General features: G+C 37.5%; 2 protein-coding genes and 2 long non-coding RNA genes across 6 annotated transcripts; 1 reads left to right on the top strand and 3 right to left on the bottom strand.

Annotated features, from left to right (window-relative positions):
- Window positions 1-8,990: 8,990 nt before the first annotated feature.
- Window positions 8,991-10,896, bottom strand: LOC145012866 (uncharacterized). Its single transcript, XM_078971668.1, has 2 exons — window positions 10,679-10,896; window positions 8,991-10,000 (listed from the first exon to the last, which is right to left on the bottom strand). Exons 1-2 carry the CDS (start codon window positions 10,696-10,698, stop codon window positions 9,190-9,192), a joined length of 831 nt encoding a protein of 276 aa, XP_078827794.1. The 5' UTR covers window positions 10,699-10,896; the 3' UTR covers window positions 8,991-9,189.
- A 1,666-nt stretch (window positions 10,897-12,562) lies between these two features.
- On the bottom strand, window positions 12,563-14,124 carry LOC145013069 (uncharacterized). Of its 2 annotated transcripts, none has more exons than XR_013664818.1 (3): window positions 13,946-14,124; window positions 13,681-13,748; window positions 12,563-13,071 (listed from the first exon to the last, which is right to left on the bottom strand). It is a non-coding gene; the product is annotated as an uncharacterized LOC145013069 (long non-coding RNA). The 2 variants fall into 2 exon arrangements; XR_013664819.1 differs by having other exon boundaries at window positions 13,950-14,124.
- A 5,513-nt stretch (window positions 14,125-19,637) lies between these two features.
- Window positions 19,638-37,651, top strand: LOC145008029 (uncharacterized). Of its 2 annotated transcripts, XR_013663235.1 has the most exons (4): window positions 19,638-19,886; window positions 20,553-21,694; window positions 21,804-21,961; window positions 37,158-37,651. It is a non-coding gene; the product is annotated as an uncharacterized LOC145008029 (long non-coding RNA). The 2 variants fall into 2 exon arrangements; XR_013663234.1 differs by lacking the exon at window positions 37,158-37,651 and having other exon boundaries at window positions 21,804-22,554.
- Window positions 20,261-22,711, bottom strand: LOC145008028 (laccase-12-like). The gene is made up of 6 exons (XM_078966640.1): window positions 22,571-22,711; window positions 22,319-22,470; window positions 21,999-22,243; window positions 21,790-21,918; window positions 20,750-21,709; window positions 20,261-20,672 (listed from the first exon to the last, which is right to left on the bottom strand). The coding sequence occupies exons 1-6, from the start codon at window positions 22,667-22,669 to the stop codon at window positions 20,542-20,544; spliced, it is 1,716 nt and encodes a 571-aa protein (XP_078822766.1). The 5' UTR covers window positions 22,670-22,711; the 3' UTR covers window positions 20,261-20,541.
- Window positions 37,652-72,089: the final 34,438 nt, after the last annotated feature.

The following is a 72,089-nucleotide window of genomic DNA, read 5'->3' as shown; positions in this document are numbered from 1 at the left end:
TAGTTTTGGATTTGTTATTGATTCGAGACCGAATCAATTCGTTTGATAACGATTGTTAGTGATATTGTGTATTGTAATTTATCGAGAGTCGTAGTGTCAGTCTTTGTTCACAACGAGTGTATTGAATTATCATTGAAAATTTTCTGTTTACAACCCCTCTTTATTTTGTAAATTTACTTTTTCACCCCTTTAGGTAAATTAATTTCCGGTTTAGTCCTTAAACCATTTTTCTTGACATTTTAACACCAAAAATTATTGAAATTAATATTTTTCAGCATATTTTTCATTGAAAACAGTTTAAGTCCCTGAAATTGCAGTTTTCTCAGTTATAACCCTCCTTTTTCGCAGTTTTTACAATTTTGGCCCCAATTGGAAAATTTTTGCAACTTTGGTCCTTTTTAAATTTGAAAAGCATTTTAAACCTTTGAAAAGTACTTGTAACACTAGTAGTCCACTGTTTTACAGAAAAAAACAGTTTTGGCCCTCCAAAACAGAAAATTTTGCATAATGGGCCCTATTGGGCCGAAATTGTCATTTTTAGCCCATTAAGCTTGAAATTTATGTTTTTAATCCTCCAAAAGAGTATATTTTCAGAAAATACATTATGGAAACTGTTTTGACTCATCTCACCCATCAGATTTCGAAATATTTCATTTTGGGCCCTTCAACTTTGTATTTTTAACATTTTATGTCCAAAAAAAATGAGTTTTTAGCCCAAAGTATGTATTGTTAAGCCACTTAGCTATTTATCTTGGTATACTTTGTATGTGGTAGTATATTTTATGCTAGTATCATTTAACATAAAGTATATCTCGGTTTTTAGTGATTCATGACTAGATCTAACATCATAATCATACAAAACACACATATAAGCATAGAAATCATACAAAGCATACACATAATGATAGATCTACACCTTTGATTGTATTCTCCCCCACAAAAACTTATAAAAACCGAAAATAAGGGGGTATGAAGCTCACCTTGGGGTTTGGATTTCGGTTTTGATGAAGATAAGAAGAAGGCGGTGTAAGTTATGGCTCTAGTTAGCTTCTTGAAGTGATCTTCGCATCTTGATGGGTTCTAGGGAGCATAATCACGAATTTAAGGTGATAAGAGGAGATTTTCGAAGAGGTTAAGAAGTTAAATCATAGATCTAGGTGAGAACTTACCAAAGTTTATGATATTTCCTTGAAATCCTCTTGATGCACAAGCAAAGTTTCGAGATTTTTGAATGGAGAGGAAGGATGATTTCTTGAGTAATCTAGAGAGAGTTTGTGAGGTGTGTGTGTGTGTTACTCACGGCCAAACAAGAAGAGAGAAGGAGAGAGATAGAGTTGCATGGAGAAATGAGATGGCATGGAGGTTTGGAGGGTAATGCATGGATAACCACCATATAATAAAGAGGTGGCATGCATTAGTCAACCCTTCCTCTTTTCTTCTTGGATTTGGGCCTTGGGCCGAGAATTTGGATGGAAAAGGAAAGATTTGGGCTTTAAAGCCCTCAAGCCCATATAGAAGTTAAGTTGGATGAGTTTTGATCTAAAAGAAATATAATATGATCTTCACACTTGGTTGGACTAGTTTAGGTTAATCATGGTTCAAAACTTTTAATTCATTTCCTTCTAGGCCCAATATGGCCCAAAATGTTGAAATAAATTAATGTGGGTCCAATTAGAGCCCATTTAAGGGTTCTAAGCCCATGATAGTCAAATTGGAAGCTTATTGGTCCATTTGGGTCCAATAAGGAAGTCCTAGTCCAAAATGGACTTAATCGAGGACTTCTAGGGTTTCCAATTGGTTGTTGACTATTTGTAGCACTTGCATGATGTATTTGATTGAAGTTTTTGATGTCATTAAACAAGCATCACACATGCTTTTAAGTTTTTGATTCAACCTTTACTTGAATGTAGTGATTACAAGACACAAAATTTCTAGTTGTGACATTTGTCATTAATCAAACCTTATTTAGTTTGATGGAAATTTGATAGATAATTTGAGCTTCAAGCGCCACTAATAGAGGAACAACTCCTTGAGCTTTGAATTAAAAGTGAACAAATTATTTGATACTAGATTTTATGTTAGTTTTGGTTAATGGACTCATATGTTCCATAAAATCGATCCCTGATTAAATTATGTGGAACTAGTGAGATGTTGAAGCTTAGAGGTTTCACCTATGGTGGAATTATAGTAAGAATGTGAGTTAAAAGAATAGAGAATGATTAGAGGATGGAATTTGTTGGGTTCATTGCCTTAAAATCAAATCCCTATGATAATCCATGAGTTGATGTAGGGAGTATCACTAGTTGAATCCATCATGGGTATTGGAATTGGAAAATGAGTTTTCTAATGAGGAATCCATAAGAGTTTTAAAGAAAATCTCAATAATTGTATGAATTATAATGTAACCCTCAAAATTTTCAACCAATTTTTTTCATTATTAAAACTTCCAAAAACATAGCTTTTAATTTTTTTCAACATATTTGTCAAATACATAACACCAGAAAACAAAGTCAGAATATCCCAGAATCCACAAATATCTCATCAGTAAACGAATATGTACAATCATGCCACGCCTTCCCACGATCCTGAGATGTGTCTGAAACACATTTACACCAACACTGTAATCACGAAGCTTAGTGAGTTCCCCAAAATACCATATACACAAATAATTAGCCTCTCATGGTTGTATCTCGATAAGGACTCTCTGGTCATGTGTCTCAGTGAAGACCCTCCGGTCTCACGTCTCGGTATGGACCCTTCGGTCATAACTCAATATATACACAGAATAATATAACAACATAAATCACAAAGATAGAATGCATAACACATATCTCGGTATAAGCAAACAAGACCCTCCGGTCACACAAAAATTACCACACAAGCAAGTATAATGAGAAGACTCGCATCTCGTAGAAAAGCAAGTAAACTCGCACCCGAACGGCCGGTGTAGACTCCTCCTAAACGTGCCACATATAATTCTAATTAATAATAATATCAATAACCCCAAATTACTAGACCATGCCTCTCAACTAAATCTCAGAAAGGTAAAAAACCATTATGCCCCTCCTTGGTCAAAAGTCCTCAAATTAACCTAAACTTAAAAGTCAATCAAAGTCAACGCCCAGCGCGTACGCTGGGCGTACAACTGGCAAGGCATGCGAAGGGGATTCTCCACCCTATGTTGCACGTAGCTGGGAGTACGCACGACCTATTCCTTGGTCTCTCTTTTCTCACTTCTTTTGGTCTTAATTTGTTAAGACAAACATTCCAACCCTGGATCTGGGCTAAATAAGACCTATTCCTTCATAAAGTTACTGACTTTAAGCCTTTGCATGGCTAGTCAAGACCCAATCTAAAAAACTCCATTTTTCTCACACAAAAGGTCATACAACTCATGCATGGAAAGATAAAAACGCCCAAGCACTCATTTTTATGGACTAGAACACTCTAATAAACCAAAAAGGATAGAAGAATAGCTATGGAGTTCACTAAACTCACAAAGTTCCAAACTTGGGACCTAAAACCCTAAAAAGGACCCAAAATAAGAACTAGAACATACAATGAACAAGTTTTGAACTTGATATCTCTGGAAGATGCACATACTGAATTAGAGATCAGATCCACAAGATAGAAGCACAAACTATCATTCCTTCAAGGTTCCTTCTTCACCAAAAGCTTCACAACAACACTCAAATGAGCCACAAGCACTCACACAAGCTATGGAAATGAGATTAGGGTTTGGAGGAGGTTGGAGACTGATAATGGTGGCTAGAAATGAGGTTATCGTGTTCTTTAAATACGGATACAAGAAGATATTAGGGTTCCACTTTGATCCTAGTACGCCCAACATACTAGGGTCAGTGCGCAATCCAAGTAAGAATCATTAGGGTACCAGAGATCAAGTAGGGTTGGGATATCGAGTGTGTGTACATCCGAGCAAATTACTGATATCTTATGTAGTATTTTAGAGAGGCATCATGGTAGGGACACACCACAGACCAGGGACCAGTGGAGGGGTGTGAGCGACGAGGAGCTCCGCCAGATGATTCATGATGAGGTGGGTGCTGCCATCCGCGACGAGATTCCAGAGATGTTTGGGTCTATTAAGACCACCTTGATAGAGACATTCGATGAGAGATAGTTGCGCTTTCTGAGGCTGCTGTTGTTGCGGCCACTGCAGCTGTAGCTGCGGCTAGACCGCAGGGTGGTGATGCGTTACTGTTCTTGGAGTTCAGCAACACAAAACCACAGGAGTTTGATGGGACCCAGGACCCGATTGCGGCGATGAGGTGGATATCATACATAGAGGGATGTTTCTTTACTTGCTCGTCTCCTGAGCATTTGAGGGTCCGGTTCGCACTGAACCAGCTTCGCTTGGGAGCGAAGGATCGGTGGAAGTTTGTGATGGCGCATTATTCTGTAATATATGATTCTGGGACGAAATCTGATAAATATTTTTTTAATTAATCATGCTTTTGGACTGTATTGGAAAATGAAAATTTTACCCCTGATTTTTGGGTCGTTACGGTTTGTTGTGTTGCGACGATCTGCGGAGTTGTGGTTATGATTGCTACTTGCTGAGATGGGTTAACTATTGGATGCCATAGATTAGCTATGTAGGTTGCTGTCGTTTCAGCTGCAGAGTTGAATGGTGTCTGTGAGACTAGTGTGCGATTTGAAGCGTGTTCTTCCTGGATGGAAACTTGCCCTCCGTCTAGTGGCTGCATTGGACGCACAGGACTTTTCTCTGTTGCCCCCGACGTCGCTGAAATTTCGCCTGCCATCTTTGCTCTTTGGGTTTGCTTCGTGGATGTATTCTAGAGATACATTTGGATGACGCTAAATGTTGTGATATGCCGGAAATGGTAGGACCGAGATCAAGGGTGGGTGTTGAGTTGGTTAATTCTCCTGATATCACAGTACAAAGAAAAGAGATGATCATTAGACAACGTTCGGGAGTGGTTCCTAGGACGAAGCTCCAACGATCAAGTTAGAATTGATTTTGCTAGTTTGACTTTTCTTCTTTAATGTTTTTTTTTCTGAGGGATACATTAACACACATAAATCACCTCAAACCACAATGACCATTCGTGTAATTTACTCAATTTGTATGTGATCTCCTCACAATATGTTTGCAGTGTGAACTAAATGTGTGTTTGGACTGCAAATGCAGTTAAAATATTTGGGCTTATTTAAAAGTCATTAATTTGCCTCAGCTAGCTCATTCCAATTAATATATGATTATACTCCTTATCTAATGTATATTTTTTTTTTTGGTTTAAAGCAGCGTAATAACTTGTTTAAGTACTTCGATGAAACTAATATTATCTCTCTAATTAGATGAAACTTGAGAATGTTAGAAAAAAATGTTTTTTTTTCTTAACTTCTAAAAAAATGCTCTGCAAATTTGTTACCCTCTCTCCTTGATATTGACATTTCAAAAAAAAAAAGGATTAAACTTCAAGTACCTAAACTTTGAATTTTGCATAGATCCTTATTATGTATATGTTTCATTGTGGTTTTGATATCTCAAATTAATACCATTAGCTTAAGTTTATTAGTTCATACTAAAACTCTCTTAAATATTTTCTATTAAAAAAATTAAAGGACCCACTAATTTTAGGCCACCCCACCCTTTCTTATTCAAAAATTTGACAACCACCACCCGTAACTCGGTTCACCTCTAGAAATCACCACCAGTCATCCTAATCACCCTCGTTCATCTCCGACAACTACCACGGGTCACCACCAACACCAAATCAAATGAAACTAAGCCTTATGCTCAGATGTAAAAAATCCAAATGCAAGAATAAACACATATTAATAAAACTAAATTCATGTTTATCTTCTCAAAATTCTACCAAAAGCTACAAAACTTTCCACATCCACATGAGCTTTAACAAAAGGACCGAATTACACAAAGATTTACAGGTTTTGATGGGGAAAACGTAGTCACAACGATAAATAACAATGCAGAATAATACTTCGTTTAACTAAACTATTCCCATCTTAAATGAACTTTTTATGATGCAAATAAATAGAATATTTTCACTTGCAACAAATCAGCCCCAATGCAAGTTATATGATCAATATAATCAACCAAAACCAATTAGTAATCAATCAATAAAGATACCAGAATTTTAGCGTGGAAACTTCTCAAGAAAGGAGAGTAAAACTACGGGACTACTAGAGCCACTTCAAATCTACTATCACGAATATTAGAGCAATACAGAATCTTCTCTAGATATACTAAAGGCATACAATAATCATCATATACTTGGAACTAAACCGCATCAAGCATATGGAATCAAAGAAGCAAAAACAAAGAAGAATATCACAAAAAATGTTCCTGATTTCCAACAGCCAATAGAAGCGACGTTTCCCGAGTCTCTGGAGCTGATCTCGACAATTTAACCGTTGGATTTGAAGGTCTCAATGTTAGGAAGCTGATGTCCAAAAATCAAAGAAAATGGACCCTTGGATCTCCGGGAAATTACCAAATACTGTAGGTGTATCTTCAAAACGGGAATTGAGAAAAAAAAAAGACATTTTTTTGCTTCTTAGTTCTTACTCTCTCTAAGTCTCTTGGTGGCTGAAATTTTTTATGTGTTAATTAAATTAGGGCATGTAACACACACACACACACATATATATATATATATATATATATATATATATATATATATATATATATATATATATATATATATATATATATATATGGGCTAAAGAAGTGGGCTTTTCTCATAGACTAAAAAACCCAAGAGAACCGCAAGACAAAACAATAGTCTTAGTTGAACATATACCAAATAAATTGATTGAGGTTCGAAAAACAAAAGAACGTAAATACATGAATCATGGATGTTAGTCTTCATGTATCTCTGAATGCAATAATTGAAGGTTGGCACACACATTAACGGTCTCCGTGATTCCATACACAACACACATGATTATACGAATACTAATTTTGCAAGAAGAAAATTTAAATATACAAAATCACCAATGGACGAATAGGTCTCATCCTCCTTTAGGTATGTAATAACTCCATCAGATCCTCCAAGCAATCGAGCTTATGTTCTGATTTTATCTGTTAGACCAGGAGATAGAAATGTCGAAAGAGAATGGTATACCAACGGCCAACGAGTGAAGATTTCAGATGGTGGAGGAGGGCAAAATATTTCACAATAAAAGTTACTATTTCTTCTTATCGCCCCATGGAAATACCCACAAAACAAAAAATAATAGCTCCATGGAATGGAACGTTGGTGGCATTAATTAAAAACATGGAGGTGGACTTTCAGGTGGGATTCCGATGGTCAAAGACGGACGTGTAAAATGTCCACTGCCGCTACTAGATTTCGTTTCAGAAGGGCATTGCTTTTATTTTATTATTATTATTATTATTATTATTTGTACAACGACTAGAAAAATATGCCATCAGTATAAGTCCCAACAACAAAGAAATATGCCGCATAAAATTTTACTCCAAAAACTTGTAAAAGAAAGAGTCCAATGCAATCTAACAAGTAATAGCCCAAAATAACCTTAACCCATACAAAAACCTACATATTTTACTCTATATTATAACCCAATTTTTTTTTTTTTGAATAACTCAAATTTTTATCTAACAAATAATAGTTCGAACCTTAAACAATACATAATGCCCAAATCATTTGTTTGTGTGTTTTTTTAAGTTCAACTTACAAACTATATCAAACCTAAAATATTTGGTTTAAAGCACGGGTCTCCTTATTGTTACTAAAACTATTTTTTTTAGTATAAGTTCTTTTGGGTTTGAGTTCGTCTGAGTTTGATAGGTTTCATAAGTTTGGCATGTTTCATGTGTTACACGAGTTCTGTCGGGTTGGTATAGGATTAATTATGTTGTGTTTGTGTCGTGTTTTTCAACCTACTTATAAAATGTATCGTGTTCGGTCCATCACTCTCAATCAATTTTAATGTCTTGACCCCGACACAACTTATTTTTCATGTCTATGTTATTATATTTGATCGTAAAAAAAATGGTGTCACCATTGCTAGACATTCCTGTGTCCGCCCCTACTAATGGTGCTCAAGACTAAGGTTCAAATTTGAGAGAGAGAGAGAGAGAGAGAGAGAGAGAGAGAGAGAGAGAGAGAGAGAGAGAGAGAGAGAGAGAGAGAGAGAGAGAGAGAAACTTTTTAAAAATAATTTTTTTTAAAATAATTAAAATAATAGATAACAACTAGTAATTAATAAAAAAATATGAATTAACGGACTTAAATTGACGAGTGTCGACTCGAATACCAAAACCATGATTTTTTGACAAACTTTGGACTGAATTTATAGTTTTTTAAAATAAAAATAAAAAACTTATGTGATTTTTTTGGAGTTTAAATGGATATTTACAACAAATTTATGGAACATAAAGGCTTTTCTATTAAAAAAGAAAACATTAAAATATTTTTGTTTTCGAAAGTCTCACATTTTTTAAAGTTCATATGAGCTTTTTTTTCAATGATATTAATAAGTCCTCATCAATTCTGAAGCAAATGCTAAACAATACAAAAACAATAAAATAATATCAATACAAATACATGGGTCCTATAAATAAATTGGTAAAAAGAACTTGATCACTTAATTGAACAAGCTCTTAGTTGGGTTGCATTCTCCCAGTCAGTAACCGAGACTTCAAGCAAAATAAAATGTTGATAATTAACAATGAAACTTTAATGTTCATATTGCAAACAAAACACACATCTCACTTATTTAACTTGACAATGGAAATAGATCATAAGCAATGTTAAAGAAAACCTAAAATTCCAAATCATATTATTGTCTCATAAAGACATGAGAAAGTTATACAATTTATGTGATCAGACACCAGTTACTTGTGCCAACAAACCAATTAACTCCTAACATTTATTATATATACCTCGACAAGAAGTCATTTCAGTTTAAAGATCATATATAAGGGTCTCCAGGCATTACTAAAAAACCAAACACAAGACTAACCAACTATAGATCTATTATATTCAAAAGCTTAAAAGATAACCATACCATTTACACTCTATTTATTACCTATATACAAAGTAAAAAACCTAATCCCCTTGTATCAGAAAACCCACCGAGAACTGGTTTATAAAAAGACCCAGTAAAAAAAAAAAAAAACAATACTGTTACAGTTAGTTCATGTCCATCTCTTTCAACCTAATTCAGTAATTCATGATCAAAACTCAAACCCAACTCTGCCATTGCAAAACTATCATCTTCAGGTCTTCCTGTGTTCAAGAAATCCAAACAAGAACCTTGCCACATGTCTAGATTGTTTGGTTCATAAGTAGCAAAATCATTTGGGTTCAAATTGGGAACAAAACCATCTCTTTGATCCAAATCCTCAAGAAGCTGATCCATATCAAACATCTCATCTTCAGGTAGCATTTGAAAGTAACCTTCACCAATACGAAATCCCACATCTTTTTTCTCCTCGATAGGTTCTTCTTTGACCAAAGTCAACGGTTCATCATGTCCCATTTGCAGAAGATCACATGTAGTGGTGGTAGAGTCACAACTAGAAGCAGGTTTAGACATTGACCGAGAACAATCATTTGTTGACTGACAATTTGGTAGATTGAGTCGGGCAGAAGGTCCATACATTGCTCGGGCAGCTTCGTCATAAGCTAGGGCAGCTTCAATGGCTGACCCAAAAGTTCCAAGCCATAACCGTTTACCCCTATTGGGTTCACGGATCTCTGCTACCCATTTACCCCATGTTCTTTGCCTCACTCCTCTATACTGACACCTTGAGTTTTCAGGTCCTCCTTTACCTTTCATACAACCTTTCTTGGACCCTTTTGCAGGGGCTTTTCGGGTAATGTTGTTATTTTCTTTCCACTTGGCAATTGTTGCAGCCACTTTCTTTGGTGCATCACGCCTGCTTCTTGTTTTCTTCTTTCTTGAAGGATCCATTGGTAAAGAAGATGTATTGGAAGTTTGACTAAGAATATCCATCTCAGTGTTTCTGTAAATACACAAGCATCAAGCAATGAGCAAAAGCCTCCTATTGGGGTTTAGATGAAAGAATAAGTGTTTCATACAAGCAAGAACTGAATACTGGATCTTCAAGGGTAACTCATCTACATCATTGAGATTGTAAATAACTAGGGTTCCAAGGAAAGAGATTAAAGATTTAAGATCCAGATTAACTTGATAAATTACGTCAGTTGAAACAACACCATAAACTCAATTCGATTCAGTCCTAACTACACATTACACAATCACAGTTTATTAATCTGCGAACAGAAATCGCATAAAAACAACATTCTAATCAATACCAGTTTTATAAAAAACAAATGTCATATAGAAACTCATAGGATAACAATTCATTTCAAGTCGAATATGACCAGGTATCTAAAGTTCATCAGGCATCAAATATCAAATCGATAGAATCAATTCCGCCAATATCGACTATTAACAAACCAGAGAATCAAGCATTGTACGATTAATGCTTCCAAAACGCCATCAAAAAATTAAGAGGTTGCGTACTTATGATTCATAACACAGAGCACAAATTGCACAAATCCAAGATAAAACCCTAGTCTAAAGTCTCCAAAAACAATAAGTAAACTAAAGTTCAAATGTTAAATCCAGATCCAACGATTTTCACATAAAATAACAAAAAGATCAGACGCAAACATACCTCTCTGTGTATCGAGTCATACTCCACAAAATAATTAGAGATTTATTCTGTCTTGACGCCTTTGAAATCTGTTCTTGTAGAAAATAAGAGCAAGAGGAACAGAAGTAGAAAATATCTGTACTTAAATGTAATCCGCGAACAAGTTTCCTTTTCTTGCAGAAGTTTCAGAAAAATGATCTGAGCAACTTTTGGGGTATTTATAGCCTTCTCTAGATATTTTCGCGATTGATACCTTTGAATATTTTATTATTTATAATATTTTTCTGTAAAGATCTGGATACGTGTAGGCGTTCGTGGCTACTGGAAACTTCTGCGCGTGTCGATAGGAGCTAACGTTTATCCCTTGCTGACGAAGGCACCCTCGTTTTAGCTTTATTAAAAATTGTCTTCCAACTTTCTTTTAATTACACTTATGCCACACGGTTACAACACCAAGAAGAAATCGCTTTGTCTTCTAAAATCATGTTTATTTGTTTATGGTGTGCTCACAATCGGTAATCCAATCTTTAATTAAAAAAATTATTTTTTCTAATAGCCACCAATCAAATTTAAACTTTTTTTTTTTTTTTTTTTTAAATTTATTGATAACCTAACTCACCCAACAATTTATTTGAAAAAATTTCATATATTTTTTTTTTTAAACTTCAAAATATCATTTTTATTCAGCTTAATTTCTCAATATCATATTTACCTTTCATAAACCTTTCAAAATATCATATTTGTTCAAATCTTTTTTTATAATGTTTTAATATTTTATAATCATTTTTTTATACCTTAGAATTATTATAATAATTAAAAATTTTAACCCTATTATCCTTATGTCTATGATAATGGAACGTGAATTACTAAATTGTTAGAATGTCGTCCTTTTGACAAACAAAAAAATTCATTCCAACCCTCTCTATGGAATGTATGTTTTGATTGTTAATGTTCTTTTATTATTATTATTATTACTATCATGTTGTAGATGGAGGATATTTTAGATATTATCATTGATATTTTGATGTTTAAAAAGTGCATATAGAATATTTTGATTTTTAAGAAGGACATATATGATATTTTGATGTTTTAAAAGGATATATATGATACTTTGAAAATTTATGAATGGTAAATATGATATTTAGAAATTTTATGAAGGGTAAATATGATATTTAGAAATTAAGTTAGGTAAATATGATATTTTTGATTTTTAAGAAGGGCATATATGAAATTCTCCAAATTTATTTTATATAACACTTTCATATACATAAAAAATTATATTAATATTATATTCAATTGATTTCGACCAGAGTTTTAGCATCAATTCTGGATAATTTTGGAAGTTTTATGAAGCTAGTTATGTGTTGGTGGAATATGTCAGTTTCAGTCAAATGGTAGGACCTTGTTTCAGTCATTTATGAGGATGTTTTTGTTAACGATTGAGGTTCGTCATTCCGTTAGATCTATTGGTATTTCACCCTTTTAGGTAAGACCGTGAGGAAAAAGAAATGCAGTAGATCTTGGGTTGGTATTGGGTTCTCTTGAGGTTATGTATTGTGGTAAGTTCATTAGATATTGTCGGGAGGGGTGTATGTGGGTCGAACAAGAAAGAAAATGAGCACTTGGTTCGAATTATAGGCATGGTTCTTATTTGGGTTATAGCATTTGAGTTGGAACAAGATTACAATGACCTATCTCATTTTTTGGTTGAGTGTGACCATGTTTTTGTCTAGTTTTGTGTTGGTGACAACATGTTCTGTCACACCCCCAAACCGGAACGACGGAAACGTTCGGGGCGGATGACTTCATGTGGTAACGTAACAAATGAATACATAGTAAAGAAAGCAATACAACCATTATATATATAATTGAAAGTTTACATTGTTCAAAAGAGTACATGTTCAAAACCAATTACAATATGATGCCAAAATATGAATTTAAACTAGTGCCGCAACGTCCCTTCTTCAAAAGTTGTTTAGTACCTGTAATTACTGACTCCCTGGGACATACAAGTAGTTTTGAAAGAGTAGATCAACATTTAAGCTGGTGAGTTTCATAAGCATTTAATGCTAGTATTTGTATGAAAATGAAATGGTTCGTTTTTGTTTGTTAATTAGTGTGACATCCCCAAAATCACGGCCAGAAAAGACCGGTTTGTTTATGCTTTGTTTAAAAATCAGAGTAACATTTTAAATAAAAGTGTTGCGGAATTTGTCCCAAAACAATAACATGATAAAGATTTATCAAAAGCATTTCCATAGAAATGTATTTCATTAAAAGACTCGGGATGTCATGTTCGTACAGATCAAAAGCATAAACAGTACAATACAAGCCTTACTACATTATTTCATATCTACAGGCCTATATCCGTAATCCCTCGTCCAAACATCATATATATGCTCAAGCGCCACTACCTGTAATACATAAAACTGAGTGGGTCAGGCTTGGGAGTCTGGTGAGCACATAGGGTTTTCAACCCACAATAAATAAGTTTATTAATTTCATCAATCAACAATAACCCGATTACCCGTTCCCGTTATCCTCACTTTACGTCCCTAAACACCTATCATAAGGGACCTAGCCTAAGGATCATCATCGGGACGGACACTACTGCTAAGGGGATTCCTCAGCAATAAATGTCCTAATAGGCAACCATGTGGGGGATGGAGTACACCGGTGAACACATCGTTCACAACACCTACAGGTTGCGAGCCTGCTAGTGTTCCACTGGACTGTCTAGAAGAGTCCGTGGTCGTCATCTATACTCCGCTAGATGACTGGATCAACAACAACAACATCGAGGCCTCTCATCATTTTATCACACATTACCTATTACATCTACCCATGTTTTACCCCAACATTTTCGTAGATATAAAATGCATATACAGTTTAAATCATTGAAAACATGTATAACAACGTTCATCTAGCATAGATAGCAAGTATTCAGATAATATGCACACATAGCACGTAATTTATATAAAATACTTCATATCTATGTAAGTTGAAAGTAACTGTGCACTCACTTGAAAAGGTGGTGATTCCGAACTCAGACAGCGCTTCGCTTCTTAAATAGAATTTTCTTCGACGAAACCTAGTATTATTACCACTAGAGTTTAGTCTATTATTCGCCGAGACTAATTAATAGTCTAGCTATTATTATTATTATATAAGCGTTAAAAAAAATACTTATATAACCCATAATAATAGCCCAAGTATTTATTATAAGTTCATAATAACAATACTAATTTTAAATATAAGCTATATTAAAATAAGGTAAGCATAACTTACTTACAAGGGGGTTTTAGCTAGGAGTCGGGCTCTGCAGGGGCAGAACTTCGTCGCTGAATCTTTCTAAGAAATATTCGTGCAGCGCTTCAGCGCTCACCTTACTATACTAAACTATAGAAAGAGAAGTCGAATCACGAGGGACCGAAATGCTCGGGGGATAAGGAGAGAAAGACTCTTGAATCAAGAGAATGGTGCAAGAAATATGAGAGCCCAAGGCTCTTATTTATACTAATTGAATTTTCAAAAACTACCCTCCATAATTACTTAATGACCTTTTAGTTATATAAACAACTAAACACTCCTCTATAATACTATTTTAAATGGATTTAATGATATTTGTACTAAACTAATGTCGAAAGAACTCAATATTAGTCTTATAATGACCGCATCGTCGATACCTTTCTAATGATATATACATATGTATATATATGTGTACGTATACATGATTTATACTTTATTTTAATACGTAAATATGCTATTATAATTTGTAACTCGTTCATACGAACTCCGTTTTTGACGTTCTTTATATCCACGCGTAGGTGGAGGCATACTCTACAACTTTCGTTTAGACTCCGTCGGCTAATTTTGACTTTATTTTTAAAGTTATATTTTTAACAGGCCGGGACAGGATTGATCTGTTTAAAATCTCATAACTTCTTCATACGAAGTCAGATTTGGGCGTTCTTTTTATCGATGTTCTTAGTTTAACATATTCTACGACTTTTGTTTAGATTGCTAAGGCTAAAAAGTCTTCTATCGTAAATTCACTATTTACGTCTCTCGGTGTCGTGCCGGTTTTGCCGTAAAACTTCGGCGGGCCATAACTTCTTCGTTATAGCTCGGATTTCGACGTTCTTTATATGTACGGAAACCTTGAGACATATTCTACAACTTTATGTAGAGATATCGGGATTATCTCACACTTTAATTTTGACGCTCATTTTATTCTTTATTAATTATACATTCATAATTAAACAATAAACACACAAACACACATAATTCACATAATACTCAAATATTTCATATTTATTACTTCAAAAAGAGTTACAATAGTTGACCTAGACTATTACTTGATAAAAATGCTTAGCCCTGAAACCCGGGCGTTACAATTAGTTTCTAGAAAATCCCATATTTCCTACTGGTATAAACGTAGCCTTAAATCAAGACCAATATATGTTAAAAAGTTGATGTTTTTCCATCTATGAGTAGTGGTTAGAAGTTTAAAACTTATATCACAATTGAGTTTTTCATGCATAAAGTAAATGAATTTATTTTCGTATAAAACCTCCATTTCATCTGAAAAACCCCGTAAATAAATGTGTTTTTAATACTCTATGTGAGTTTTATAACCATGCTATTGACAAGGAATTCCTATACACAACGTTCTTCAGGCGTTGGAATGTTCTGACGTTTGTCACCCCAAATGGTGTACTATAGTTAACAGTCAGGGTGCGGAGTTGTTAATCCCGTATAGATCTATACACAAACACCATGCTCCCCCTCCAAGGGATTCTGGTATATAATACAGGACTTGAAATGTGTACTCGAGCGTACGTGAAGTTTAATGTCTCACAAAACTTAGTATAAAACAGTTTTACGTGTGAAAATGTTCGTTTGTCCTTGTATATGAAAGTAAATTCTTGAAATAGTATTTCCATGTATGTAAAAGTTCATAGTATTCTCGTAAAACTATACCTATTATAGTTTTCTAAAAGTGTGTTTCGTTAGTATAACAATTCCTAGTGAAAATGTTCACTTGTTATGAAAAGTATAGTTTTTGTAGTGCCAAAACCGACAAATATAAATATAGTATAAGCCGAGTGTCTGATTTACATAAATACATAAATCATTTCCTATTTCAAAAGATAAAATGTTGTCGTGGTATAATTCGCATATGAAAGTTTCCCTATAATAGTATAAGGTCAATTTGGAATTCTACTTGTCTATCCGAGGGAAGTCCAGGGAATACATCTAGATATTCATTAACAATGGGATCATCCTTTATCATTTTCTCCCTTCTTTTGAGATATCAACTGTTATGCCAGATAAGTAGAACACCCCTTCGATATAAATTTACGAGATTTTAGGAAATAGATTATTTTTTAGATTTAAAGTCTTTGTTCATCGTAGAAATAAATAGGATCCTCCCCTTCGATAGGAATGCGCACCATCTTTTCGTAGCACAAGAGTTCTACAGGGTTTTTTAACAACCAATCCATGCTGGGAATGATATCAAAGTTGGGTAGGGAGATAGGAATCAGGTTGGCAAGAAAATTATAACCTTCAATTTCTATGACACAATCTCTATAGACTTTATTAGCAAGTAATGATACACTTCCTGTGGTATCTACATGAAACGGTTCGGCGAGTGCATAACAAGCAATTTGAAAAGAATGCGCAAATTCACGAGACACAAAAGAATATGAGGCACCAAAATCAAATAACATGTGAGCAGGTTTGGAATTGACGAGAAATGTACCAGTCACAACATTTGGGTCCTCGCGTGCCTCCTCTGGAGTAATCTGGAATGCACGACCTTTAGCTTTAGACACCTCCTCCTTTTGGGTTGAAGTACCCACTGGTTGTTGAACGGAAGCTTGACTTCCCACGATTTGGCTGGTAAGAGTAGGGCAGAAACACTTTCTGTGGCCAATAACACCACAAGCATAACATGTAACATGTAACATTTGATGTATTGCATTTGTCTAACATTGGAACGATTATTTGAATGACATTAAATTTTGTGTAATGGATTGTATTTTTGTATATGATATTTTATTTTCTATTATGAGACATTAAATGAAAATTTAATTTGAAAATTAGTAAATCTATAAATAATTTTTTTAAAACATTTAAAATTATGATACGCAAAAATTTGTGTCATCTTCATTTATGACCTGGCCTTCCTTGACATGGGCTTTAATAATACACATTGTGTATCATAAATGCATGTCATAAGGTTATGACAAGCAAATGCGTGCCATCTTCCTATATGACATGGCGTTCCTTGACATACATTTGCGTGTCATTTGTACCTTTTTATGACACGTAATGCGTGTCCTTAAAGAGTATTTTTCTAGTAGTGGCACTAACAAGCTATTGCAACAAGATGTAACCCATATACTAACAAAACGTGTGATGTTAAACAGAAATCGTGAAAAAAGACATGAATGCCTATACCAAGATTACTTCGCGGATAATTTGATTTTATGCTTAATTGAAATATTATGTTTTATTTAAATAGCACGTTTTATAAAATTATATTTGTTTTTGAAATTAAAAAAAAAAAGGAAAAAAATGATGATGCATTGAACTCATATGAGTTCAATGGATTGCTACATGTGCATTTCATTCACTATACAATTTTATCTATTAAACTCTACATTCCATTAAACTTCATACAATTTAATGGATTGTTACATCATTTATGTGTGTATATATGGAGAGAGAGTGTGTGTGTGTGTAAAGTTTAATGAGGATTGAACTCCTGATTCTATGAGTGTCATGTCATTAACCCACAATCTGGATTTTAAGTTTAATGAGATTAAACTCCCTATTAAGCTACCATTGGAGATGGCTTAAGCAAATGATCATATTTTGCACTTTGACAATTCTGAGATTATCTTTAATGCATTGAACTCTTAAATGCCACATCAACATTTCACTAACCATATCATTATATCTATTAATGATTAAATTCTATATTCCATTAAACTCTTAAGAATTTAATGGATTGTCATATGATCATTTTATAATTTTTTTTATAAATAATATTAACAGGTAAAACTATAACTAGAAATTAAGAGTTACAAATTATTAATTAAAAATTGCCACATGTCTTTGATTTAGAATATTTTTAAAATTTAAATATTTTTATTGTTTAGAATATTATAATATAAATTTATTTAATAAATTAGATTAACGAATATAAAATAAATAAATTATTAATAAAATATAAATTAAACCCCAATTCATTAAACCCATTAAACTTAAACCACATTGATGGGTTTAATGCATCGAAGTTCACCTCATCGACACTCACTGTTAAATTATGTATGTCCCAAAACTGAGAATCCAAACAGTGATCAAACAAACACCAATCGATCAAACAAGAATGTAGTAGAGAACATAATCAATCCAAACATGCACACGTTTTATATATCGAATAAACGTCTAATACACCTTGGGGCCGTACACTGTAGAGACTCACTGATTCGTCAACAACTCTGACACGACACTGACAAGCCCTTTAAATAGGGGTATCTGGCCGTAAACAGGTTTACGACCGTACACACTAGATCTACCGTAAACTCAAATAAAACAACTAAAACACGACCAAAAACTAATCAAGACTTATACAAATGATTGCCTAGCCCAAACCACAAAATAATGACCTTTCAAATTCTCATTTGGGATGGCTTAATTTTCATAGTTTCAACCATGCCCGAACACCCCCATAAACAAAAATTCTATTAAAAAACGTCTCGAATCATCGGTCATTCTTAATGGTATGCATGTACATCTATCATCTTCCTGGTTTCATACGCGTTGTTTTAGACTTTTAGTAAACAATGAACGACGTTGTGCTTAATATAAGTAGAATTTACGTCTCCAAACTAGAGAAATGCTTACGGAAATATTCATCTCAGTGATCGAAGCTTCCATTACGGACTTTTAGTAAACAATGAACGACATTGTGCTTAATATAAGTAGAATTTACGTCTCCAAACTAGAGAAATGCTTACGGAAATATTCATCTCAGTGATCGAAGCTTCCATTACATCAAATCTACCATTGAGTAAAACTTTACTAAAAGGTCAACGTAGTTCGTAATCGACCACACCTAAGCTAATAGTTTTTAAAACGCCGAATACAGAGTTAATTTAAACAATTCATATTCAGTATTACGATTTAATATTAATACTATCCATAATGTATGCAACGATTACAAATCCTAGATGTCGGGGAATCATATTGCCAAGTTAAACCCAAAGTTTTTAGTCGAGAAAATACCGGCTATAAACATTTTTTGGGGTTGAATTCCAAAATATAGACACAAAAAACCGCATTTCCGGGTATAGACATGGATTCCGTGAAAGTGAGCTCCGAGGGCTCTACGGAATCCAATGTAGCTCTGCAGAATGACAAAAATCATAATTAAATTAGAGGTATTAACGGAAAAGAAAAAAAACCCTCGATGAATTGTTCTGCAAACCTCTTTAGCAGCTCCGCGGAACTGTTTATCAAGGTTTTTTTTTAATACCTTTGATTTAATTACGATTTTGCCATTCTGCAGAGCTACAGTGGATTCCGCAGAGCCTTCGGAGCTCACCTCCGCAGAATCCATGTTTATACCCGGAAATGGTATTTTTTTGTGTCTAATTTTTGGAATTCAACCCTAAAAAATGTCTATAACCGCTTTTTAGTCGATCCCCTTACTATTCCTTATGTTGCATAACCGGAGACCATGACCTATTGACCTAGTCCAAATTATCTATTTGATCTACTTGATTGTCTGATTGCTAGTTTGGTGGATTTAAGTGGTTACAAACCTTCTATACCAGTTAATTTTTTGGTTGGTTTATGTTTTAGCTGATAAGTACTACATAGGTAGATGATTAGTTGTTGGTGTACTTCAGTTGTACTACATATGTGTATATAGCTCTTATTGTGTGATTCAAGAGATCATCACAACTGAATGAGAATTCATTATTTTCTGGATCATAAAATCTCAGTTAGGCTTCTTACGTGCATCAAAGCTACCTCAGAGTTTCTCTCTTAAGTTGAATGTGGTACAATTGAGCGACATGGCACATATAGTTCTCTCTCACTGTTCGAGTATTAGCAGCATGTATGCATTGTAGATTTGGTACAAGTTTCTAAGACCACCACTGGTTGTATATCATAGCCCTTAAAGCATGGGCCTTGAGTGATCTCTAAGGTACTAATTGACTACTCCCTTTTGAATATATATCCAACTCTCTGTTTCTCTGTTGAAGTACAAAAACTTCATTTAGAAGTGGCATGTTTTATTTTCAAGAACTGTCTTAAGATTTTGATTTATTAGGCCATCAATGTTGATAAACATCTTTTCACATGTATGTTGCTTTTGTGCTTTTGATGGGTGAGGTTTTAACTTTTAACCTTTATAGCTATTTAATCATTTGAAAAACAGATCATTGCTTTAGCAAAACATTTCTTTTAGTTCGAACATAACACAAGTACACAACCCTGGAGAACAAACAACAATGTATGTATAAATTATAAAACCTTTGACAGAGATAAAGCTGGTGAAATCAAAACAGAATAGCATGCTAATACAATCATGATCTTGTCATTACTTTGGAAACAAATCTTTGTGTTCAACTTCTGATTATAAAGTACAATATATCCATCTGCCAAATATGCCACCATCTTTAGTTGGCGCAGTCTGCTATAGTGCTATCCATGACAAAAACCAGAGAAAAAAAAGGGTAACAAAAACAAGAATAGAAAAATAGGAATATCCCCAATGTGGGGGGAAAGACATTTAACACTCATAATTTTAGACAACAAGAATGCTAGCTATTGTTGTTACTAATTTGATGCCAATATTATCAACACACAGGTAAATCCGGTGGTGGTTTCTCCAATGTCTGCATTGGTCCAATTCCATTGTCCACAAGAAACACCATCGCCAAACCCCACCCAATGTGAACATCTAAGTGACAATGCATAATCCAAGCACCTGAAAAAATAAACAAGAAATTGTCAAATCGAACAACAACCTTTGTTACTTTTTTTGTTTTTTAATCTATTCTTTACCTGGATTATCAGCAACAAATCTAATAACTGCCCACCCTTTGACAGGTAAACTAACTGTATTTCTGAGAGGCGGATCAACAAGGTTGAATTTAGCAGTGTCTGTTTTCGGATTAAAGTTTCCAAAACCTTCTGCAAGTATATAAAAATCATATCCATGAAGATGAATCGGGTGGTTTTCAGCTGTGAAGATGTTCGTTCCTTGCAACACGATCTGCACTCTTGCCCCATATTTCAACCTATAGACTTTTGTCCCACGAGAAGGCTGCCACAAAGACTGGCTCACATTCCCAGTGTAATCAAACTTCACCGGAGGTTTCGCCGGAAAATCAGTAGTAAAAACTCCGGGAACCCTTTGTTGATGTGCTTGAAGCAAGGAGAAGTTAGACGGGAGCACAAACGATACATTGTTCATGCTGGCAGTGAAGCGGGTCCCATTTGGTCCCTGACAGTTTCTCGCCCTAGTTTTTGGTGGACATTGATTGATCCCTAACCCTGCTGTAATGAACAAACTGTCATCAATTTCAGTCGGAACCATCACTTTTCCCGGGCTTCTGAAGCTGGTGGTGAAGGCGGTGGCCGTGGCGGTGTCGTTATATGCCGGGAGAGGCGGCATGATCGGCTTTGACGTGGCGCACTTGGCGGCGGTACACGTGGCGGTTTTGTACTCCAGAATGGCGGTTGTGGTGGTGTTGTCGAATGGTGCACCTTGTGCACTGGCGTACGCACGTGCAGCAATGTAGTATCTAGCTGGCGCCTGGTCAGCTTTGATGAGTACATCTGTCGTTTGACCTGGACCAAGCATCAGGACTGAGGTCGTGAATGGTTTTACATATGAAGCATCTGCTCCCACCACAGTAAGTTTATGGTTGGCTATGGTGAGAAAAAGTTGTTGGTTTAAAGCTGCATTGATCACCCGAATGAGATTCGTCTCCCCTGAATCAATAGGTACGATAACCGTATCTACATTGAAAGCAATTTCAGGTTATTATTTTCGTAATTTTTACTAATTAGATTTAGTTAATGTGACAATTTTTTCAAACCTTTGCTTGAGCAGTTGTAAAGATCACCAGGTTGACCATTGATGGTATAAGCATCCGAAACATTTGGAGCTGCTCCTGTTCTTGTGGCTTCTCTGATAACATCTATCGGGTTTGCATCCCACCATTCACCTGATGATGTCATCATCTCATTACATCAGTCATGAATCATCAGGTATATATGTATTTATGAATAGTTATAAAGTTTATACCAAGAGCAATGACTGAATCACGTTTGGGTTTAGGAAAGGGGTAGGAATCTCCTAGTTTAGGGTGAATAACAATAGCACCATAAACAGTGGCTCTAAGCCATGAGCTATGTGCATGCCACCAAAGTGTCCCTTCTTGCCCTGAGATAGTGAACCGGTAGGTGTAACTCCCTCCTGGTCTAATCGGACACTGTGTGATAAACTCAGGTCCATCTGCCCATCCTGTTGTTATTTGTCTCACACCATGCCTGAATAATCACAAACATAAATAAATAAAATCGTTTTATCTAAATAGAAATGAGAATATGGTTATGTAGTTATACCAATGAATGGTGACATTGTATCGAGCTTTGTTGACAACGTGTATCACTAAAGTGTCGCCATTGTTGACTTCCAAGGTCGGACCTGGGAACTGCCCGTTGACCGTGATGGAATTATGTGTCTTGCATAGCCTCTTGATATTTGTTTGTTGAACCTAAACATTATGTAAAACACTTGGCATTGTTACAAAATAAACGTAACAAATACATTAAAAAAAAAATAAAAAAAAAAATAGAAAGAGAGATTAATCATACGACAAAGTCATGGTTGTGAGTCTTTGCGTTTGCTAAATATCCAAAACTTGAAACTAGAAGCAAGAAGCTTAGTAAAGTGGTGGTGAACACAAGTGCCATTGTGCTTAGAGGAATAGATGAGTTGTGGGATTGTGAGAAATAAGAAGTGGTTACTTATATAGGAAATGGTAAAGTTGGTTATGGTGCATGGGTGATAATGAAACTGAGTTCAACCCAAGTTGGTGCACCCACTGACCTACAACATATGTGGTTAACATGAATGCTTGTTAACAGATTTTTCATAATTATTTTCTTAACAGAAGTTAGTTAGTAGATTACCAAATGGACTTTATTTACTATTATTTAGATTTCTTAGAATTTTGACTATATATCACTGTTAGTTTATCAGAGAATGAACAAATTATAGGTTTCACATTCATTGAATCTAACAAATAGTTGTTATTTTGATTAATGAATAAGTTGTGAAAAAAATTGATATGATCTATAATAAAAAGTGAGAATGTGAATAAAGCACGAAAGGGGTACAATCAAGTTTGTTAACATTGAGTTGTTGGGAAAGCTTATTTTACCATTAAAAAAATAGAGCGAAGTAAATATGTTTTTTTGACTTTTAGTGTCCATGACTCAATCCCTAAATAAAAGTAAACCAATGAATGAGTTGACGTCAAAGGTAAAAGGACTATTTTCCGTGTTTATCACAATCATTAATCTTTTGTATTACACTTTTGAAAACATTTATTTCATATTATAATATAATTTAAACACCATCTTAGAATAATTGTTTGCTTTATATTTTTTAAATCGGTGCTAATGATGTTACCAAAAAAGAACATGTTCAATACAACCTAAATTACTTGCATGTTTTTCTATTCCACATAATAGCTTCAAAAGAAAATATAAGTATTAGTAGATACCTTAATACTATAATAAAATAAGTACGAGCTTTTAATATAGACCCAAAAATATCTTACTTGGTTACTAATCATACATAATTAACATTATAATTAGGAAAATATTATAGTTATTTTGAAATAAATGTCATTTATTTGGTAAAAAAAAGTCATGCTTAGGTGAGATGTTGTTAGATTGGGGGTTTAACAACAAAATTAGTTAGTGATGACAAAGATAGGTTCATTATTATGTCCCTCCTGCCTTGTTTGGTGGATTGTCCATCCAAAGTTGGATCCTTTGTTCTACTTTTATTTTTTCAAATTATTGTTCGAGGAAAAGTCTTTCTGCCTTTTTATTTGACCCCCAAAAACGTACACACCAAAAATTATGGGATGGACCCTTTCATGTTTCAAGTTTAAAAAACCTTTCTAATGAATTGCAACATACTTTTTTTCAACAAGTTGATATAACAAACTATCTTTATTTATCATTTTATGTAACAATTCTAATCATTTTTTGTAAATTTTAGCTTAACTGATGACTATGTTGGTTTAAATAGTAAAAAAAAAATTGATAGTATCTTACATAGTATCTAAGATGATATAGAAACACATTGTATATCAAAAACATTATTATTATTATTATTATTATTATTATTATTATTATTATTATTATTATTATTATCGAATTGCTAACATTTTCCAAAATAAAACTCGACTAAAAGATAATATTGTATATATTGTGAGATGTGCAAAATTATCGATGGTATCATGATATAGCATATTAATTAGTTATGGTAGTCAACCTATTCTTTTATGACATGTTTGATTAATTTATGTAACATGTGAACCACATCACATGGTGTAACAGTTAAATTTGTCATGAGTACAACTTTATGCATGTGTAATCTTTAGTTTAAGTGAAACTAAGTAAGTTTACTAATAGTTTTAGTCGGCTGTTGATTTATTATGTAGTAGTAAAAGTAAATTTTCTAATTCTAAATAATTTAGTTCGTTCATTATCTATTGATCGAACTCCTTTAATATTAATTAATGAAGATTGCATAGTGCATTTGGTTTTAGATTTGAAATCAATTTATGTGCCTTTAAACTAATTTATTTTTCGAGGTTTTTGCAATTTAGTGTTTGATAAGAACATAAAAGTATATTATAGTAGTTTATAATCTAGTTTATGAGATACTACTTCAGATAACTTATTGATAAGCTGACTTATAAACTAAAAACTAGTTTTTCAGCTAGCATAACAAACATAGTTTAAATGAAATCCATCACCCACCGATCTATTTCTAGAGTCAAGAGAAAAGTATTTCAACATGTTATTTTAGTGCCCAATATTGATGTTGGTTAATAGACACTATAAATATATTAAATTTGTATGGGGTAGGAATGTAGGATACTATCATTATTATTACTCGGTCATTATTTCCATATACAATTTAGGGACTTTTGTATATTTATAGACTATCAATGTAATGAGAAAGCATGAGGTTGATTTACAAATACTATCATACTGTATCTACTCCTTGTAGTTTAGGGTAATCTTCATTCGGACAGTTTATATGGTATTCTTTTATTGTAATTTTCGTCCAACTTAAAATGACTATTTTAATCTTAATTCATACTTTTTTATTTACTTCTTTTTCATTATGATTTGTTTATTATTAATAATTTTAAAACAGTAAATGGCCACACCACATCTTTTATTCCTTCCTCCATCTTTATATGTAAGTTTGTAAGTGTGTTATGCGGTGTGGGTTGGTATTTATGAATTTTTATCAAATCTTTTCTTTCCATAAGATCATCATTTAATCATCATTTTATGATTCAATATTTGTTGTTATGAATCATATACAAATAAATCCATGAATATGTTCTGAATAATTTTTTATTAATGTATTTTGTTAAAGGAAAAAAAAAAGTTTATTAAATTAAAATAGGTGATATCAGTTGGTCATTTATTTCATAAGAGGATCCAATATTAATTAAAATCAGTCGTATATAAATAAAGGTTCATTATAGTTTTTTTTTTGGAAACGGCAAATGATATATTAAAAAAAGCTTAGCCTAGCAAGATACTAGACGGAGCAGAAAAGAGAGCATACAATAGACTTGAAGCAATTACAGACATAAAAAAGGAGAAACTACCCAATACACCCACTTGATATCTTTCTTTACGCCCCTGTGTTTCCACCAAAGAAATATCATAACTATTACATTATCAACATCTATAGTGGGGGATATCTTGGTATTTAGGAATATCCTATTGTTCCGACTCCTCCATATCCACTATAGTATGCCATAACAGATAGTCAAAAAAAGTTTCCTCTTTTTGGGACAATGTCCCCAAGAGCCAGCAAAGTCTAGAATTTCACCTGTTTGTGTAATATGTCGATCATCAATCCCACGCCATTGTAGAATCCATTTACGAGTGATGCTAGCTACTTGGCACCCAGCTAGAATGTGATCTGAATCCTCCACAGTTTCATTGCAATATCCACATACATCAGATTCGATAGGAACTTCCCTCGATTTCAATGTCATCGCCGAGGGAATACCACCCATACTAGCTCTCCATATGAAACAAGTGACCTTTATTGGGACCGTTTTCAGCCATAGAACTCTGGGACTTAACGGACAGGAGGGATAGAGATCAAGCTTGAAACAAATGAGATTGGTTGAAAATTGACCATCTGAAGCCAAGTTGCAGGTCCAAGAGTCGTCCAAACTACTAGGGGAGAATGGAGCTATTACTAAGATGAGCTGAGATAAGAGAGGGGTTAATCCGATGACATCAATGTCTACACTCCATTTCCATTCAAATCCGTTTAAGTTTATGCAATCTGCCACTTTACATTTTTAGTGAGCTCCAACCGATATAATTCAGGAAATCGCATTTTAAGTGGCATCCCACCAATCCATTCGTCTAGCTAGAAGAGTGTGTTGTTCCCTGATCTGACCAATTTTTTTGTTACATCATTGACCTGCAATCCAAATTTCTGGATATCCTTTTTAAGTCCAGCAATATTGTTACATACGTCTACATTGCTTTTGCAAGACAAGTAATTAGATGGCTTATCCAACAAGCGATGAATACCCTTAATAACACCAGCCCATAATGAGTCTGGATTACAGGATTAGTACGTAACATCCACCACCATTTTTTCAATAGGGCGATATTAAGGGACTGTAGTGATTCAACTTCCCAACCCACCTTTCTTCTTAGAAACAACTACCTTATCGCATGCCACCCACCTTATTTTTGAGTTGCCCTCTTTACCACCACCCCCAAAGAAATCCACGACAAATCTTTTCGAGAGATTCAATTACACCCACAGGGACTTTAAACAGTGACATGTAATAGGTAGGGGAGATTTCCCATGACGGCTCATTATAGTTAATCGTACAAAATTTCCTTTAATTTCAAATAATGCAACATATATTGTTTCCATTCATCAAAATAACACATACTGTTTCCATTAATCAAAACTAACCATAAAAAAAGCTCTGTGACACTATTGACCATCGGGTTATCCAAATCCAATCATCGAAAAACTGCATTCCAAGTTCTGACAACCATTTCACATATCATATTCAAATGAATGATATCTTCAGGATGCATACCACACACCGGACACAAAGTGAACATCAATACCCTTTTTAATCAACTTTTTCTGAATCCAAAGACGGTCTAAAACAAGACACCGTATAAAGATATTCACTTTACGCAGAACAACAAAATTCCATCTTGTGACACAAGTAATCGTGGGTAGGAAAAAAATCATCCAACAACATTTGAACTTCACTAACAGCAAATTGACCATCAATATTTAGGCTCCATACCCACATATCCTTGAGAGGTTGCAATTGCACTTCAGCCACGGATTGCAAGAGATCCATAAGTTGTTCTTGCTTAAAACCACCTTGAACTCTTCGTCGCTAATGACACACTCAACCATATATCCCTCGACGATCCGTCACAGAACAATCCCCCGAACAGTTTAAAGGGCAGACAATCGAGACATACAATCTTTAAGAGCCAACCCCCTAACCAAACATCATGTCAGAAGCTAGTAGAAATGACATCTTCAACCACTCTTACTGTGGTATCATAAGGAATGATACTGAGGGAATGAAGATCATTAAAGGATCTCACAATCGTTTCTAAGATATTTAGTTGTTCAAAACAACAACAACAACAACAAATTTTGATTCGTATTAATAGTATTTTGATGTTAATTTGATTCTAGTTGTTAGTTTAAGTGGTGAAACATAAAAATGAAAATCAAAACCCAATTTTGTATTATTTATTTTTTGATTGTTTTATCATTATTTTTATTTCGTTGACAAATGTCTTAGCATCATGAATGTAAATACATGCAAAAAATAGATGCCAACATTATTGACATTATCAGATGACTATCTTTATGGCATTACATACGAAAATTCATATAGAAAACTGTCACACCTAAGGCATTGTATAACATGTTTCATCTATGTTTGAAGAGAGAAATAGGCATATTTTCTTGCAAGAGCTAGCTTATAATCATCATATCCTAGGTTGTGACCAACAAGGATTTCCTTTTGAGTTCATTTCAAACGTTTTAGTTCCAAGTAAATTCGTTTACATAATTACATTTATATATACGACATTAAAATGTAAATTAAACGTACCCGTTGGTAATGACTAAAGTTGATGTGAAATCATATGCCAATATTTTATTTTATTTTGTTTTATAGAGTAAATCCATTTGAGCATGATCTTGTTAACAAGCATGCTCAAGAAAAAGGAGTTATGATTGATCAAGTGACCAAGAAAAGCAAAGCCCATCATATTTTTTTGAGTACCTTAATTTGTTTTAAGTAAAACTTTATCATAGGTTAAACTTTATAGGGTTTTGTTTTAGGAGTTTTTGAATAATACAACCAAACCAAAACCAAACGTTTAGGAATAGTTTCAAACCAACAACCGGTTCACAAGTAAACTTTTTGTGTCATAGTGCGAACTATTTATGGGTTCTAGTTTTGTCTTTCGGTGCACAAGATATGTCAATATCTTACAAAGTAATATCTACAAGGACAAAATATAATGTTTCTTTAATTTATATATTTTGTAAGGTTATTATAAAGGATGTAGAGATATAAGTAAATGTGTATTCATGGATACTTGTGGGTTTGATATTTTTCTAAAGCTAAACTTAAAATGGGAAAATTGGTTAGCTAGTTTTTCCAGTTTGATCATCCTAGTAACTAATCAACTGTTTCCTAATTAAGAGTCTTTTTCAACATTGAAAATTCTCAATTATTAGTTTATGATCACAGCATAAAAAGTCTCAAAATAAAAAGTTTGGAAGAAAATTATAATCTAAGGGTAAAAGAATATTGAAGATCTACAATGTAAGCTTTTAGAAATGTATGTAAAAAGGTAAACAATTAAATTAAAAAACGTATTACATCATCTCTATTAAACGAATGTATTTTTTGCCATATGTCAATTTATAATGAATTTTGATATTTGTTATTTTGTGATATTTTTAAAATAAATAATATTCACATGTCAATTTATGTTTTTTTTTTATTTTTAAAATTAAAAAGCCACATAATCTTATATTTATATATGTAAAGTATCAAATGTAATAAATATTATAATAAATTACAATTAATATATTTCTTCATTCTTTATTTCAAAATTTTATTTTAAAAAATAATTATTATTTACATTTTAATATTTTATTTTATTTAATCAACCCATGTAATATACAAGTTTTATACCTAATTTAATTAATACTCAAACTTTTGAGTCTTAAAAATGTATGTAACAAAAATAAACAATTAAATTAAAAAATCATATTGCATTCAATTAAGCTTCAAACCTTTAAGCATTAAAAAGGGTGATAAAAGATGTTATTTCTCAAATGTTGATGAATCATATGATTGAAATATATTTTAAGTAGTTATTTTAGTTTTAGAGAAAATCTAAATCGAGTCCAAATGATGGTTTCAATCGTAGGTTTTATTTACGTGGACTCTTTTAAGCATGTTAAAGATATTGCAACCAATTGGACAAGTCGGAAATTTTTATTTATGAAGACTTAAAAAATCTACTCAACCATAAATGTTTCAATATTTTTCTTCCTTAGGAATGCAAATTGCCATGAAGTCTTCTTATCTTTCTAGTTGTGAAATTTGGAAATGATAGAGTTAGGGTTCATATTCTTCCTGAGAGTGAGAGCAGATTAGGTCTTCTGTTGTAAGTAACAAATCGGTTCTTTTAGGTTATTCGACTATGTTATCCTTGTAATCAATGGACACATATTGGTCACGTTTTCAAAAGGTAGTTAGATACACATCCATCTTTTTAAAGGAGTTTGATACCACCAAATCATGCTTATTTGCAAACTCAAGTAGTGAAAGCCCCTTGTCATTCCTATTATCAAAATCATGACCCCCATGTACTCCTTTATACCTATCGATTTCCCTTCTTGTATGACATATAATCAACCACTAGAACTATGTTGTCACCAAAAAAACATACATCAAGGACACCGTGGACAATAAATAAAGCTTATAAAGATTTCTTAAGCACTCTAATTCTAGGTAATTTGTTTCTGTTTTGGACATTTAATAACAAGTTGATATTTAATAAGGTTATTATGTTTGCCCAAGATGCAGCCAAAGATTAACAATTTTCAAATAGAGTTATTATTCGAAAAAGTCAAATATAAAGAAATGTGAATACAAGTAATCTAAGGTGGCGTTTGTTTTTTGTCTGCAAATATTTTTGACCTCTTTTGTCTATGTTGTGCAGACATTTGCATTTACATACTGTTTATTTTTTATAAGATTGTAGTCCTAAAAAAGTTCATATGCTCTTTTCTTTGCTTAGATGTGGATTAGAATCTTCTAATCTAAAATTGATAAAAAATTATCTAACCCACAAACCCAACCTAAAATTAGCAAGTTGGGTTGAAATTTTCAATCCATTTATGATAAATGGGATAACCCATGTAACCATTTAATTAAACAGATTTAGTTGAGTAAAAGTTATCAATTCATTTTCAACCTACCAATCCATTTAATATATATATATATATATATATATATATATATATATATATATATATATATATATATATATATATATATATATATATATATATATATATATAGGATATAGATCCGGTAAGAAATTTTTTTTCGTAGGAAGGTAAGAAGTTTTTTTTCTACATACTTTTTTGACGAACAAAAGAAATAAATCCCTAGATGAATCAAAAATAACATGATTCACGAAAAAAAAATCTCAAAAAAACACACTGATGATTCATTTATACAATGATTTCGTTGTTATTCACTAAAATTGTCAAAAAAAATGATTTTTTTTTCGTAATTTACTTAAAAATGAATCATGTAGATGTTTTTTTTGGGAATTTTTTCTTGTGAATCATCTTACTATTGAATCATCTAATGATTAATTTTGTATGTTCGCTAAAAAAATATGTAGAAAAAAAACTTCTTACCTTCCTACCAAAAGTTTCCTTCTTATTTGATCTTGATTATATATATATATATATATATATATATATATATATATATATATATATATATATATATATATATATATACTAGGTTAAAACCCGTGGAATCCACGAGTGTTAATTTTAAATAGAATTAAAAAATTAATTATGTAATAAAATAATATATCATTAATTTAGAAAAACTTATGAATTTTAATATTATATTTTTTTAATAACTTTGTAATTTGTAAGTATTTAATTACACATATGAATCCTGCTATTTTATAAAAGTCATTTGTTCGTATAATGCAACATATTATCAATTTTGGAGCTTTATTCTTATTAAATACATGGAAGCCGTGACGCACTCACAAGACAAACACATGGGTTTATGGGATTCATGGATCCGAATTTGAGTCAAAATAAGTTGGATTTCGATTTTAAGTGGCAAAGGTTTAAAGTAGCACATGGCAAATGCGGAATTTTATTTAGATGTTTTAAGCGGGAAAATTAGCTTGGGGAAGGCTTATGAATTATCGGGTGGCAAAAATCTACTTATTCATTAGATTAGAAGGTTAATAAAAAAATTAAATATCAATTGTAAACATTAAACGTTTAAACGTTTGGCCTATTTGCCCTATTTTTTATTGTATAAAAACTTACCATTGTCTTATTTCAATAAATAAAATAATTATGTTTGTAATAATACATAAATAATTACATGAATGGTCCATGTTTAGAAAAATGCATAAATGGCCCTTGTTAATTTTTTTAACAAAAATGGTACATGTTTTTGTGATGGATGTTCACTTTTTAAACAAAACCAGCAGGAACGTTCCCTCTTTAAAAAACAAAAAAGGCCCATATTAAAAAAAAATAATAATAACACAAATGGTCATTTAAAAAAATGCACAAATGGTCCACGTTAAAATATTAGCAAAAATGGTCCCAGCTTTAAAAAAATGCATAAATGGTCCCTTTTTGAATAAATTAACAAAATGATAACTGTTTAAAAAAATTAACATAAATAGTCCATTTTAAAAAATATTAACATAAACAGTAATTGCTTAAAAAAAAATACACAAATGTAGTTTTATCTCTTTAGCGGTAATAACAATATGTTCTAATAAAACTTGTAAGAATTTCACGGGTAAAATAATATAAGTATGTTGCTCTAATGTACCCAAAATAAAGTACATTGCTCATATTGAAAGCCAAAAGAAAGTACATTGCTATTTTTTTCACTATAATGACTAAAATTATGGTCAACAAACATTTATTGACAAAAACCAAGACTTAAAGATAAAAAAAAAAAACTTGATTGAAACCAATATAAGTTATAATATAGTAATATTTTGTAGTCGTTTTGTTAAATTTCATGTCATCGAAGCCATTCTAAAATATAAAATGTAACCATGGATTTAAATATCATATAGCTATAAAATTATATAAGATGATAAATAATATATTTTTAACTATGGATCAACATATTTCATGGTAAACTCCAGAATGACTGTTAAATACCATTCAACATTCCCAACTGTTGTGTAATTTGCATCAGCGCCAAATTTTATAAAGTTTAACTTACATGTATTTTCAATTTTAGCTAATAAAATTTACCAAAATGATATAGAAAAATAAATTAGACAGGTGAGAAAAAAGCATGATTTGGATAAGATCAGGAAATGTTTTAATACAATTCCATTTTGAATTCACATTTCGCAACCATATAAACCTTGTTCTAGTTATCATTATTAATGACCAAAATACCCTTCACTGCAGACGAACCCAAGGTAGTGGTAAAACACTCATTTTTATAACTTTAATATCCAAGTCGTTACTGTAACTGACAAAACTACTTTACAAGGGCAAAAAGGTTATAAGACTCTTTTCAAAGACCATATTAGTAAGAATCAACAAAGCATATGTGCTAAATTGTAATTTACTCTAAACATTTAAAGATGCTAGAAATTACCAAATTATGTTGGAGTGTTTTCATCACAAGGTGTAAAAGCCCTAAAGTTTCTTAGTTTTCGAAGATCCCATAGCTTAACACCATCTTGAGCAGCAGTCTGAAACAAAAAACTAAAAAATTATTAGTGGATATGAAGTTAAACAACCTGACATAAGCGAGTGAAAATAATGACCGCTTAGTTTTGGTATTACCTAACTCTTGGCATCCAAGATTTTAACAATAGGATGAAAATCTGAATAAGTGTAGCCCTCGGATACAAATGAATATTCAACCTACTTATTAATATGTTAAGAAAAAAATTGAACACAAAACCATCATATTTTCATATTTGAACACAAACACATCATGAAACTTGATTCAAGCAAAATAAATTCAATATTTAAGCATTTTCCACACGAAAAAATAATCAAATTTCAAACACAAAAACATATTTTAAAAAACTTTGGTCAAGAAGATCGTATTTGAATGGATTTGTAACTTAAAAAATGTAGTTTCAAGAGCCGACAAACATACACAATCATAAACACATTCTAATCAGATTTGGAGCATATGTATATACACTGAACTCCTTTGAACATAAACATACACATATGATTAGAATGTGTTAAGCTCATTCTAAGTTGATTTAATCACATTGAAGAGAAAGTATTAACAGTGTTGGAAAAACTAATTCAAAATCAAGGGAAAAGAAATGCATGGGATTACCAGACAGATTAAAGTTGTCTGCGATATCTATATAATTCTCAAAATTCAGATGCGGGCAAACCTGGTTATGACAATGGAAATGAGGGGCTTTTAGAAGAGTATAACTTCGATGGGATTAACAATGACTACGATTACTTCCTTTCAGACTTTGATACATTTGCATACTGCATTGGAAAGCTATAACAACTCTCAAGAACCATATAATCATCTTGCTTGCATATGAATATAATGAAGTTCATAGCCCCTACTTGTCTCTTAATTTGGAAGAGTTTAACTCAAGTCATATACTATGTCAATATCCAGTCATATACTACGTCAATTTCCAATTATACACATATGACCAAGAAAAATATATTATATTTAGGACCTAAAGGCGTGTGGGCAGATATCACAAAAAATTGATAAAACAATAGAAGGGCATATTAGGTATTTCATGCACAAGTTACCTGAATCGGATGTTGTTGGATGATGTTGGTAAGAATATCTTCTAACTTAGTGGGAGTTGTGTGTTTTGTAGTTGTTAATGGACAACTTAAAAACATGCAGTTAATATTAGAAGATTTGTATCATAGGTTTGGACTTCAAAGTAGTAGTAGGAGACGTTTATATACTTCACAATACACATACCAATACGCAAATTATATGCAATGGTTGAAAATTACATTGTCATTTAAAGAAATTATAAGAAAATTACAGCTGCAAATTTTAAAAGGAATAAATTGGCTTTTACTGTGAAAACTATAAACCTTGCTATTGGTGTTTTCTTGCATCGTATTTTCAATATGAACAAAGTACCTCTTACAATCGAAATAATGTATCAAAATCCAAACAAAGCATCAGAACACCCGTTAAGACATTTTATTAAAAAAACTTGGGTCAAAAAATATTTCACCACGAAAGCATTGAAGGGGTACTTTGCTTACATGTCAAACAAACCTATGAAATGCAATGAATAGGCTCCTGTCTTGCAGACAAATTCAGATTTTTGATTCTTCAGTTTCTTCAAATAATTCGTAACACCAACAGTTTTAAATCCTAAGATCAACAATGAGCAACTCACGAATTTTAGGTGGCTTCAATAATGAAGGTGCATCCGAGACGGTGTGGAAAATCAATTAAAGATTCCTATTACAGTTACCATTAAATTTCTTGTGAAACTATGTTTCTGAAGAATCACAAATGACTTTCTGAGCTTGAAGCCTAGCCATGAGTGAATTACTTGCTCAGTCACACGCACATACAAACACATCAAACTTGCATATAAATACACATAAGAAAAGCAAGTATTTGTTCATTATATTTACAACATCCCACTTTACTCTATTTCTATGATGAAATGCTTGCACCTAATCAATGTCATTATATTCTTAGATACTTAAACATAACACAGAAAAAATCAATAATTAAGTAATTATGATACTTACATTGATTTAGAAAGCATCCCCCCAGGCCAGTTAAACCTGATAAGTAATCAAGTTAAATAACATTTCAACCAAAAAGTTTCATAAGGATTAAAATGAATATAAGGGTCATTATGAAGCATAACTTCAGTTAGGCATTTCCCCAAACACCTAATATGTAACTGTAGACACAACTATATGGTATATAGAAAGCAAATGAAATTTTTTACCCACTCTTGTAATTACTGAACAGAACTGGAACCATACATAGCCTCGATTCCGACACAAAATGTTGTCCTCATTCGATCAGAGCCCCGACAAAAGAATCCAAACCTAGAGAAACTTACAGTTTGCCATTTGATATAGGGACACATAAGCATAGGCTTTCACTCTTCAACATTGAAATGTTGTACTAAAAGGAACTACATCAGTAATAGTAATTTCAACAGGCCCTTATGAAATCAGATTATAGCAAAAATTGAAAACAACCAATCATTTTTACCTTGGAACACAGCAACAAATCTGAACAACAAAAAAGTCTTTCGCCCCTGTCGCAGTCGATCTCCCGTCTGGAACCCTCCAATCCTTTGTTCATAAGCGAATTATCTGGAACGAAGACGGATTTGCGCCATCTCGTCGAAATCAAAGGTGTAGAAGCAAGGCGTCAACAGGATTTCTTAATTCCCTTCTCCGTCGGTTCCTTTTGTGGTGGTAGTGGTTGTGGCAATGACTGAAAATTTTGACCCACAAAAACTGAAATCGTTCCCTATAGAAGACGGTGAAGAAAATCAAAATCCATACAACATTGAATTATTTTGGAAAGGATATATGAGTAATCATGCAACCGAATCAAATGGATGCAAGATATCAGTGATTTTGGCCTTAAATGTAGGAGATTAGAAACGTCTAAAAAGAAACGCATTTGATTGAAATGCATTAAAGCTAAAGGGATTTTTAAGGAAATTCACTTAGGTATTTTGAGCGGGAAAAATTCAATTTGGGAGGCTTGGAGAATGCCACGTGGCAAAAATCTACTTATTTATTAGAATAGGGGATATATATATATATATATATATATATATATATATATATATATATATATATATATATATATATAATCAAGATTAAATAAGAAGGAAAATTTTGGTAGGAAGGTAAGAAGTTTATATATATATATATATATATATATATATATATATATATATATATATATATATATATATATATATATTAATATAAGAATTAATTTATAATCTATAAAGTTATATTATTATTGAAGTTTTACAAAAAATGAAATCGTAATTCTCATCTTTTTTCTTAGCGCCAAAAACATTATTCACGCTCCAAAATTAGTTCGAAATTAAACATTTTCAATGTTATTTGAACAATTTATTTGTATTAGTAAATTGAGATTTTGCTTTTGTCGTATTTTAAAATTTTATTTATGTTTGAAACTAATTTAGGTGATGTGATCATTAGTTAAATTTAATTATTTTTTTTATTATAAATGTGTTAACCCATGTTTAACTTATTTATTTAATAGGTTAGGCTGAGAACTACATAAGTAGATCAAATCGATAACAACTCACCTGAACTACTCAACAGAAGCTTAATAGGTACCTCAACAATAACACATCCAACCTAAGCTTCCTAAAATCCAAAATGAGACCAATCCTTAGTAAAATACTCAATTCTACCTAAGTTTAATCAAAAGTCAAACTGATAAAAAAGTCAACGATCAATGCTAATGTCAAAATTACCAACAGCTCCCCTCCACGTCGTGGCCTTCCTTGGCCACGACATGGGTACAAATCAACAAAATAGTTGAAGGTTCCCCAGTTGATACGTCGTGTCATCCTAAGGATTTTGTTATGCTGTTATGATATGTTAGATCTATATCCTGATATATAGGATGTTGTTATGCTATAGTGATCTGTTAGATTTGTATCTTGGTATATAGAATGTTATGTTGTAGTGATCTGTTAGATCTGTATCATTGTATATAGGATGTTAGCATACAATAGTGATCTGTAGATATGTTTGTTTGTCTGTTGACTAATTATATGTTTATCTGTTATGTATAAGTCGACATGTTATGTGTTGAGGCGGTCCTGTATTGTGCTGAAGGCAAAGCTACCCAGGGCGGTCCGGATAGACTGTAGGCCCAGCGAGGCGGTCCAATCAGGAAGAAGGCCCGACGAGCGGTCCTAACAGGCTGTAGGCCCTGCGAGGCGGTCTAGTCATGTCGAAGGCTCAGGAGCAGTCCAAATAGGCTGAAGGCCCTACGAGGCAGTCCAGTCAGTCTGAATGCTCATTCATGCATGTTATTGTTTGTTATATTTATGTTATGGTACTTTGGGGGAAACTCACTAAGTGTTGGTTTACAATTTTTAGGTTATGGTTTTAGGTACTTACGAGGATCATGGGAAGGCGAATGCATGACGGTACACATCCCGATTTTATGTTGTTGATATTAGGCAACTCTGATTTTAAATAATATTTTGGAAAAAATGGTTTTGTAAACACTTTTAATAGTAAATGAGTTGTTTCGAAAAGTTTAAATTGGTCGTGATTTTTGAGGCGTTACATCAGACAATTGTGTTGTGTTTTTCATCTAACACGTCAGAGTTTTTTGTAACACAAACACAACACAATGTTGTGTTTTTTAAGTAACACGAAAACGAACCAATTAGAAAATAACTAACATGAAATGACACGACAATGATAACATAAAATGACAATTACTTTACTTAAGTAATATTTAATCATACATTACATGACAAACACGGTAAACACGAAAAAGAAATACTAAATTGTGTCAATTTCATATCAGATGTTGAGCACAACACAACGTTGTGTTTTCACATCAACACGAACACAAATTCAAATTTTAATTTCATTTTAAGTAATGTATTTTTATTTTGCCGTATCATTGATTGCTACCCATACCATGATTAAGTTAAAATGTAATATAATTAAAATATTAATAAATAATTATTTGATATTACTAACATTCAGAAAAGCCCTTACATTTTTTTTATATTTAGAAAAACTCTTACATTTTTAGTTATCTTTCATATTAACCAAAATATCTAGCTTTTTAAGAAATTACAAATTGTTTTGTGACGCGACATTTGTCTTTTTCGTTTTTAGGTTAACATGAAAACGAAAATATGTGACGTTGTCTCTTGTTTAAGGTAAAACATGATAAATATTTACTTACACACCATTTATTTAAGTAAAAATTAGTGACGTTGTTTATTATTTTTTCAATGTCAATCTAAAAACTAACAAGATAAATGTTATGACATAAAGCAACCGATAACATTTAAAAAAAAAAAAAAGATGAATAATTAGGTAAATCGGAAAGGTGACATATAAACAAAATGGGAGAGTTTTCTGAATGTTGGTAAATAAACTAGGGAAGATCCCCGTTTTCGAGGTTGGAAACACCAAAGAATTGGAAAAAACAGGAAGATTTTATTGAGTTACATTGTAAATGACTATGCTATTTAAATATGAAAAATGCAACAAATAACAATCTACTTAGGTGCACGTGCTCTTAAGGCCTGATACAATTTGGAAGTGAAAGATGAACGTGTCCAAATTTATCATGATTAAGATTGTTATTTTATAGTAGAGTCATAGGATAATGTAAACAATCTTGGAAGGGCTCTAGATGTAGCCACGTATTCAATTGTACGTTCATAAAAAAGCTAAACACAAAGGCATGTTTCATACAGAAGTTGTTTATTTAATCACAACACAAGTCAGTAATTGGAATTCAAGATTCCATCCATGATTTGTTTGGTTGCCAAATAGACACAATTTAATTTCTTTAAATTCCATCAAATTCCATTTTTGATGGATTTCAACATTCAGAGGGTTGGTGTAAAGAATTCAATTCCTTTCTTTGTTTATAAATATTACCTAATGATCAAATAGAATGAAATTATAATTAAATATTCCTTTCCATACAGACCCAATTACATGGTTGATAAATTTCTCCATTCTGAGGGTGGTTAGAAGGAATTCAATTTCATGACCTCTTTTTTACTAAAAGACCAAAATACCCTTCTTATATGTTGAAATAAAAATTACTATAAGTGAAATTTTCAAAAATTCAATCAATTTTCTAATTGGATTTCATTCTATTTCTTTCGAAACAAAGACGTGATAGATTTCAATTCTTTCAAACACCAATTCCATTGAAAAATTACATCAACATATCAGTGTAACATCCCGACTCTTAGGTATGAGATTTATGGCTAAAAACGTAAATTTTCCTTTTGAACTCGTCGAGTTGATGGCCTCAACTCGACGTGTTGGAAGCTCTTAGGCCACGTATATTTTTGGACCAACTCAACAACTTGTTGAGGAAAACTCGACAAGTTGGTGGTATATTATTAAACCCTAATTTTTAGGGAGTTGCACCCTATTCGGCCCCTCTGTCCAGAGAAAGCCTAATTTGTGCATTCTCTCCCTTTTGTGTGTGTGTGTGAGAGCTTGAGGAGTGATTTTTGGTGATCTTTTGAAGGAGCTTGGTGTTTGAATAGGTTTGCTTGAGAGGAAGGCTGTAGATCCGGAATCTTCTTTATTGTTGCAACCATTTTGAGGTATAAAGTCAATACCTTTGTCATTTATTGCTTAGATCTTCCCCTTGAAAGTTTATTGTCATTTTTGGCTCATATTGGAGTCATTCTTAGGTTTGGACATTTCTTGAAGTTTCCACTTCAGATATGGATGCTTTTGTGGCCTCTTTGGTCTTAAAGCTTCAATATTCATCATGTTATAGGCCCCCTTTATGCTTTAGGCCCTTGTTAAGACTTTTTGCGTGTTGTAGCCTCCATGTGTTATGCATGGACATAAAGTTAGCAACTTTACGTGGTTTTCTAGCTCTTGGGTTCCAAATCTGCATTCTTGAGCGTTGGAAAGGATGAAAATGGACTGAATGAGTTAAGTTGGGAAAACTCGACGAGTTGACTCGAGTTTTTCCTGTTATTATGGATACTGTAGGAACTCAACGAGTTGTCTTGATAACTCGGCAAGTTGGCTAGGTTTTTCCCCTGTTTCTCTAAGTACTAAAGGAACTCGACGAGTTGGTAGATTTCATTCGATGAGTTGGGTCAACATGGACTGTTGACATTGACTTTAACCATGGTTGACCAAGTTTGACTTTTGAGGGCATTTTGGGTATTTTGAGGTTTGATGGTTTGGTCATGTTTGTTGTAGGATTTGAGTTGGGAGTTAGGATTCAGAGATAGATCTTATCAGTCCAGCTGCTTGTGAGGTGAGTGTTCCTCACTGTATTTGTTGGGTTGAAGGAACTATGGTCAACCCTTTTGGATTGTTATCCTGATAATTGCATGATTGAGTATTGTAGTGATCTGTTAGATTTGTATCCTGGTAGTAGGATAATGATATGCTTAGTGATCTGTAAGATCTGCCTGTTTGTCTATTGACTGATTATGTGTTTAATTGCTATGTATATGTTGACATGTTATATACGGTTGGGTTGAGGCGGTCCTGCTTTGTGCTGAAGGCCAATTGACCCAGGGCATACCAAATAGACTGAAGGCCGGTGAGGCGTACCAGTCGAGTTGAAGGCCGAAGAACATTACAGATAGGTTGAAGGCCCGAGGTGGCATACCAATCATGTTGTATGTTCTATGAGCATACCAGATAGACTGTAGGCCGGTGGGGTGTTCCATTCAGACTAAAGGCTCTGAATGCATGTTGTTTGTGATGTTATTCTAGTTTTGGTGTTATGGTTGGTATTTTGGCGGAAACTCACTAAGCTTTTGGCTTGCAGCTTTGGATTATGTTTCAGGTACTTCTAAGGATCATGGGAAGGCGACGACATGATCGTGCACCTCCTCATATTTATTTTATGATTTCTGGGATTTTCTCTGATGTTGAACTATTTTGAAAACAAATTGTAATGAATGATCGTTTTTGGAGTTATTTAAAAGTTTTAAAATTTTCAAAATTTTATGGATGTTACAAGTTGGTATCAAAGCCTTGGTTTGAGTGAATTAGAGGAACACTCGTGTGAATCCAGTCTCAAACTAAGGAAAAGATTTTTAAAATTATTTTCAAATGGTTTTTAAAATACTAGAGGATGTGATGTGTACCATCACCCGGAGCCAGTAAGTAAACCCCAAAATACCATGCTATTATTTGATATTATGATATATTAGAACACCATGCTAGTGATAGGCTAAGGATCTTCAAGAATTTCATGATAGAATTGCCTGATTATGTGATGCCTGATAGCTGCATGGTTGGTGGAAGTTTCATGGATGAGTCGTGAGGGGTCAGTCAATCGGTAGTGGGATGTCTATCTTTTCCTCTAGGAGTGAGGATTGGGTGTTCGTTTACGCTTATGAGTATTGTTAGGGTGTTGTTATGATCCTTGAGACAAACACGAGTAGGTGTGGAAGGTAGTATGGGCCCGTACTACTAGAAGCACAGGACCCGTATGCTTAGCAAGGATAAGACATCCCCATTTTCATGGCCAAAAAAGACCAATTTTTGTTTATGATTTATAAAAATCAGAGTAACTCTTGTAATAAAAATGTTGCGGAATTTGTTCCCAGAAAAACATGATAAATACATTATCAAAGCATTTTCGAAGAAATGAATTTTTACCCATTTTCAAACATTTAGGATGTCATCATCCATACAGAAACATAAGCATAAATAGAACTTACATTCATTTACACTAGTGATCTACATCTCTTTTAAATCCCTCAGTGTAAAGTAGCTTCATATCGCCACCAGTGATACAAATAATCTTGAGTCGGTCAGGTTGGGAAACCTGGTGAGTAATAGGGTTTTCAACCCGCAATAATATAATTATTATGTTAAACATCAAACAATCAACCTAATTACCCATCCACATTATCTTCTTTACACTTAAGGATCTACCATAAGATTTAGCTATTCTTCGTTGATTCATTCCTCAAGAGTATCCTAAGGAATCGGCACTAAGTCTGCATAGTCGCCAGGGTTTATCTCGTTTATTGATAGTATCATTTTCAAGAGTCCACTCGTAATACCTGTCAATGGGTTTTTAGAGTACACCGGGTGAACACATCATTCACAACGCCTACAGGCTGCGAGCCTGCTAGTGTTCCACTAAACTGTCTAGAATAGTTCGTGGTTGTCATCCATACTCTGCTAGATGACGGGGCCATCGCTTGGGTCATCGTTTGGCTCATCGTTTTGGCTCATTGTTTGGCTCATCGCTTCGCACCATATTTTATCACTCATATATCATCGCTCATCATTCATCTCATCTTTCATCGCTCATCATTTATCTCATCTTTCATCGCTCATCATTTATCTCACCAATCTATCCATGTTTTACCCAACACATTTTGTAGATATAAAATATATATACAGTTTAGATCATTTAAAACGTGTATAAAAAGTTTCGTCCAGCATAGATAGCAAGTATTTAGACAGTATACACACATAGCACGTAATTTATATAAAATACTTCATATCTATGTGTAAGATGAAAGTAACTATGCACTCACAGCACGTAATTTATATCAAATACTTCATATCTATGTGTAAGATGAAAGGGACCATGCACTCACTTGTTAAAGTGATGATTCCAAACTCGGGCAGCGCTTCGCTTTTAAAGATTCTATTTTCCTTCGACGAAACCTAGCATTATTATCGCTAAGTTTTAGTCTAATCTTTATTGAGACTAATTATTAGTCTAGATTCATCATTAAGTCAAAGTATACTTTCATGATCTATCAAGTAAGGAACAACCAGGTAGGATCATATCGGAAGTAGGGTCCATTTGGTATACGAAGTATACTATTTGGAAATCCCACTTTAAACATCTCACTAAGTCACAATCTAGACATCATCCCCGTAAGTAGATCAATAGTATAACGACTTTGAATCACTGATAAATCTTATTTATAGATTCATAATAATGATATTATATTTAAATATAAGCTATATTTTAAATAGGGTAGGTGTAGCTCACTTACAGCGGGTTTTATTAAAAACCGGGCTTCGCTGGAGCAGCGTTTCCAAGATGAAAAGCCCTTTTTCTTGGAGCTGTCGGGAGCTCCGGGGCTTCCTTTTTGTTCTAGGGAGGTACCCTAGGCTTTGGTGGGTTTGGGGGAGTTAGAGAGAAGTTATAGGGAGAAATAAAGGCTTATGGTGTGAAGAAAATATGAATGATTCATCCTTTATTTAGACCCCGTCGGCTAATTCTCATTCTATTTCATATTTATAAAACTGTATTCGAATTCGCCGCGCTTGAAGAGTAGAGACTAAATTTCGTCAATATCTTTGACATATGAGCTCTATTCTCGACATTATTTATATCCACGTGTTGGTATTTACGAGTACTAACACTTTCATTTAGACCTCGTCGGCTAATTCTCATTCAATATTAGATTTACAATACTGTATCGCATTCGCCGCACTTGAAGAGTAAAGACTAAGCTTCGTCCATATCTTTCGCATAAGAGCTCCATTTTCGAATGTATTTTTATCGTTGAGATCCTATTAACGAGATCTTAAATTCTTGTTTAGACTATTTTGGCTAAAACTCGACCGATCTAATATTCAAATTTCGGGATGTGCACTGTTATGCTAAATCTTAGAAAAATCATAACTTCCTCATGCGAAGTCAGATTTGGACGTTATTTTTATGCACACTCTTGGTTTAACATATACTATGGATTTTGTTTAGATCACTATGGCTAGAAAGTATTTTATCATAAATTCATTTTTTACGATTCCCGGTGTCGTGCAAGTTTTGCCGTAAAATTTTGACGGGTCATAACTTTTTCGTTATAACTCGGATTTCGGCATTCTTTATGTGTACGGAACCCTTGTGACATATACTATAACTTGGTTAAGATTATCTGTTCTAAATAATATTCTATTAAAAAGTCATTTTTGATGCTTATTGTCTCTAAATTGACTAGCCCGAATCTGCAAGCGTTACAAAGGAAGTCATAACCCCTAGGGATTCATTGGGAGTTGGTTCCCTATTATTTATGTGTAACAACCAAAAAAGTTCACAAAAATTTAAAACTTTTTAAGATATTTAAAAACCATTATTTATTACAAATGTTTCCAAAATAGTTCAATCAGAGTATCCCATAAAGAAAAGTCATAACATGTGAGGAAGTGTACGGTCACACATTCGCCTTCCCGCGGTCATCCGAAGTACCTGAAACAATAATCGATAAATGTAAGCTCGAAGGCTTAGTGAGTTACCCCTAATATACTGATACATAAAAAATAGCTCAATACAATAACAACAATAACAGTAACAACATGCAATGGATCCACAGGTATACAAATTGGATTACCAATGAGCCTACAGTATGAGTCTGGTATGCCCACTCCGGCCCTCATCACATAACTAGTTTGCTCTCAAGCCCTTAGTAAAATTTTGGATTGCCTTGGCCCACAGCTTATGTCTGGCTTGCTCCTTCAGTCCTCGGACTGGAATATAATGAGTAGCCCTCAGTACGAATCTGGCATGCTCTACTCGAACCTCAGCTCGTATCTGGAATGCATATGAGTCCTCAGTATGAGTCTGGTATGCCCACCCCGACCCTCAGCTCATATCTGGCATACTCCCGGTTTTATTGGCCACCGTATGGAACAGTCCAACATCAACCCAACCACACAACATGTAACACCCAAAGTTTCAAAGGCCAAGAAGGGAAAGAAAATCCCTAATTTAAGGGCCGACTCGGCGAGTCCAAGGAGGGACTCGGCGAGTCCGAGCAGGATCCGGGTCGAGGTGTAAGCGACCGACTCGGCGAGTCGGTCAAGGTGACTCGGCGAGTCTGGTCTGTGCGTGGAAAACCCTAAATTCGGGACTTGGGGCCTATATAAACGTCTTAATCTTCTTCCTAGGGTTCCTTACTGCCTCTTTAGCCCTGGATATCAAACCCTAGCCGTCATATCTCCTAGGTGAGCCTTGGAAGGTGCATTAAGGCTTGGAAAAGGAAGAAGGAACTTGGAGGAGCAAGAAGGAGCTATAGATCTGGGATTGTGAGTTCATTCTGAGCACTTGAAGGTAATAAACTAGTTCCTGGACCCTTTTTGCACCTAGATCTATGTGTGGTTGTGGGGCTCTTTTGCCATAATGTTGTTATTTTGGGATAGAGGCCGGATCTGGAGTTGCTACTTCAGATTCAAGTGTTTCAGGGCCTGGAGAAGCATAAAGTATCAGCCATTGAGTCGATTTTGAAGTCCCTTGGCCTTACACCCTAGTTAATGGCGTATCTTGCCTAGATCTCCTTCTCTACACGTAAAGTTTGCAACTTTACGTGTGGAATAGGCTTGGGAAGGATGGATCTATAGTTTGGAGTCCATGCATGACTCAAAAATCATCTGCATGAAAGGAGATCTGAAGGGACTCGACGAGTCCTTTGAGTGGACTCGGCGAGTAGCATGAAGATTTGGAGAAACTCGACGAGTGGGATGAACAACTCGTCGAGTCGTATGAAGATTGCCTTGGACTCGGCGAGTCTGTTCTTGGACTCGGCGAGTCAGGTCGCGAAACCCCAAACCCTTCGAGTTGTGACTCGAATCAGTGAGTCGGGTGGAGACTCAGTGAGTTGGGCAGGTCTGGACTCAGAAATCGGTAGACTCGGCGAGTCATGGACTGAATCGGCGAGTCGAGTCAGGAATGGAAGGAATCTGAATATTATGAACTCGGCGAGTCAGTAGGGTGACTCGGCGAGTAGGGTTGACCTGGAAGGTTGACTTTGACCAGGACTTTGACTTTGGACCAGGGTGGACTTGATTGTCTTTCGGGGGCCAGTTAGACTCAGTGTTACATTGATATTGGTAGTTCGGGGAGCAAGGGGAGCAGGAGTTCCGTGAGTTGTCGGGAAGCAGCTAGTGAGATCAACAGCAAGTTCAGCCAGTTCAGGTGAGTTTCCCTTTGTGTGAATGGGTCTAAGGCCACAATGCCGGCCCATGTAGTTATGAGAAGAAGACCTGGGGGTTAGCCCTAGGCATAGTATGCTAGCATTGTTTGCAGTACGAGGTCCAGTAATAGCGGGCGGGCGCCCACGGAATTGCTATATATGATAGTTACACTTGGTGTCTGTGTGATACATGTATGTACCTGGTAGGGAGGTGAGTGTGGGCAAGGTCCCATATCTCACCAATAGCAGAGTGTGGATGGGGTTCCATATCTCACTAGTAGCAGATTAGGGGCGAGGCCCGAATTAGCACAGGAGTGAGAGTGGGCTGGGCCCGTACCTCACTACCATTAGGAGCATGGATGGGGTTCCATGACTCCTCAGTAACAGGACATGGGCGAAGCCCAGGAAAGGTGAGGCCTTAGGACCGAGCCAGTTGCATGTGTTAGTTATGTGTTATGAAATGTTTATGTGTTATTATTATTATGTGACGGGCGAGGCCCTGTGACAAACGAGGCCTAAGTAAAACAGATCTGTATCCGAGCAGGGCTCGAAGCCAGGCGGGGCCTGGAGCGGCGGGGCCGTTGTAGCGGGCGAGGCCCGAGGTAGGGGCGAGGCCCAAGATAGGGGGCGTGGCCCAGTGTGTGCAGTATGTGGTTATGCATGGTATGTGGTAGGGTGGGGAACTCACTAAGCTTCGTGCTTACGGTTTTCAGTTTTGGTTTCAGGTACTTCCGGTAGCGGAGGAAAGAGCTCGGGGTGATCGCATGGCACACACCATAGATTAGACAGACTGGGAATTTTTACTCTGATAACGAACATATGTTTTGAAAACTTATACTCATATTATGTTTTGGAATGATGAAGTTATTTTAAGTAATGATTTATTAAAGAAATTTTTGGGTCGTTACAAGTTGGTATCAGAGCCTTGGTTTGAGGGATTTGGGCATACTCTCGGGTGTGCCTGAACTCAAACCGAGGGGTCGGATAAAAAGTTTTGAAAAGCGAAAAGATAGTTTTGTAAAGAGAGTTTTGAGAAAGAAAACGGATTTATAAAAGTAAAAAGAATTCAGAAAAAAAAGAACTTGAAAAGAGAAAAGAGGTGTGGTGCATGCAATCAACCGAGCTCAAGTAAGTACCCCAAAATACCCATACAAGTTTATGTTTTGATTATCAGTTAATAGAGCAGCATGCTAGATTAGGACTAAGGATCTAGGGAGGATGCCTTATGTGCCTGTTATATGTGCTTTTGATCTGCATGATAGTGCTGAATAGTCAGTAGTAGGATAGCCTGATTAGGTTATGCCTAAGTTATGAGTTGTGTTGCATGCTAGTTCAGATTCTTGCTATGTGGATATGATTGCTTGAGTATGTCATGGTTAGATTTTCCCTTGTCTGAATGCTGCTTGCTTTGTGCATTGTGGGATTCTAAGTGATGGGAGTTAGCCATTAGGTGGATACGTCACGCCACATGTGATCAGGGTTGAATAATCTCAGAGTGTTGGATTTGGTCCTATTGCGCAGCTCTTGTTTGAGTCCAACCATTGTAGGAACGAGTCTTTTACTTGAAGGATTATCTGAGCCTCGTCACATGTGATGGTATCCAGGTGATGGCTAATTGGCATTGCGAGGAGGCCTTCAGCAGCTGAGGACTGGTTGAGTTGAGTCAAAGGTTTCCCTAGGGTAAGCCTAGGATGAGGTAGTGCTGGGAGCAGTAGAAGTAGAAAAAGGGACCTGGTGGAGTCAAAGCAGTTCCTGAGGAAAGTACGGATAGATGTGGAAGGTAGTATGGGCCCGTACTACTGAAGGCAGAGGATCCGTACTCGATTCAGGGAAGGCCGAGACAAGACCGGGAACCTGGTAGTGAGTATGTTTGGTCTCGCAGCAGCGAGGAGTATTCTGATAGTGGTTATGTTGAATGTTTCAGTATGGTGACATTGCAAGAGGGACCAGCGGGCGGATCAGGCGCCGGAGAGGGATTAGGCTCGGGTTTAGGGGCCGAGCAGCTCGAGGAGCGGATGAGGGAGTTGATATCAGCGGAGGTTACGCGCAGTATTCTAGCTCAGACTCCTGTGATCTTTGGCACGGTCAAGGAGGGTATATTGGAGATTTTGGATGAGAGGCTGGGAGCCTTCCGTACTGAGATGATGGCTTTGTTGGGAGCGCGTACCTTGACATTTCGGGAGTTCAGGGCTTGCGGGGCACCGGATTATCATGGGGCTAGGGACCCCATCGCTAGCAGCAGATGGTTGGCTGATGTTGCCAACGCATTCCGTACGAGCTGGTGTCCTGAGGAGGACAAGGTCAGACTCGCTTCCTGTCTTCTGAAGGACAGAGCGAGGGATTGGTGGGAGGAGATTGGTCACGCTTTGGGGGATGATGTCGCGTTGGACGCGATGACTTGGAGTGATTTCTCAGCGAGGTTTAGAGCGGAGTTTTCGCCGATTATTGAGGTGCAACAGTTGGCCCGGGAGTTTCAGGATTTGACGCAGACTACTGAGACTGTGGCGGAGATCACCGCCAAGTTCAGAGAGAGAGCCCTTCTTGTTCCGCAGTATGTCGCGGATGAGGAGATGAAGAAGGCACGATATCACGAGATGCTGAGGGATGACATCAGGGAGTTCGTGAGCAGGTCCGGATGTAAGACTCTGGAGGATATGATTTCTCGGGCCAGGGAGAGGGAAATTGATTTGGAGCAGATCCGGAAGAGGAAGCCGGATGAGGTTCAGGTAGCCGCGAGTTCGGGAAAAAGGCCCAAGGGAACGGATTCAAGGTCGAGGGATTATCAGGACCGCAGTCGATGCGGAAGGTGTGGCAGGACGCACGGGGGCGCGTGCAGGAGTGGTAGTGGTGGTGAGTCTGGCTGTTTCAGGTGCGGTCGGACAGGTCATTTTAGCAGAGATTGTACTGCTACCATCACCCAGGGATCAGACTTGATATGTTTTCACTGCAATCAGCGGGGCCACAAGAAGGCCCAGTGCCCTAGTTTGTTTTCAGCAGGACGGGTGATGGCACCCGCCCCTGCAACTTTGAGGATCACAGACGGCCGTCAGGGCCATGCGGTGGCACCTGCGGTAGGAGGCAGGGCTTTTCAGATGGCTACTTTGGAGATGCGAGCAACGCCGGACATTGCAGGTATGCGACTTCCGTTCTCAGTTCTTTTATTTTGTGCATGATTATATCGTTATGGTTCTGCATCATTAGCGGTTGAGAATTTTATTTTCGAGCGGGTTCATTGGGATCGAGTTTTATGCCATTTGCATACCTTGGTTATTGGTTAGTAATTAAGGGATGAGTTGTATCGAAGAAGGTTACTTTGAGTGCAGTATCTGTAGCATGCCTTGGAGGGACTCGGTATGTCTCGCTAGTTCGGAGTCGTATAAGTTTTAAAACGGACAGGTTGGATCCTTAGGTATGGTAAGCTTGGGATTCCTCAGCGGATTGATTATGGTAGCAAGGATTGGGATTTCTTCTCATCGATCATCGAGGTGTGAGCAGGATCTAAGTGGGGGAGAATCCTCCGAGTATATAAGGGTAAGGGCACGCAAACCCAGAGCGGGTATATGATTTCTGATAAGGAAAAGGGGTAGTTTAGCGTTTAAAAGTTCAGGGTTGGGAGTTTGAGAACTTCCCATCAGTGCGTGCGTGTAAAGGGTAATGGTGGGTACGTGGTTCGGATTCTGGCTAAAGGGCCACATGTAGAGCTCGTGTGAGTCGGAATGGGGATCTTGAGGTCAAATAGCAGGAGATGTTTTCGGGTCAGCAGTCAGTGGTGGAAAGTGATGTAAGACTACGGGGTAACCGTAGCATTTTGTAGTAGCTTCGTTGGTGGGGTCGGGGCGAGGCCCTTATCTCTTAACATTCAGATAGGGATCGGGAATGGGGAATGGATGAGAATGGTATGGAGTTGCCTGTATAGCCATGGAGAGATGAGACCTTGGAAGAGGCCTCTCTAGGATACAGTCGGGTGAGACCCGTGGTCGAGGCCCATATGAGGATAGCAGTATAGGTGAGACCTGAGAGCCGGGTGGCTCAGTAGAATGGTTGGGTGAGACCCATGGGCGAGGCCCGTGAGTTTTAGCAGCACAGGTAGGACCTGGTAGGATCTTAGCGTCTAGGCAAGGGGATCGGGGATCCCAGGAAATTGTAGTGCTAGCATGGTGGAATAGATTGAGCAGTATATGTGGCGGAAGTATCTTCGAATGTCGCTGGGAGCGACTAGTGGTTGTGCTGGGTCAGTAATCGGTGAGAGTCAGTAATCCAGATATTGATAGGTTGGTAGGGACCAGGATGGTCTCAGTTCATTCGGAAGCCAGATAAGAATAGCAGGATTTCTAGTCAGTAGCAGTGCGGGGATGCAGATTATGGTGGGATTCAGTTAGTCGATCGTGGGGTGCTCGACACCGAATGATAGTAGGGAAAATGCCCAGTGGGTACTGGCAACGATGACCCGTACTGGGAGTGACGGGAGTAATAGATTTGGTGAGGAAAGGGTCTTCACCACGGCAGAGGGATAGATGGTTATGGAGCATTGCCTTGGGGAGGCAAGGAAAGCGCGTAAGGAAAGAAAGGGTGAACCCTACGGGGTCAGTGCGGTATTTGGAAATTACCAAAAGATTGTCGGTTGAGTAAGTTGTGTTATAAGATATTCAGGCTCGGGATGGACCCGAGGTTATTATCTGTAAGGATTGATATTGGTCTGAATGACTGAACGGAAGGCCAGCAAAGTTAGGCAGCTGGTGCTAGAATCGATGGTGGGGCTTTGGAGGTTGATCGCCGACAGTAGAGTATAGTAAACTTCGAGGGCGAAGTTTAGTTTAAGTGGGGGAGAGTTGTAACACCCAAAGTTTCAAAGGCCAAGAAGGGAAAGAAAATCCCTAATTTAAGGGCCGACTCGGCGAGTCCAAGGAGGGACTCGGCGAGTCCGAGCGGGATCCGGGTCGAGGTGTAAGCGACCGACTCGGCGAGTCGGTCAAGGTGACTCGGTGAGTCTGGTCTGTGCGTGGAAAACCCTAAATTCGGGACTTGGGGCCTATATAAACGTCTTAATCTTCTTCCTAGGGTTCCTTACTGCCTCTTTAGCCCTGGATATCAAACCCTAGCCGTCATATCTCCTAGTTGAGCCTTGGAAGGTGCATTAAGGCTTGGAAAAGGAAGAAGGAACTTGGAGGAGCAAGAAGGAGCTATAGATCTGGGATTGTGAGTTCATTCTGAGCACTTGAAGGTAATAAACTAGTTCCTGGACCCTTTTTGCACGTAGATCTATGTGTGGTTGTGGGGCTCTTTTGCCATAATGTTGTTATTTTGGGATAGAGGCCGGATCTGGAGTTGCTACTTCAGATTCAAGTGTTTCAGGGCCTGGAGAAGCATAAAGTATCAGCCATTGAGTCGATTTTGAAGTCCCTTGGCCTTACACCCTAGTTAATGGCGTATCTTGCCTAGATCTCCTTCTCTACACGTAAAGTTTGCAACTTTACGTGTGGAATAGGCTTGGGAAGGATGGATCTATAGTTTGGAGTCCATGCATGACTCAAAAATCATCTGCATGAAAGGAGATCTGAAGGGACTCGACGAGTCCTTTGAGTGGACTCGGCGAGTAGCATGAAGATTTGGAGAAACTCGACGAGTGGGATGAACAACTCGTCGAGTCGTATGAAGATTGCCTTGGACTCGGCGAGTCTGTTCTTGGACTCGGCGAGTCAGGTCGCGAAACCCCAAACCCTTCGAGTTGTGACTCGAATCAGTGAGTCGGGTGGAGACTCAGTGAGTTGGGCAGGTCTGGACTCAGAAATCGGTAGACTCGGCGAGTCATGGACTGACTCGGCGAGTCGAGTCAGGAATGGAAGGAATCTGAATATTATGAACTCGGCGAGTCAGTAGGGTGACTCGGCGAGTAGGGTTGACCTGGAAGGTTGACTTTGACCAGGACTTTGACTTTGGACCAGGGTGGACTTGATTGTCTTTCGGGGGCCAGTTAGACTCAGTGTTACATTGATATTGGTAGTTCGGGGAGCAAGGGGAGCAGGAGTTCCGTGAGTTGTCGGGAAGCAGCTAGTGAGATCAACAGCAAGTTCAGCCAGTTCAGGTGAGTTTCCCTTTGTGTGAATGGGTCTAAGGCCACAATGTCGGCCCATGTAGTTATGAGTAGAAGACCTGGGGGTTAGCCCTAGGCATAGTATGCTAGCATTGTTTGCAGTACGAGGTCCAGTAATAGCGGGCGGGCGCCCACGGAATTGCTATATATGATAGTTACACTTGGTGTCTGTGTGATACATGTATGTACCTGGTAGGGAGGTGAGTGTGGGCGAGGTCCCGTATCTCACCAATAGCAGAGTGTGGATGGGGTTCCATATCTCACTAGTAGCAGATTAGGGGCGAGGCCCGAATTAGCACAGGAGTGAGAGTGGGCTGGGCCCGTACCTCACTACCATTAGGAGCATGGATGGGGTTCCATGACTCCTCAGTAACAGGACATGGGCGAAGCCCAGGAAAGGCAAGGCCTTAGGACCGAGCCAGTTGCATGTGTTAGTTATGTGTTATGAAATGTTTATGTGTTATTATTATTATGTGACGGGCGAGGCCCTGTGACAAACGAGGCCTAAGTAAAACAGATCTGTATCCGAGCGGGGCTCGAAGCCAGGCGGGGCCTGGAGCGGCGGGGCCGTTGTAGGGGGCGAGCCCGAGGTAGGGGGCGAGGCCCAAGATAGGGGGCGTGGCCCAGTATGTGCAGTATGTGGTTATGCATGGTATGTGGTAGGGTGGGGAACTCACTAAGCTTCGTGCTTACGGTTTTCAGTTTTGGTTTCAGGTACTTCCGGTAGCGGAGGAAAGAGCTCGGGGTGATCGCATGGCACACACCATAGATTAGACAGCCTGGGAATTTTTACTCTGATAACGAACATATGTTTTGAAAACTTATACTCATATTATGTTTTGGAATGATGAAGTTATTTTAAGTAATGATTTATTAAAGAAATTTTTGGGTCGTTACACAACATGTCGACATATAATAGGTAAGTGCATACAGGTAATCAGACAATATCACAGGTAGTTCTAAAGATCTACCAGCCTAGCATATCAAACTAGCATGCATATATATACATATATATATATATATATATATATATATATATATCATACTCAGCATATCAATCAACTACGGGATATCAAATCGAATGGGTTGGCATTAGTGCCTTAGACCCCTTAGTATAGTGAGGACAACTCACCTCACGCGTAGCACTGGATGATATTGTCAATCTCACAAAACACAAAACACAACTCCAACTCAAACACCTACAACCACCACAAAACCATTTCTATCAAAACCTAAATTACCAAAATACCCTTAGAAGTCAAACTTGGTCAACCCTTGGTCAAAGTCAAAGTCAACGGTCAAGGCCAACAGTCCATGTTGACCCAATTCGTCGAGTAAAGCTTTTGACTCATCGAGTTCCTCCAAAACTCATTAATTTTGAAAACATGAGTCAACTCGTCGAGTCCATGCAGTGTCTAGAAGATTGGGGAAAACCCTAACCACTCATCAAGTGACCTCATGAACTCGTAGAGTTCATGAAGAATCTAGAAAACAGGAAAACTCGTCTCAACTCTTCGAGTTGGCTATCCAACTCGTCGAGTCCTTTTAGTCCATTTCTCATCCAGACGCTTTTAAGATAAACCAAGGCTCCAAATTCTAGATCTAGCTTCCTAGAGTATAGTTTCCACGTAAAGTTGCAAACTTTACGTGCATGCAAAGCCTAAAATGCCAAAACCAAGATAAGGAAGACGTTTTTGGGTAAGGAGAAGGCCAAATCTTGACAAATCCAATAACTTTATGACTAAGAGGGCTTAGAGGATTCCAGAACTGAACTCCCCACTCCAAAATGTGCTCAATACCAGAAAAGCCTCAAGATTAAGCTAGAAATGGCCTAAAACTGTAGGATGAAGAGATCTATTAAGATAATGGACAAGTAAATGACTTTTTACCTTCAAGTGGAAGCTAAGATAAAGTAGTTGTTGGTTCTACAAGCTCCTTCACGTTCGAAACTCTTGAACCTTCTAGCTTCCCTCCTCAAGAGCACAACAACCACCTTCCAAGCCTTTACACACACAAAAAGGAGAGGTAACACACAAATAGGGTTTTTTACGCTAATGGTGACAATAAGAGAGGCATAGGATGCAAAATGAGCCTTTAAATATGGTGCAACACCCTGGAAATTAGGGTTTCATAATCTGCCATCAACTCGTTGACTTTTTCTAAACTACTCGTTAAGTATAAAGTTTCCTACTTGTCGAGTCTGAGGCCATCAAATCGACGAGTTCCAAGTTAAAATGTCCTTTATAAGATAAAATTCCTATACCTGGGAGACGGGATGTTACATTATGTGGATTATTTGATATCTTCCTGGTATATTTTTAGTATGGTGTCTACGAGACGATTTGAGATCGGATTCGGGTTGGGATTGGGAGCTAGCAGTCAAGGTGGGCCAACATTGTTAGAGGACCGTGTCACGGAGATCATCCGTGAGGAGGTGGTTGCTATTGCTCAGGGTCAGATTCTGTAGATGTTCGTTTCTATCAAGACCGCAATGATGGAGTTCTTTGATGATCGCTACGTAGCCATTGCTGAGAAGGCTACTACTATAGCCTCTACAGCCTTGGCGGATGCATGTGTTGGGACAGGGCGGGCTTTTCAATATCAGGACTTCGATAATACAAAGCCCCCAACTTTCAATGGAGTCCAAGACCCGATTATAGCCATGAGGTGGCTATCTGATGTGGAGGGGTGTTTCTTCACGTGTTCATGCCTTGCTCACCAGCAGCTCAAGTGCACTCTGAACCTCCTGAAGTCCAGAGCTAAGGATTAGTGGAGACTTGTTACGGAATCGTACTTAGATGAGCATATGGTTGAGGTATCATGGGATCATTTCAGGGAGATGTTTCGCACTCGCTACATTCCTTGAGTTGAGCGGAAGAGGTTGCCTCACGAGTTTTTAGACCTGATGCAGGGATTGGAGTCAGTGACGGAGATAGACTGTAGGCCGGTGGGGTGTTCCGGTCAGACTGAAGGCTCTGAATGCATGATTTTTGTGATGTTATTCTGGTTTTGGTGTTATGATTGGTATTTTAGGGGAAACTTACTAAGCTTCTGGCTTACATTTTTGGATTAAATTTCAAGTACTTATGAGGATCGTGGGAAGGCAACGACGTGATCGTGTACCTCCTCATATTTGTTTTAGGATTTCTGGGATTTCTCTGATGTTGAACTATTTTGAAAACAACTTGTAATGAATGATGGTTTTTGGAGTTATTTAAAAGTTTTAGAATTTTCAAAATTTTATGGATGTTACAATCAGAAATACAAATTCCATTTGTAGATAACTTAGACCTGACAACAGGCCCCTTCAACAAAATTGCTAAGCGGTTGATTGAAGCACGAAAGCTACATGTAGGATGAGAAGGATTATTAAGCTATAAAGTCCTTCCATTAAGTGAACATGAAATCAAGGAAGACCATAGACAACTTAAAGAAAGACAAAACATGTCAACTGCTATATGAAAACAAAAAAAAAAAAAAAAAAACCTTAAGCAAGACAGGATAGGTAACCTACCAAATATAACAAATTTAAATTAGTATCAAATCCATTAATGTAAGCTTTCAATATAGTGAATTACTTGCCTCTTTTCCATCAGGTTTGGCATCAACATATGCATATTATGGACCAACTAAGACATCAATACTACAATCAGTTAATCCTAAATTCGAAATCAAGAAAACACAGTGGAAGAGGTAATCGAATAAGAGCAGGAGCGATGATCAAGTAGAACAAACAGGGAAAAAAAGAGAGCACATACCTTCCATAATCGGTATTTGAAATGAACTACAATAAAAATGTAGCACCTGGTTTCCGGTATGTGAATTTTATTTGAGCATTGCCCTAATTTAGCCTTGGACTCGGCGAGTCATAAGGTCCGACTCGCCGAGTAGGGACGAGACTCAGGACACGTTTAAGTGGGCGACTCGGCGAGTCCATATCCTGGACTCGGCGAGTCACCGCTGCTGGATGAAACCCTAAGTTTCAAGGGTTTGCACCCTATTTAAACCCTCACTCCGCCCCAACTCGTCCCCATTCACCCCCAGAACTCCCCCAACATCGTTTTCCCTTGTTTCCTTGAGAGATTGAAGTGTTCTTGGTGTATTCTTGAAGGTTTTGAGGAGAAAGAGGAGTAGATCAAGAAGAAGAGAAGGAGATCAGCCATCTTTGGGTCATTTCAACATTTTCCTTGAGGTATATCTCGTTTTTCCCCTGTTTCTATGCTTAGGATTTCATTTGGGACACCCTTGAGCAATTCTTCAAGCTTGTTGGTGCTTAATGTCTCGTAATAAGTGGATTAACCTTTAGATCTAGGTAAGATTAAGCTCCAGGAGCTCAGATCTGTTAGCTTTATGGCCCCATGTGGCTTGTTCATCCTAGATCTACCCTTTTGAGGCATTTTGCACCCTAAAATCCACATTAGTGAATATCCACACGTAAAGTTGGAAACTTTACGTGTGATTTGTGTCCTAGAAGCCCAGATCTATGAATGGTATGGACTGAAATCGAGTAAATCTGTGTTTTTGGTGGATGCATGGCGACAACTCGGCGAGTCGTATAGGTGACTCGGCGAGTCTGGTCGCGAGTCACCGATTTGGTCCCTTCATGATGTGTCGAGTTGAGCCGTGAGTCACAGGGGGTGACTCGGTGAGTTGGGAGCTGAACTCACCCGTGTTAGGACTCGGTGAGTCAATGCCCTGACTCGGCGAGTCCAAGGTAATCTTCATAGATCAAGAGCAGACTCGTCGAGTTGTTCATACAACTCGGCGAGTCTTAGCATAAAGTGTTCTTCGGATGAAGATGAACTCGACGAGTTGTTCATACAACTCGGCGAGTAGGATGAAGGAGTTGAATGACAGTTAGAAGGTGAACTCGTCGAGTCATAGCCCGACTCGACGAGTAGAACCAGGGACCCAGGACAATAGTTTGCTAGGGACTCGGCGAGTGGAGAATCACTCGGCGAGTCGGGTCAACTGAAAGTTGACTCTAGCTTTGGCTTAGAGCTAGACCGGGGGTAAAATGGTCATTTTACCTAAAGGACGGTTAGCAGTGTTTGATTGAGTATGTTGTGGGAATTGCAGCCGGAGGACTCCCGGAGCAGCAGCAGTCAGTTAGTTCCCGATCAGTTCAGCAGCTACTTTGAGGTGAGTTACCTTCCAGTAGTGGTGGGTCTAAGGCCACAATGCCGGCCCACCAGTAGGAGATGTATGATAGATGATTGTCTTTGTGATATCATCTAGGTTTGCTATTACCTGTTATGTTACATGCTATCATGATACGCTATATGCAGTAGTAGTAGAGGATCGGTTGTTAGGACCGCTGGGTCATCAGACACCCCAGAATTATCTAACTATATGTGATGGTATGCTTGTATGTTGGTCTGTTATGTTATGCGATAGAGGTAGCAGGAGGGGACCAGTCCCCGAGGATCGGTTGTTAGGACCGATGGGTAGTCAGCACCCCAGAATGGCTTGACATGGGTAGTCAGCACCCCAGAATGGCTTGACACGGGTAAGACGGTACCCCAGAATGGCCGTATGGGTAGGTCGGCACCCCAGAATGGCCGTACCGGGTAGTCAGGCACCCCAGAATAGCCTGGCAGTATGTATGTTATGTATTTGTATGGTATGTGGTACGTTGGGGGAACTCACTAAGCTTTGCGCTTACGTTTACAGTTTTGTTTTCAAGTACCTCTGCACCGAAGGGGAAGGAGCCGGCGCGGTAGCGGCACGTCATACACACACTTTTCGGTTTCCGCATTTACGAGATTTCCTGGGATTGTACTCTGATATTTTTATGGGATGTATGGTTTGGCCTTTTAGAACATGGTTACGATGTGTTATGGTGTGATCAAACAATGTTTTTATTTATTAATGTTTTCTAAAGTAATATTTTAAAATGAAATTTTCGGACGTAAAAATTGGGTCGTTACAAGTTGGTATCAGAGCCCTGGTTTGAGGGATTCGGACACGCCTTCGGGAGTGTTTGGACTCAAATCGAGGGATTGAAAGATTTTCCAAAAGAAATTGTTCTTTAAAACCCGGAAAAGAGTCATAAGAAAGAGCAAAGTGTGTGACGTGCGCGACCGGCCGAGCTCAAGTAAGTATTCCCCATAGTACCCATACACATTTTTGTTATGTTTATCAGCTTACGTAGAACTGCATGCTAGAATAGGCTAAGGATCTAGGAGTGATGCCTTATGTGCCTGCTTATGTGTTACAACTTTATGAATATTGCATGCTAGAATTGAGTAGACAGCAGTGGGATAGCCTGTTTAGGTTATGCCTGATAGTATGAGCTTAGCATCCTATGTTAAGTGTCGTTTCTTGTTATAAGAATAGTTTTGGCTTGAGTCTGTTTTTCACTTATCCGAATGCTGCTTGCTTCGTGCTTGGTGGGATTCTGAGTAATGGGAATTAGCCACTAGGTAAACACGTCACACCACATGTAATCAGGGTTGAATAATCCCAAAGTGTTGGAACTGGCCCTATTGCGCAGCTCTTGTTTGTGTCCAACCGTTGTAGGGACGGATCTTTTACTTGAAGGATTATCTAATCCTCATCACATGTGATGGTGTTTAGGTGGTGGCTAACTGGCATTATGAGGAGACCTACAGCAGCTGAGGACCAGTCGTGTTGAACTTGAGTTTTCCCTAGGGCAAGCCTAGGATGAGAATAACAGAGAGTAGCAGTAGTAAAGGGGAGCTGGTGGAGTCGAGGAATTCCTCGGGAAGGTACGGATAGATGTGGAAGGTAGTATGGGCCCGTACTACTGAAAGCAGAGGATCCGTACCCGAGCCGAGGAAGGCCAAGACGAGACCAAGGAACCTGTAAGTAGTTGAGATCCCTCAGAAAGTAGCAGTACCACTAATGATTATTATGATGTTTTGCAGAATAGTGGTACTTCGACCGAGACCGACAGATGGCGGGTCAGGAGAGGGGTCAGGTTCGGGATCAGGCACCGAGCCGATTGATGAGAGGCTACGTGAGTTCATCACGTCGGAGATCACTAGGGGCATCCTTGAGTCGACCCCCATCATCTTTGGGTCGATCAAGGAAGGGATCGTGGAGTTGATGGAGGATCGCCTACGGGCATTTAGGAGCGACTTGGCCTCCAGCCAGTCGGGATCTCGCACACTGTCCTTCAAGGACTTCAGGGGCAGTGGTGCGCCGGATTTCCATGGGGTGAAGGACCCCATTGTCGCCAGGCGGTGGATTGCGGATATCGAGTCTGCCCAGTTGACTAGCTTCTGCCCCGAGGGGTCGAAGGTGAGGTACGCAGCAGGGTGTATACATGTGTATTAGGATCGTTCCATGTGAACGGCATCCCGGTTCAGGTATTGTTCGACTCGGGTGCATCCCGATCGTTCGTTTCTCTTGCTCTTAGCAAGAGATTTCATGAGACTTCAGGCGAGTTAGATTGCCCGTTAGAGGTAGAGATTGCTGACGATCGATCGGTGCGAGCATCGATGGTGTTTCGAGATTGTGTTCTGCGACTGTTTGAGGAGCGTTACCTGGTAGACTTGGTTCCCATTCCATTGCGTGGGAACAAGGTGATTATTGGTATGGATTGGTTGAGCCCTAATGGGGCAGTGATAGATTGCGAGCAGCAACTAGTGCGAGTCAGGACCCCAAGAGGGGGAGAGTTAGTGATTCATGGAGAGCGGCCGCAGTGTGGACCCACTGTATGTTCAACAGTGAGGGCTAGGTGCTACCTTCAGCAGGGATGCGCGGGTTATGTCGCGTATGTGATGGATACCCGGGAGGCGGGTAAGGCGACCGTGAGCGAGGTCCCGGTGGTTCGAGATTTTGCTGATGTTTTCCCGGAGGAACTACCTGGGATACCTCCGAAGCGACAGGTGGAGTTCAGGATTGACCTCATTCCCGGTGCGGCTCCGATAGCCAAAGCACCATATCGGTTGGCTCCTCCCGAGATGCAGGAGTTGTCTACGCAGCTGCAGGAGCTGCTGGACAAGGGATTTATTCGGCCGAGCAGTTCACCCTGGGGAGCCCCGATTCTGTTTGTAAGAAAGAAGGACGGGTCGCATCGGATGTGTATAGATTATCGGGAGCTGAACAAGGTAACGGTGAAGAACCGATACCCGCTTCCAAGGATTGACGACCTATTTGACCAGCTTCAGGGAGCATCTTGGTTCTCCAAGATTGACTTGCGTTCGGGGTATCATCAGATGAGGGTCAGGGAGGAGGATATGCAGAAGACTGCGTTTCGGACGCGCTATGGTCATTACGAGTTCGTGGTGATGCCGTTTGGGCTCACCAATGCTCCTGCCGCGTTCATGGACCTCATGAACCGCGTGTGTAGACCGATGCTGGATCGGTCTGTGATAGTCTTTATCGATGATATCTTGGTCTATTCCAAGACTCGGGAGGAACACGAGGAGCATCTGAGGGAGGTATTGGAGACCCTGAGGAGGGAGAGCTTGTATGCCAAGTTCTCCAAGTGTGAGTTTTGGTTGCGCGAGGTGCAATTTCTTGGACACCTCGTCAACCAGAACGGGATTCTGGTTGATCCGGCCAAGGTCGAGGCCGTGATGAGATGGGAGGTCCTGAAGTCTCCATCCGAGATTCGGAGCTTCCTGGGATTGGCGGGCTACTATCGGAGATTTATCCAAGATTTCTCCAAGATAGTCGTACCCCTGACACGACTGACGAAGAAAGCCGTGGTCTTTCGGTGGGGACCCGAGCAGCAGGCTGCGTTTGAGATGCTGAGACAGAAATTGTGTGAGGCACCGATCCTAGCCCTGCCTGAGGGCGTAGAGGATTTTGTGGTTTACTGCGATGCGTCCATTTCAGGGTTGGGCGCAATTCTGATGCAGAGGGGGCATGTCATTGCCTACGCTTCGCGGCAGCTCAAGCCTCACGAGGCAAATTACCCGACGCACGATTTGGAGTTGGGGGCGGTGGTCTTTGCCCTCAAGATTTGGCGGCATTACCTCTACGGGGTTCGGTGTACCATCTACACGGACCACAAGAGTTTGAGGTACCTCACGGACCAGCCGAATCTGAATATGAGGCAGCGGCGGTGGTTGGACGTAGTGAAGGATTATGATTGCGAGATCCTTTACCACCCGGGGAAGGCCAATGTGGTGGCCGATGCGCTTAGCCGCAAGACGGTGCCGATCAGGGACGTCTGTTTGAGGATGACTGTGGTGACTCCCCTGTTGGAGCAGATTCGGGAGGCTCAACAGGAGGCTATCAAGGAGGAGCATCGGAAGAGCGAGCGTGTGGTGGGTCAGGTTTCCTCCTTTGATTATGATGGCAGAGGGCTTTTGACATTACACCGTAGGGTGTGGGTGCCGTATCACGGTGGCGTGCGTCAGATTTTGATGGAGGAGGCGTACAAGTCCCGATTTTCTATTCATCCCGGGGCGACGAAGATGTATAGGGATCTTCGTCCGGATTATTGGTGGCCTTGCATGAAGCGGGATGTGGCATGGTACGTCGAGCGGTGTTTGACCTGCAGGAAGGTCAAGGCCGAACATCAGAGACCGCATGGCAAGATGCAGCCGTTGGACATTCCACTGTGGAAATGGGAAGATATCACGATGGATTTTATCACAAAGCTTCCCAGGACCGCACGGGGAGTGGATTCGATTTGGGTCATCGTGGATAGATTGACCAAGAGTGCTCACTTTATTCTGATTCAGGAGAGCATATCGGCCGAAAAATTGGCCGACATCTATATCAGGGAGATTGTGGCACGGCATGGGGTGCCAGTATCGGTAATCTCGGACAGGGATGTGTGTTTTACTTCCCGATTCTGGAAGAAATTTCATGACGAGTTGGGCACTCGTCTGCATTTCAGCACCGCCTTTCACCCGCAGACAGATGGTCAGAGTGAGCGGACCATCCAGACTCTGGAGGACATGTTGCGGGCGTGTGTGCTGGATTTCGGTGGGAGCTGGGATACCTATCTTCCTTTGGCTGAGTTCTCCTACAACAACAACTATCACGCGAGTATTGACCGACCCCCGTTCGATATGTTGTATGGGCGGAAGTGCAGAACCCCGATATGTTGGGGGGAGGTTGGCCAGAGAGTCATAGGAAGCACCGAGGTGGTGCTAGAGACGACCGAGAGGATCCAGCAGGTTCGGAGCAGACTTCAGACTGCACAGAGTCGGCAGAAAAGCTATGCCGATAGACGTCGATCCGACTTGGAGTTCCAAGTCGGGGATATGGTCCTCCTGAAAGTCTCACCTTGGAAAGGTGTCATTCGATTCAGGAAGCGGGGCAAGTTGGGCCCAAGATTCATCGGGCCGTTCAGGGTTGCAGCCCGGGTGGGCAAGGTGGCGTATAGGCTGGATCTGCCAGCCGAGCTTAGTCAGATCCACAACACCTTCCATGTTTCGCAGCTGCGGAAGTGCCTGGTGGACGATTCAGCAGTAGTACCGTTGGAGGATATTCAGGTTGATGACAGCTTGAATTACATTGAGCGCCCAGTCGCAATACTTGACAGAAAGACCAAGACGTTGAGAAACAAGAGGGTGGAACTAGTAAAGGTGCAATGGCAGCACCGCAAGGGTTCGGAATGGACTTGGGAACCGATGGACGAGGTGATGGAGCATTACCCCGAGCTGTTTCAGGACCGGGCAGCAGACTTCGAGGACGAAGTTTAAAATAAGTGGGGGAGATTTGTAGCACCTGGTTTCCGGTATGTGAATTTTATTTGAGCATTGCCCTAATTTAGCCTTGGACTCGGCGAGTCATAAGGTCCGACTCGCCGAGTAGGGACGAGACTCAGGACACGTTTAAGTGGGCGACTCGGCGAGTCCATATCCTGGACTCGGCGAGTCACCGCTGCTGGATGAAACCCTAAGTTTCAAGGGTTTGCACCCTATTTAAACCCTCATTCCGCCCCAACTCGTCCCCATTCACCCCCAGAACTCCCCCAACATCGTTTTCCCTTGTTTCCTTGAGAGATTGAAGTGTTCTTGGTGTATTCTTGAAGGTTTTGAGGATAAAGAGGAGTAGATCAAGAAGAAGAGAAGGAGATCAGCCATCTTTGGGTCATTTCAACATTTTCCTTGAGGTATATCTCGTTTTTCCCCTGTTTCTATGCTTAGGATTTCATTTGGGACACCCTTGAGCAATTCTTCAAGCTTGTTGGTGCTTAATGTCTCGTAATAAGTGGATTAACCTTTAGATCTAGGCAAGATTAAGCTCCAGGAGCTCAGATCTGTTAGCTTTATGGCCCCATGTGGCTTGTTCATCCTAGATCTACCCTTTTGAGGCATTTTGCACCCTAAAATCCACATTAGTGAATATCCACACGTAAAGTTGGAAACTTTACGTGTGATTTGTGTCCTAGAAGCCTAGATCTATGAATGGTATGGACTGAAATCGAGTAAATCTGTGTTTTTGGTGGATGCATGGCAACGACTCGGCGAGTCTGGTCGCGAGTCACCGATTTGGTCCCTTCATGATGTGTCGAGTTGAGCCGTGAGTCACAGGGGGTGACTCGGTGAGTTGGGAGCTGAACTCACCCGTGTTAGGACTCGGCGAGTCAATGCCCTGACTCGGCGAGTCCAAGGCAATCTTCATAGATCAAGAGCCGACTCGGCGAGTTGTTCATACAACTCGGCGAGTCTTAGCATAAAGTGTTCTTCGGATGAAGATGAACTCGACGAGTTGTTCATACAACTCGGCGAGTAGGATGAAGGAGTTGAATGACAGTTAGAAGGTGAACTCGTCGAGTCATAGCCCGACTCAACGAGTAGAACCAGGGACCCAGGACAATAGTTTGCTAGGGACTCGACGAGTGGAGATCCACTCGGCGAGTCGGGTCAACTGAAAGTTGACTCTAGCTTTGGCTTAGAGCTAGACCGGGGGTAAAATGGTCATTTTACCTAAAGGACGGTTAGCAGTGTTTGATTGAGTATGTTGTGGGAATTGCAGCCGGAGGACTCCCGGAGCAGCAGCAGTCAGTTAGTTCCCGATCAGTTCAGCAGCTACTTTGAGGTGAGTTACCTTCCAGTAGTGGTGGGTCTAAGGCCACAATGCCGGCCCACCAGTAGGAGACGTATGATAGATGATTGTCTTTGTGATATCATCTAGGTTTGCTATTACCTGTTATGTTACATGCTATCATGATACGCTATATGCAGTAGTAGTAGAGGATCGGTTGTTAGGACCGCTGGGTCGTCAGACACCCCAGAATTATCTGACTATATGTGATGGTATGCTTGCATGTTGGTCTGTTATGTTATGCGATAGAGGTAGCAGGAGGGGACCAGTCCCCGAGGATCGGTTGTTAGGACCGATGGGTAGTCAGCACCCCAGAATGGCTTGACATGGGTAGTCAGCACCCCAGAATGGCTTGACACGGGTAAGACGGTACCCCAGAATGGCCGTATGGGTAGGTCGGCACCCCAGAATGGCCGTACCGGGTAGTCAGGCACCCCAGAATAGCCTGGCAGTACGTATGTTATGTATTTGTATGGTATGTGGTACGTTGGGGGAACTCACTAAGCTTTGCGCTTACGTTTACAGTTTTGTTTTCAAGTACCTCTGCACCGAAGGGGAAGGAGCCGGCGCGGTAGCGGCACGTCATACACACACTTTTCGGTTTCCGCATTTACGAGATTTCCTGGGATTGTACTCTGATATTTTGATGGGATGTATGGTTTAGCCTTTTAGAACATGGTTACGATGTGTTATGGTGTGATCAAACAATGTTTTTATTTATTAATGTTTTCTAAAGTAATATTTTAAAATGAAATTTTCGGACGTAAAAATTGGGTCGTTACAAAAAACAAAGATCGAGAAGTTGCAGAACAAAGAACGAAGCTAGTAAAACTATGATTGTGGGTTGTAACTATAACATCCCCAATTTCACGGCCAGGAAAGACCAATATGCTTATGCTTTGTTTTAAAATCAGAGTAATCTTTTAAAGAAAACAGTTGTAGAATTTGTCCCAACCATTTATCAAAACATTTCTCAAAGATAATGTATTTTTATTTAAATAATAAAACCTCGGGATGTCATGTTCCGATACAGACACACAAGCATAAGTAGAACTTACATTTATTTACACTAATGATTTACATCTCCTTAAATCTCTCAGTGAAATATGTCTTCGTATTGATACATGTGATACAAAGAAAACTGAGTGGGTCAGGCTTGGGAGCCTGGTGAGCATATAGGGTTTTCAACCCACAATGTTATATCATATATATAAATTAAAACTCACAAACTTATACAATTTCATTATATAAAAGCAACTCTTATCCCACCCCGTTGATCGCCACGATGACACGATCTATACTCTCGTATCTAAAATTTACCTCTTTACCTGATCCCTACTCACAGATCTAAAACTAACCTCTTGATTTGATTCATGCTCCCGGATCTAAACTAACCTTTTCACCTGATCCATACTCCCGGATCTAAACTAACATTTTCACCTGATCCTTACTTCTGGATCTAAACTAACCTTTTCACCTGATCCATACTCCCGGATCTAAACTAACCTTTTCACCTGATCCATACTCCCGGATCTAAACTAACCTTTTCACCTTATCCATACTCCTAGATCAATAATTTTGCCCAATCCATACTCCCGAAATAGGGACAATTAACTCTAGCTTAATCCATAACTACCAAAGTTTATCCAACAGGTACTAAGTCCATAGTTACCTACGTTCACTCATATCATCTCTTATTTCTCGTCTTTCATCTACCCATGTTATACCCGACATATTTGTAGATATTAAAATACATATATTGTTTAAAATCATTTAAAACCCGTACAAATCATTCCTTCAACACCATCTCAAACAATGAATAAACACATAACACATATTTCATAGCAAATGCTTCATATCTATGTGTTAGAAGAAAGTAACTACACACTCACCCATATCATATATCTAATACATTTATAAATACTTGTATTAAGATTCTGTATATGAAAGGGACTATACACTCACCCAAACATATACTTAATACATTCAAACAATACTTGTATTAAAATCGTGTTTATGAAAGGGACTATACGCTCACATGATCAGAAGATGATCGGACAGCATCTCATCTCTTAGAATATTTTTTTCCGACGAAACCGAGATGTTTTCTCCAAAAAATCGGGCTTCACGCGGGTAGAGCTTTGGCTCGGGAATTTTACTTCTCGGGATCTTTGGGGCTTCGGAACTTGCTTCGGGGCTCGGGAATTATACCGGGGCTTCAGGATATTTCTAGCACGCAAAACGATGCAAAAATGAGAGAGGGAGAAGAGTTTGAACAAAAGAAATCGGCAGCCCTCGACATCTATTTATAGGGTGTTGAAACTGGGATTACGTTGGGCGTAATTTCGGAGTACGTTGGGCATACACTTTGGATAAGCTTTAGTATGTGTGCCTCGAACTTCAAAAATTCATAACATTCGCACACGAGCTCCGTTTTCAACGTTCTTTATATCCACGCGTAGGTGAAACTATAATCTTCAACTTTCAGTTAGACTCCGTCAGCTAATTTTGACTTTTATTTTTATTATTTATTTTTAGTAGGCCGGGACAGGAAAACTTTGTTATAAATTCATAACTTCTTCATCCGACGTACGTTTTCATCTGTCTTTTCACCGTTGCACTACTAATAACGAGATCTTCGATTCTCGTTTAGATTGCTTCGACCAAAAATCACTCGATCTCAAATTCGAGTTTCGGGATGCATACTGCCAAGCTGAAACTTAGAAAAATCATAAATTCCTCATATGAAGTCAGATTTGGGCATTCTTTATATGCACGCTCTCGGTTCAACGAATGCTACGACTTTCGTTTAGATCACTAAAGCTAGATATCGCTCTATCTTAAATTCATATTTTACGTCATTCAGCATCGTGTCGGTTCTGTCGCGAAACTTCGACAGGTCATAACTTCTTCGTTATAACTCGGATTCCAGCATTCTTTATATCTTCGGAATCCTTGTTTCAACCACTACAATGTTAAACTTGGATATCAGTTTTATCTATTTTCATTTTGACGCTTATTTTTATTCTTAATTCATTTAAGCCACATAATTAAGCATAAAACACATAATACTCAAATAATACTCTCTTATTATTTTAAAATGGGTTACAAGGTTAACTTAGACTATTACATTACTATTAATGAAAAGCCCAGAAACACGAGCGTTACAGTAACGCTTGGTTCCGGTATGAGCTTATCCCTCAAATTGTTTATATTTCCTTTGGGATTGGGCGAGTTGGGAGCTTCAACTCGGCGTGTCAAGATGAATTTGGCCGTGAAAATTAATGAACCAACACGATGAGTCGAGGTGTATTAGGGTGCAAAGTCACGCTTAGATGTATTTGTGCTTTACTCACTTGTATTGTGCAATGAGTTGTCTTTCCTATAAATAGGAAGTGAGTGACACTCATTTATATAATGATCATTTTGGAGTGTTAGACTAGAGAGAGATTTTTTAAAAGACTCATTTGTATCTTCTTTCTAGATCTAATGAAAGCTTAACACGATTTATTTACTCCATGTGTTCATAGTTTTACATGATGATTCACTAGATCTTTTCTAATTCCGCACATGCCATCATAATCAACACCACTACAATTGGTATCAGAGTGGGTGTTCTTGATTTGATCAAGAATTGATCCATGGTGGCAATCTAGATTTGGTGATTCATTTTTTTTTTTTGATCTTTTATCTTCGTGATTTAGATAGTTTTAGATTCTAGAAATCGAATTCATCTTTGATTGTATTCAAAATTCGATTTTCTTCACTAGAATTCAAGTGATTTTTACTTTCTCTCTCTAGAAAACTCATTCAAAATCATTTTCTCTCTCTACAAAAACTCAAGATCCTATTGATTGATCAATGATGGAAGAAACAATTCATGATGATTGGTTTGTAGAAGGTTTTCCATGGCCATTCAATTTTGAAGGAATTCTCAGTTTTTTTGTAACCGGGTATTTCAAACGCAATTTACTCATTTCTAAGGAGAAATGTGAATGTGAAAAGTTCAATGGCTATCCTAATAATCATGTTTATCATAAGGCGTTGCTTGATCATTTGGTAACAACTTTTCATGAAAGAAGGAAGAAGAAAAAAGATGATGAAATAATTGAAGGAATTTGTCTTGATGAATGCAAATATGGTGATAATATTCTCGGTTCTTGCCCGGATGTTCATGATGTTCAAGAAAAAAGAGTTCAAGTGGATTCTAATAATGAAAAAGTTTTTTTTGCTCAATTAGACTTCAAACCGATGATATTTTGTATTCTTGTGATTCGTTAGAAGGTATGAATCCTTATCGGAAGCCAGTGATCCAAGAAATTCACAAGTATCAAACTCCAAAAGATTTGATTCAAACTCACAAATTTGATGCTGTGGGAAGTGGGTTTGTTCATGAAATCAAGTATTCAAGATGCAAAAAGATGAGAAAGAAAAAAAAAAAAAAGATTAAACGCAAAAACAAGCAGGTTTACTCACAAAAATCGTTAAATGTTGTGAATCTGAAATCCGTGAAGCAAATTTGGGTTCCAAAGAAACAATCACCAAAGGTTGCATTGAATTTGAATTCAAAACCCAAAAGTGTTGGCGGTTCTTATGAAGATGTTCTTGGTTTGATGAAGAACACGAAGAACGAGTTGTACATCATGCATAGTGGATGGTACAATGTTTAAATTTAAGATTTTCTCATTCCAACAAAAGAACCAAGAACTTATAGATTTGATTCATTCGTTGAAAATGGAACTCGATTCGTCAAAAAGGTATCACAAATTCTCAAATGGATTCCAAAACGTCCATAATTTCGATTCGTACGTTGCGTTTTTCATTTTTGATCGCTTTGTCTCATTGGATATAATCCATTTCACCCACATAGTTGATCCAATTATTTTTGTTTAGATCAAAATTCCAAAAATCATTCTCAAATTAAAAATTCACTGTTCATCCAGATTTTTAATTGAATCCAAAAGAATTTAAAAGCAATGTTCATTTACTGTGCATTTGATTTCGAAGCCCAAATCTGTTCACTGTTCTTTCGATCCAAAAGTCCAATTGACGTGATTCATTTACTTGAGCCCACTTTAACAAGATAATATTTGTTTACTTAGCCCAATTCGAATGAAATGAACACGCTTGTTGTTAATTGAGTTCCGACTTCTAACAACGAACAGTCAACACAAAAATCAAAATTGACTCATGTTTGTGCTTGATTTCTAATGAACCATTTATCTTTGAAATCGTTTTCGATTTTAGTATTGCTTTCGATTTTTTTTTGGATTTGAGAGTCGAAAATTGTTGTGTTACCATTTCTTGGATCCGTTACTTGATTTTAAATGGTTCTTGAGTTCGTCGGAAGTTGTTCGAAATTGATTGTGTTTTGGAATGTTCATATGAGTTTGTCTTTGAATGTTGCTCCGATTGTTTCATTCACATCAGGAAAGTTACAATTCCTCTGGTCAAATGTGTTTGATTTGAGTCAAAATCGTGTCTTCCAGTCAAAGTCGATTTCAATGACTCGGTTTGGAAATTGATTTGAGAGTCGAACCTTGAGGATAGATTCGATTCTGAAAGCAGATGGGATTTTTGATGTTTGAGGAGTTTGATTTTGTCATTGATTGTAACTGAGGTTGAATTGGAATCGAAATTGATTGTCGGTGGGTTTGTTATTGATAGCTTGAATTTAAAGTTAGGAGTACGATGCTTTTGACTTTGTTGATTTGGTTAATGTCGACGGTCACCTGTTGATTTTGGGGTCAGTCAATGGTTCGATGGTCAATGATTGATTATGAACAGTTTTTGCTTGAGAACGAAAACTGTTTTGAATTGGTAATCTGGATTTCGCAAATTTGGAGTTTGGTATTGGTAACGTTTGGAATCGGTATGTTTGGAATTGAAGTCGATTGATCGGTTGGTGAATATTAGAAAAGTAGTTAAATGGAAAAAATGATGGTTATTACCGAGTATTGAGAATCGAAGGTTTGTTGAATAATTGGAAATCAATTGAAATTAGGATTGGAAGAATAATGTCGATTTTAGAGTCAAAGTCTAGAATTTGGACTTGATAAACGGAGGAAATTGAGTGATTTCAAAATTGGAATTGTGATTACGAAAGTTGTTGATTGTCAATTGGTTTTAAAAATCGATGAACTGGAACTTGAACTAACGAAGGTTTTGATTTCAATGCATTTGGAATTGGTGGATTGATTTTGAAGAAACGATTTCGTGATGTTGCATTGCTGTTGATGAGAAGCGAAGAATTTTTTGATGTCGATGGTTTTGGGTCACTGTAATGAAAAGCGAAACTGAATGATTAAGATGTTATTGTTCATGATTAAGCGTTCAATATGCTTCGTTTTCGCAAGTGATATGTGGTATCGATAGTCGATTTTTTTGAGGGAAAAGCGAAGGCTTTGTGTAAATCTTTTAAAGGTTTTGGTGTTTACGACTGGAACAACGAAGGTTTCATGAATTGGGGAAGAAACATAATTTTTTTTGAAATTGGTACCTGCAACTTTCGAAAGTTTGACAATTTATACCCATATTCGATAGATGGACTGATTTTCGAAGGTCTGAAAGAAAAGAGGCAGAAATTTCGAAAGTAGTCCTAAAGTTTCGAAATTTTGGCAATATATATCCAATTTCAAAAATGAAGTTATAAAGCTGAGAAATTGAATAATTTTCATTTATGGTCCCTGTAGTTGGTGCGAACTTACATTTTATGCCAGTTTCGCAAATAGGGGAGTGTTTCGCATCTTTAGCTTTTTTTGGTACAACGAATCCCTGCAGAATTCTGTTATTGATGGTTTTTACCCGAATTTTGGAAAATTTTGCAACTCTCATCCAAAAGTCGAAAATTTTCATTAATTGGAAATTTTTTCGAGGCTTTTTCGTGATTTTTTTTCGTGGAAGTTTTTTAGGAGTTTCATTTTTGGTACACATCAATGGGGAGTATTGTGAAGTTCATTCATCGGGCGCTTCTCACCCTTAATGGTTTTTATAATAATTTTTTATTATAAAAAAGGGGAGAAGGATGGGTATTCGAAGCGGGTTTTTTTGGTATTCATTGCGATTTTGAAGACTGGTGTTACTTTGAGGGGGAGTTTGGTCTTGATCACGCGAGCTCGTTGGATATTGAAGCCGAGCATCTAATCCTAACTTTGAGGGGGAGAATGTTAGGGTGCAAAGTCACGCTTGGATGTATTTGTGTTTTACCCACTTGTATTTGTTGGATTAATGTCTAAGTCCATAACTATTTTGGTATGTACTTGACCCGATGGTGCATGGTCCTTTTGGGTTGCCTTCATCAAAGCAACTTAATTGGAGAAATGAATAAAGAGAGAGAGGATAATATGATTTATTAATATGTTATAAGAATAATATATTAAAGGAGAAATCATATTTGTTTAATTAATATTGGTCAATAATTAATTAAGAATTAGTTTTGTGATCAAATGTAATTAATTAAACTAGAGGGGCTGATTTGTAATTATGTGATAGTTACAAAATAAGGTAAGGATTATCTTATTTATATGGTGGACGAATTTAAGGTTGGAAAGCCTTAGAATTCGAGTATGATAAGGATTCAAGGATTATCTTATTGGTTGCTTAATGGATAATCAACTAGATAAGGATAATGACTGAAACCCTATCTCTACACCTATATAAACACCCCTAGGGTCATGAATTCGTGTATCCCTTCCCAAGAGGTCCTAGATACGAATTCTAATCTCTCACCTCTCTCTTTATACCTTTTCCATTTGCTTATGGTGTTTGTAAGCCATTAGAGGAGTGACACTTGTGACTCTAAGCATTCCAAAGTCAATCCAAGGTGGAGTTGTGATTGTTATTGCTATATAACAATCAAGGTATGTTCTTAAACCTAATTATATGTTAATGTCGATTTCCATATGTTAGAATTAGGGTTTATAGTCTTGGATTCAAAGCATGTACAATAGAGAAACCTAGATCCAAGCATTAGGGTTTGTATGAGCACATAGGATGTCTTATGACCAAAAC

Source organism: Lactuca saligna, chromosome 8 (assembly GCF_052625555.1).
Source record: "Lactuca saligna cultivar CGN05327 chromosome 8, ASM5262555v1, whole genome shotgun sequence".
Classification (NCBI taxonomy): domain Eukaryota; kingdom Viridiplantae; phylum Streptophyta; class Magnoliopsida; order Asterales; family Asteraceae; genus Lactuca; species Lactuca saligna.
The sequence above is the reverse complement of the archived record's forward strand: the minus strand, read 5'-3'. Positions and strand labels throughout refer to the sequence as shown.

What these genes read in the sequence shown, in the direction of transcription:
- LOC145012866 (XM_078971668.1), bottom strand. Translation starts at nt 10,698, where the DNA reads ATGACTCGATACACAGAGAG. An exon ending in ATGACTCGATACACAGAGAG is followed by an intron (nt 10,001 to 10,678) that starts GTATGTTTGCGT and finishes GTGTATTTACAG; the next exon opens with AAACACTGAGATGGATATTC.
- LOC145008028 (XM_078966640.1), bottom strand. Translation starts at nt 22,669, where the DNA reads ATGGCACTTGTGTTCACCACCACTTTACTAAGCTTCTTGCTTCTAGTT. An exon ending in CTCACAACCATGACTTTGTC is followed by an intron (nt 22,471 to 22,570) that starts GTATGATTAATC and finishes CATAATGTTTAG; the next exon opens with GTTCAACAAACAAATATCAA. An exon ending in TACAATGTCACCATTCATTG is followed by an intron (nt 22,244 to 22,318) that starts GTATAACTACAT and finishes GTGATTATTCAG; the next exon opens with GCATGGTGTGAGACAAATAA.